The 60,948-nt window shown below is 43.7% G+C and overlaps 1 long non-coding RNA gene across 1 annotated transcript; it reads left to right on the forward strand.

Annotated features, from left to right (window-relative positions):
* Positions 1-29,265: 29,265 nt before the first annotated feature.
* Positions 29,266-53,532, forward strand: LOC140738097 (uncharacterized). The gene is made up of 3 exons (XR_012101308.1): positions 29,266-29,363; positions 52,240-52,341; positions 53,438-53,532. It is a non-coding gene; the product is annotated as an uncharacterized lncRNA (long non-coding RNA).
* Positions 53,533-60,948: the final 7,416 nt, after the last annotated feature.

The following is a 60,948-nucleotide window of genomic DNA, read 5'->3' on the forward strand; positions in this document are numbered from 1 at the left end:
TGAAAATCCAAATATACCACATCCACTGGTTCTCCGCTATCCAGTCTACTAGTTACGTCTTCAAAAATTCTATAAGATTCATCAGACATGATTTTCCTTTCATAAATTCATGCTGACTTTGTCAGATGATTTCACCTCTTTCCAAATGTGCTGTTATCACATTTTTGATAACCGACTCTAGCATTTTCCTCACCACCGATGTCAGGCTAACCGGTCTATAATTCCCTGGTTTCTCTCTCCCTCCTTCTTTAAAAAGTGGGGTTACATTAGCCACCCTCCAATCCTCAGGAACTAATCCAGAATCTAAGGAGTTTTGAAAAATTATCACTAATATATCCACTATTTCTTGGGCTACTTCCTTAAGCACTCTGGGATGCAGGCCATCTGGCCCTGGGGATTTATCTGCCTTTAATCCCTTCAATTTACCTAACACCACTTCCCTACTAACATGTATTTCCCTCAGTTCCTCCATCTCACTAGACCCTCGGTCCCCTATTATTTCTGGAAGATTATTTATGTCCTCCTTAGTGAAGACAGAACCAAAGTGGTTATTCAATTGGTCTGCCATGTCCTTGTTCCCTATGATCAATTCACCTGTTCCTGACTGTAAGGGACCTACATTTGTCTTGACCAATCTTTTTCTTTTCACATATCTATAAAAGCTTTTACAGTCAGTTTTTATGTTCCCGGCCAGCTTTCTCTCATAATCTTTTTTCCCTTTCCTAATTAAGCCCTTTGTCCTCCTCTGCTGGACTCTGAATTTCTCCCAGTCCTCAGGTGTGCCGCCTTTTCTGGCTAATTTGCATGTTTCTTCTTTGGAATTGATACTATCCCCAATTTCCCTTGTCAGCCACGGGTGCACTACCTTCCCTGGTTTATTCTTTTGCCAAACTGGGATGAACACTTGTTGTAGTTCATCCATGCAATCTTTAAATGCTTGCCATTGCATATCCACCGTCAACCCTTTAAGTATCATTTGCAAGTCTACCTTAGCTAATTCACATCTCATACCTTCAAAGTTGCCCTTCTTTAAGTTCAGAAACTTTGTTTCCGAATTAACTATGTCACTCTCCACCTTAATGAAGAATTCCACCATATTATGGTCACTCTTACCCAAGGGGCCTCACATGACAAGATTGCTAACTAACCCTTCCTCTTTGCTCAATACCCAGTCTAGAATAGCCTGCTCTCTAGTTGGTTCCTCGACGTATTGGTTCAGAAAACCATCCCGCATACATTCCAAGAAATCCTCTTCCTCAGCACCCTTACCAATTTGGTTCACCCAATCTATATGTAGATTGAAGTCACCCATTATAACTACTGTTCCAATATTGCACGCATTTCTAATTTCCTGTTTAATGCCATCCCCAACCTCACTACTACAGTTAGGTGACCTGTACACAACTCCCACCAGCGTTTTCTGCCCCTTAGTGTTATGCAGCTCTACCCATATCGATTCCACATCCTCCAGGCTAATGTCCTTCCTTTCTATTGCGTTAATCTCCTCTCTAACCAGCAACGCTACCCCACCTCATTTTCTTTCCTGTCTATCCCTCCTGAATATTGAATATCCCTGGATGTTGAGCTCCCATCCTTGGTCACCCTGGAGCCATGTCTCTGTGATCCCAACTATATCATATTCATTAATAACCATCTGCACATTCAATTCATCCACCTTTTTAGTGTTCTCGCACAGGTATAAAAACTCTGAACTAAACACGAAGTATAAACCGTAGTCAATGAGGCACGATCCCAGTAATATTAACCATTTACTGTTCACTCTTCCACATTAATGTATGGTGAAAACTGTTGATAAAACAATACAAAATATATACAGTATTTGCTTCCTTCTTGGCATCACATTTACATCATATATACTTGCAAAAGTAAAAGTACGACAAACTATATTACATTAAATTACGACATACAGTCAGAATCTACCTACGCCATCAACTGCTTTAAATATTTCAACACAAACTATCCAGTAACACTTACATTAGGACAAGAAAATAACTTTATCAACCATCATTACTTTTAACAGAATCAGCAGTAACATTTTTACTTCCACATATCAATTATCTTATGAACTTACAGCGTTGCTTCTATGAAGTTTCTAGTGCGTATTTACCCACAAGACGCGGCAAAACCGGGTGTGACGTCATCGCATGCCGCGACATATCACAGACAACGAATTTACTTTCAACAGCCTTAACTTTAACTAGAAAATAATTACAAATGAATTACTAAAGCACAAAATGTAATAAAGCTAAACAAATGCCTTAAAGGCAACACACTCCCCACCTGACCTTCGTAAGGTCACTATGAACATAATACAAAGCTTCAGTCTCTAAATCAGTCCTTAGGTAGAAGTAGAACGACATCTGCAACTGGCCTTTGGTAAGTTTTCACATCACCTTGGTTAGATGTTTTCAACTCAACCTTCCTGACATGTCCATCCCTACCAGGGAATGTGGCAGTGATTCTGGCCATTGGCCAGCAGTTGTGGGCGATTTGCTTGTCCCTGAGCAGGACTAAATCTCCAACTTGAACATTCCTGCGAAGTTCTGTCCACTTTTGTCTGTGTTGCAACAAAGGTAGATATTCATGTCTCCAATGGGACCAGAACTGATTTGTGAGAGCCTGAACCTGTCTCCATTGCTTTGTGTACAAATCCTTATTGGAGAAGTCCCCAGGTGGAGGAGGAGCTCCTGCCTTCTACATAAGGAGCATTGATGGTGAGAGTATGAAGGGGCTTTCTGGGTCAGAAGACACAGGTAGGAGTGGTCGTGCATTTGTAATGGCTGTGACCTCTGCCATTAGTTTGCACAGTACCTCATGGGTCAGTCAGGTGGCTCCTGTTTGTATTTGCGGCCGAATTTCTGTGTCTCTTTCGGGTTTGATCAGCTCAAATGTCTCGCTCATTTGAGTTTTTTCTGTTGGTGGCTGATACAGAAAGGGGGTTCCGGTGAACCAGGAAGTCTGCACCAGATGGGATGCAGGCAAGGATCTCGATGCATGGTCTGCAGGGTTATCCTCGGTATGTACATAATGTCATTGTTCAGGCTTTGAAGACAGGCGGATACGTTGAACTCTATTATGAACGTACACATAGAAACATTTTGATTCATTATAAATATAACCAAGCACTACTTTGCTATCTGTGTAGAACTTGGTGTCATCCAATTCTAGGTCTAGCTCGTCCTGGATAAGATCCGCCATTCCCACAGCCAGGACAGCTGCACACAGTTCAAGACTTGGAATTGTCGGCTCGGACTGAGGAGTGAGCTTCACCTTACCAGTTACAAATCCTACTTCAACTTGACCATCCTTCCCGACTACTTTCAAGTAAGCCACAGCACCGATGGCCTTGGTAGACGCATCCAAAAAATGCACAATTCTCTGTGCACTGCCTCGGTGAGTGAGGTCGCAGTGTACCTACGTTGGATATGAAGCTGTTTTAGATCTTGAAGTGAATCTCTCCAAGCCACCCATTTGTTTAGCTTGTCTTCTGGTAGGGGAGTATCCCAGTCGGAGAGCTCAGAGGTAAGTTCTCTGAGAAGGACTCTTCCCTGGATCGTAACTGGTGCCAGTAGACTCAAGGGATCGAAAACACTGTTAACAGTGGAGAGAACTCCACTGCGGGTAAATGGCTTGATCATGGAGAACGTGAATGTGTCAGTCGTAATCTCCCAAAGGAGACCCAAACTCCTTTGTGTGGGTATGGTTTCTCCATCTAAATCTAGGTCTTTGATTGCCGGAGCACAGTCATCGTGTGGAAAGGCCTCCATTACTGCCTGACAGTTTGATGCGAACTTGTGCAAGCAGAGGTTTGACTCAGCGAGTGAGGCTTGTGTACATCGGAGCAGATCGATTGCTTCGTCTTCTTTCTGTAGTGATATCAAGCTGTCATCAACATAGAAGTGCCTTTCTACAAACTTAACGGTGTCATCGCCGTGCTCCTGTGCTCTGATGGCTCCTCGCAGCCCATAGATGGCCACAGCTGGTGATGGACTATTGCCGAAAATGTGGACTTTCATCCGGTACTCGATGACTTCCTTGTTAATGTCATTGTCCTTGTGCCATAAGAAACGGAGGAAATTGCGATGGTCTTCCTGTACTAAGAAGCAATGGAACATCTGCTGGATGTCCGCTAAGATTGCTACCTTCTCTTTCCGGAAGCACAGCAGGACCCCGAGGAGGGTATTGTTAAGGTTGGGGCCTGTGAGGAGCACGTCATTAAGGGAGATACCAGCGCACTGAGCACTGGAGTCAAAGACCACCCTGATCTGATTGGGCTTTTGTGGGTGGCAAACCCCAAACGTTGGGAGGTACCAGCACTGCTCTCCTTCTCTCAGTGGCGGTGCTACTTCAGCATGTCCATTAGCGAAGATCTTCTCCATAAATGCTACATATTGTTGCTGCATCTCAGGTTTCCTTTTCAGGGTTTTTTGCAAGGATGTGAACCGCTTGACCGCCTGCTCTTTGTTGTTTGGCAAGCACTGGCGTGGTTCTCTGAAAGGTAGTGGGGCAACCCAGTTATTTGCTTCGTCTCTGAAGACCTTGGTGTCCATTATTTTTAAGAGGATGGCGTCTTGTGCTGATGGAGCAAGTTTATTATCATGCTCAGTCTGAGCGAAGACTGACTGTCCCAGTGTCTTCTCGGTTACTTTACTACACTTGTTAAAGCCTTGTTGTGCTTCCTTGATACACATGAAACTTGTGCAGGGTTGAAAAATTGAATGGCGGCTACTCTCCAGCGAATTGGTCTTGAGCGTGTTAACTATCACCACCCCAGCTCAGATCCAGGCGTTGGGCAAAGGTGGCGTTGTGTGGTCCATTGACCTGCTGCCTGACCTTGTGCACCTGGAGAACATCTCTTCCTAGTAGCAGGAGTATTTCTGCTTTTGGATCCAGTTCTGGGATGTGTTTGGCGATGTGGTGGACATGCAGCTGGTGTAGCACTGCAAATGGGGTCGGGATCTCAGTGCAGTTATTCAAAATTTCATTGCACTCTAAGAGTGGAGGGAGACAGATGACGACTTTACCATCCAGCGACTCGAGCTGGAAGCTTTCTGCCTTCCTCCCATATGTTTCTACGCTGCCTGAGCAAGTGCTAAGGTAGTATGGGAATTGATTACTCTCTATGTTGAACAAGTCAAAGAACTCTGGTCTGACTAGTGAGCGATTGCTCTGGTCGTCCAGAATTACATAGGCTTTGATGGCCTTGTCTTTGACTCCTTAGGGTACACCTTAGTGAGGCAGATCTCTGAGCAAGAACGACTTGACTGACCTTGACCGCAAACTTCTGTGCAGCTCGAGCTGACAACAGTTGTCTTGGAGTGATCCTCTCCCTCCCCACCGCCCTGTTGTGAGGGTGAAGGAGCTTTGTCGGTTTGCGGTAACGGGCCGGGATGCATGGCCCCATTGTGATTAGTGCTATTACATTCCGAGCACTTCATGGTGATCGTACACTCTCTAGTGAGGTGAGAGGTACAGGAACAGCATTTAAAACATATTTTTTCTCCTTGAGAAGGGCCATTCTCTCGTCAAAGGGTTTTTTTCTAAACGTTCTGCATTTTTGAGGGGGTGGGGTTTGTTGTGCAATAGTCAATTCTTGCTAGGGTCATTGTTAGTTGTGGAGACTTCAGTTTTACGCACCGAGACAGGTTTATTGATGTTAAAGTTATTCAAAGTGGATTTGACTGGCTTGGTGTGAATTGTGCTGCTACCTTGACTCATGAAGCTAGGGTAGTTTCGCCTCCTTGCACACAAACCTACTGAAATACTTAAAGGGAGGAAATCGACCACCGTTATCTTCCTTATACTCTGAGCCAACGGACACCCACCTTTCCTGCAGCCCAAATGGAAGTTTGTCCACGATTGGTCTAATTCCGTATGAAGTATTTAGGTATGACAGGCCAGTTAAATAGCCATCTTCTTTAGCGTCTTCAATCTCCATGAGTAGATCTCCGAGCTCTCTTAACTTAGTGTGGTCCTTGGCTGACACCTTAGGAAAATTTTCCAGACATCGAAATAGTGCCGTTTCAATAATTTCAGGGGCCGCATAGCACTCCTGAAGTCTCTCCCATGCTTTGCGTAAGGCTAGCTTGGGGTTGTTGATGTACACTGAACGTATGCGTCTCACCTGTTCACATGATTCTTTTCCCAGCCATTGTGTCATAAGATCCAACTCTTGGGTTGCTTCGAGTTGGACTCCGCCAATAGCGTTGACAAATGAGGAGTACCATGCATGGTAATTTTCAGGCTTATCGTCAAACTGGTATAGTCCTGAAGTGATGAGATCTCGTTGTGCTAAATACTGTGCCATGGGTTCAACTGCTAGTGTCATGCTGGCTGGGGGAATATGTCGGCGGGTACATGACTGAAGGTGTACATTTGTTATGGGATTTGCTGTTCTGAATTCAACCTTGCCTCTTCTCTCACCAAATCTGGTAAGTTTGGTGTCGTGAAGTATTTGTCATCAGCCCTTTCATTCTTGAATTCGTCTCGAAGTTGGAAGGGTAAATTATCTTCCTCAGATGGATGCGATGCAATTGGGCCTCTCTGAGACTCCTCATGAAATGGGACGTTAGCATATCAGTATGGAGAGGGAGAATGAATCTTCAGGTCAATTTGAGATCAGACGTAGTCGCTAGAGCGTTCCAATCTGGTCCTTTCTGAAGTAGATTTTACGTCATCCAGAACATGCATTTCTTCAGCATTTTCTAATATCTCTGCTTCCACCCTGGCTGCTTCGGCTTCTCAGTGTAGCATCAGCACTTCTAACTCTGACTCTATCCTTACCTTTTCCAACTGGTTTTCGGCTTCTCAGGCAGCTGCTTCCTTTTCTCTGGCAGCCTTTTCCATTTTCAATTTTGCTTCCTGTTCAGCATATGACGCTTGCACCTTAGCGGTTTCTGCTTTAGCTCTTGCGTGGGCAGTCTTATTTGTTGATGCCCTACTGCTCCTGGCGCTGGATGGCAATGACTTGACGCTGGATCGTGATGCCATCGTAGCACTTGAAACACCTGGTAATGCCGCCTTTTCACTGTAGTGTTCTTGCACAGGTGTGAAAACTCTGAACTAAACACGAAGAATAAACTGTGGTCAATGAGGCACAATCCCAGTAAGATTAACCGTTTACTGTTCACTCTTCCACATTAACGTATGGGGAAAACTGTTGATGAAACAATACAAAATACATACAGTATTTGTTTCCTTCTTGGCATCACATTTACATCATAAATACTTGCAAAAGTAAAAGTATGACAAACTATATTACATTAAAAAATGACATACAGTCAGAATCTACCTACACCATCAACGGCTTTAAATACTTCAACACAAATTATCTGGTAACACTTTCCATAGGACAAGAAAATAACTTTATCAACCATCATTACTTTTAACAGAATCAGCGTTAACATTTTTAGTTCAACATATCGGTTATCTTATGAACTTATGGCGTTGCTTCTATGATGTTTCTTAATGCATAGAATGAAACTTTTCTCACGCTGATCATGCACACACAAGTCCCCTCCTTCCCATTTCTCCAAACTGGTATTTTCCCACGAGACGCAGCGAAACCGGGTGTGACATCATCGCATGCCGCGATACATCACAGACAACGAATTTACTTTCAACAGCCTTAACTTTAACTAGAAAATAATTACAAACAAATTACTAAAGTGAAAATGTAATAAAGCTGAACAAATGCCTTAAGGGCAACACAACCTTGTTATGAATGCTCCTCGCATTGACACACAAAGCCTTCAGGCTTCTTTTTACAACACTCTTAGCCCTTATACAATTATGTTGAAAAGTGGCCCTTTTTGATTTTTGCCCTGGATTTGCCTGCCTGCCACTTTTACTTTTCACCTTACTACTTTTTGCTTCTACCCTCATTTTACACCCCTCTGTCTCTCTGCACTTGTTCAGATCCCCCTGCCACATTAGTTTAAATCCTCCTGAACAGCAGTAGCAAACGCTCCCCCTAGGACATTGGTTCCAGTCCAGCCCAGGTGCAGACCGTCCTGTTTATACCAGTCCCACCTCCCCCAGAACTGGTTCTAATGCCCCAGAAATTTGAATCCCTCCCCCTTGCACCATTTTTCAAGCCACGTATTCATCTGAAATATCCTCCTATTTCTACTCTGACTAGCACGGAGCACTGGTAGTAATCCAGAGATTGTTACCTTTGTGGTCCTACTTTTTAGTTTATCTCCTAACTCCTTAAATTCACCTTGTAGGACCTCATCCCGTTTTTTACCTATATCGTTGGTACCTATGTGCACCACAACCACTGGCTTTTCACCCTCCCATTCCAGAATGTCCTACAGCCACTCAGAGACTCCCTTGACCCTTGCACCAGGGAGGCAACATACCATCCTTGAATCTTGTTTGCGGCTGCAGAAACACCCATCTATTCCCCTTACAATCGAATCCCCATCACTATAGCTCTCCCACTCCTTTTCCTTCCCTCCTGTGCCACAGAGCCACCCATGGTGCAATGAACTCGGCTGCTGCTGCCTTCCCCTAATGAGACAGCTCCCCCAACAGTATCCAAAACAGTATATCTATTTCGGAGGGAGATGACCTCGGGGACTCCTGCACTACCTGCCTACTGCTACGCTGTCTAGTGGCCACCCCTTCCCTTTCTGCCTGTGTAGCCTTTACCTGCGGTGTGGCCAACTCACTGAACGTGCTATTCACGACTTTCTCAGCATCACGGATGCTCCAGTATGAAACCAATCGCAGCTCCAGACGCTCAATGTGGTCTGCCAGAAGCTGCAGTTGGACACACTTCCTGCACACATAGTCGTCAGGGACACTGGAGGTATCCCTGATTTCCCACATGCTGCAGGATGAGTAAACCATGGGGCCTATCTCAGCTGCCATGACCTACCCAATACTTGCCTCAACTTTTGAAACGTTCTCCTTTTAAAGGAACTTACCCGGCCTTACCTCACTTGGAGTGAAGCTCATCCTCAGCCTCTGCCCGCCGAATGCTGAATACATCTAATGATCTGGCCTCCACAGCTGCATGTGGCAACAAATTCCAGAAATTCACCATCTTCTGGCTAAAGAAATTTCTCTGCACCCCTGTTTTGAATGGATGCCCCTCTATCCTGAGGCTGTGCCCTCTTGTCCTGGATTCTCCTACCATGGGAAACATCATTTCCACATCTACTCTGTCTAGGCCTTTCAACATTTGAAAGGTATCAATGAGATCCACCTTCCATCCTACATTCCAGTGAGTACAGACCCAGTGCCATCAAATCTATCTCGTATGAGATTTCATTCCTTTCATTCTTTCATTCCTGAAATCATCCTTGTGAACTTCCTCTGGACCCTCTCCAATGCCAGCACATCTTTTCTAAGATGAGGGGCACAAAACTGTTCACAATACTCAAGGTGAGGCCTCACCAGTGCCTTATAAAGCCTCAGCATCACATCCCTGCTCTTGTATTCTAGACCTCTTGAAATGAATGCCCACATCTCATTTGCCTTCCTCACCACTGACTCAACCTGCAAGTTAACCTTTGCATCTCAGATTTTTGGATTTTCTCCCCGTTTAGAAAATAGTCCACACATTTATTTCTACGAGGGGAGATTGATAAGTTCGTGGCCTAACGTAGAAGCAGATGAGTTATACAGCTCTTATTACGTGCACGTGCAGTTCAACTCTTAGAGTGATTATGCAGAAAGTTTGAAGTTAATAACTTTTGTGGTATTTCTCTTTTAGATGATTGAAAATTGCAAGTAAGCACTGTCTGAGATCTTAGGCCACGAACTTATCAATCACCTCTCGTACTACCAAAGTGTATGACCATGCATTTGCCAACATTACATTTGATTTGCCACTTTCTTGCCCATTCTCCTAATCTGTCTGTCCTGTTTCTTCAACACTACCTGCCCCTCCAACAATCTTTGTATCGTCTGTAAACTTGGCAACAAAACCATCTATTCCATCATCTAAATCATTGCTGTACAGCATAAAAAGAAGTGGTCAGGTTTGTTGACAACACCACTGTCGTAGGCTGAGACAAATGTTGAGATAAATCAGCTTCTACATCCTCAGGGGTTGGCAAAGATTCATCGTGACATCTAAAACTCTGACAAACCTCTATAGATGTGTGGTGGAGGGTGTATTGACTGGTTGTTTCACAGCCTGATATGGAAACACCAATGCCTTTGAATGGAAAATCCTCCAAAAAAGTATCGGATATGGTCCAGTCCATCATCAAGGAAAGCCCTCCCAACCACTGAGCACATCTACACAGAGTAACGTAGCAGCAAAGTAGCATTCATCATCAGGGACTCCCACCACCCAGGTTGTGCCCTCTTCTCACTGCTGTCATCAGGAAGAATTACAGGAGCCTCAGGACTCACACCACCAGGTTCAGGAACAGTTATTACTCCTCAACCATCATCAGGCTCTTGAACCAAAGAAGATGACTTCACCCAGCTTCACTTGCCCCATCATTGAAGTGTTCCCACAACCAATGGATTTGCTTTCAAAGACTGTTCATCTCATGTTCTTGATATTTATTGCTTATTTATTACTACTATTATTTTATTTGTATTTGCATAGTTCGTTGTCTTTTGCACATTGGATGGGGGTGGTCATTTGTGTTTTCCTATAGTTACTGTGAATGCCTACAAGAGAATAAATCTTATTGTTGTGTTATGACCCCAGCCCCCTCCTTTGTGAGAATCGCAAGAGCCCTAGTCAAGGGGGGGTCAAATGACCCAAGAGGGGGAGAGACGTGCTGAATAGACACAGGAAAATGGCAGAGAGAGGGAGACGTGCGGAAGACCACGTTCCCCCGGGAAGCAGAATAAAGTGACTCTGACTATTGTCTCATGAAGACCACGTGTAAAGCCCTCGGGCAACGTGGGCTGGTTGAGAGAGAGATTGACACCGGCGATCCCGTGAGGAAGATAAAAGGTGGGCTGCCGAGGCGGGGCCACACACGCACCAGAAGACACGCTAGAAATCCTGCGACAGCGTTTTGATAGCGACAGCCGGTGGTGGGGTTCATTTGCATCTTTTCCTTGCCTGGGATTGGCGACCTCACCACGGAAGAACGGCCTAGCTACAGGGGAGGCCACAGATGAGACTCCATTTCCCAACGAGACTTCCGACGAACTCCTACAGGTTGGAAAACCTGTCGGGTAAATGTTTCATTCAATCTCTCTTTTTCTAACAAAAGTGCACCAACGCGACACCACAACGACGGCAGCTGGTGGAACTGCAGTGACCGCAAAAGACTTTTAGATATCCAGCAAACAATATATATCTACATTACCCCTAGACAACGATAGAGCTTATTTCTGATTGATTATTACTATACCTGTGGTAGATTGAGTTGTGACGACGTATATGATCTGAATGTTTTGTATTAACCATACGTTTGTGCCCCTTTATAAATAAAAACGTTTGAAAATAGTAGCACCAGGCTTCAGCGGACCTATCTATCTTTGCTGATAAGTCACCCGGTTACTGGGGAACGTAACAAGTGGGTTGCTCGTCCCGGATTTGAAACCAAAGGGGAGGGTCAGTGAATCGGGCTGTAAGTCCAAACTTAAATCTGGTTACGCAGGTAGCCAGACAGGATACCAGCAAAGATGGATGTGGGTGAATTTATGAGAAACCCGACTGTAGAGGCGCTAGGGACGGCTACCAAATCAGACTTGGTAAATCTGGCAAAGGGGTTAGGCCTCGCAGAGGTGAGGTCATCAATGAAAAAGCAGGAAGTGCGAGGGGTCATAAATCAGTATTACATTGGGAAGGAGGTGTTTGCAGCTGAGGATTTGGAAAATATCCCCGAAAAGAGATTAGCGAGTGGGACAGATCAGGTAGAGTTGGAGAAAGTAAGGTTGGACCATGATCTTAAAGTAAAGCAGCTAGAAGCAGCTGAAAAGGCTGAGGAATGGGCTGCAAAGGAAAAGGAAAAGGAAAGGGAGCAGGTGTTCAAACTAAAGGAATTAGAGATGAAACGGGGTCATGAGCTCCAGCTAAAGCAGCTAGAAGCAAAAGCAGAAGAGAAAGAGAAACAAAGGAGCCATGAATTGGAGCTGGACAGGCGAAAGCAAGAGCGAAGAGCTCAAGGGCAAGAGAGAGACGAGGGGTTTGATGTTAGTCGGGCGTTGAGGTTGGTTCCCCCCCTTCGAGGAGACGGATGTTGATAGTTATTTCTTGCTTTTTGAAAAGGTGGCAGTGAATCAGAAGTGGCCCAGAGAGCAGTGGGTGGCGTTGTTACAAAGTGTGTTACGAGGGAAAGCACAGCGGGTATATGCCACGCTGTCCCCAGAAGGGTAAGGGAATTATGACCAAGTAAAGGAGGCCATTCTCTGAGGTTACGAGTTAGTACCTGAAGCGTATAGACAAAGGTTCCGAAATTTAAGGAAAGGGTGGAATCAAACGTATACCGAGCTAGCCCATGAGAAGGGTGTGCTCTTGGACCGTTGGTGCACCGCGGAAAAGGTGGCTGAGAATTATGGGCGTCTCAGGGAGTTATTTTTGATTGAGGAATTTAAAGGTTGTGTTCCGGAAGAGATCCGGATGTATTTGAATGAGAGGACGAATCAGTCCATCTCAGAAATTGCTAGGTTCACAGATGAATATGCCCTAACCCACAAGACAAAGTTTTCCTTGCCAAAAAGTTACCAGAGAGACCGTGGGAACGGTAGAGAAAGCCCGCCGGCTGAGGCGGAGATCCCGCTGGGAGCTAGTGGTAAAATTGAGGAGGAGAGGCAAGACGGCAGGAGAGGTCCTGGCTTGACCTGTTTTAATTGTGGAAAGGTGGGTCATATTGCATCTAAATGCTTTGCTCCGAGAAAGGAGCCAGAGAGAGGGAAAGCAGCGATCCCTATCGGGTGTGCAGTGGTAATCAGAAAATCGGGAAGAGGGTCCCAGGGGAGCAGAGAGCGCGAGGGGTCGGAGATTTATCTGTCACACGGAACCGTGTCTGTGAGGAAGGGGGACCCGCCAATTCCCGTACGGATTTGGAGAGACACGGGGGCGGAGCTATCATTAATTAGCCGTAACGTATTACAATTCGGACCTCCGACGGGCGAGGTAGCCCTGAGAGGAATAGGAAAAGGGACAGAAAGGGTGTCTTTGCGTAGGGTCATTTTGGATTGTGAGCTGGTGTATGGATCAGTTGAAATGGGGGTGCCATCAGAATTCCCGAGAACTGACGTGGATGTCCTCCTTGGGAACGATTTAGCAGGAGGAAAAGTTTGGTCGGCCATGACTATGACCCGCCGACCGGTGCGTGTTGAGGCCCCGCCCATAGAGTCCCCGAGCTATCCCGCATGCGCGGACACTCGCAGCCTGTCGAGAGCGGCAACTGAGAACGAGAGCAGTTTAAAATTGGTTCAGACGTTTTTACCGACCCTGTGCCACGAGGGTTTCGAGGGTGGTAAAACAAGGAATAGTAATGTAAAAGGGGGTAAGGGATAGAAGGTAGATCTGCCCTTAGCGAAGAAAAAGGTCCTAGAGGTAGGAAATAAAGATGAGAAACAGATAAAGCTGTTAAAAGGTCCATGGTTGGACATGGATGATCTGTCTAGTTTGGCAGGACTGTTTGAAGAAGTTGAAAATTCTAAAGGTGTTCCCGATAATGAAATGAGGGCAGTCCTAGATGAAAAGGATGCCATTACCTTGAAGAAGTCTGCTGGGTTGGCAGATGGGGTTGTTTCAGCCCGCGGGGTTGAGGTTACTCCGGAAGTGAGTTGCCCAGAGAGTAACTGGGATGATCAGGGGAATTTAGAATTTGAAAAGGGTACGGGTATTGAAAGCCTGGAAGAGGCCAATGCCCCGTTTGAGTGTGTCCAAGATGGGGATGCACGTGGTCCTGAACCTATTCATGGAGCTCCGAAAAAATCTGAGGTATTTGACTCAGCTGGACGAGACGGTCGTCCTTTTGGAGCAGATAGACTTGGTTCGGAAAAAAAGGGGTTAACCTTGGGAAGTGTGAGTTCCCAGATGGTTGTGCTGAAGGGGATGTTCAGAGTTAATGTGGAGTTTACGAATGGGGAGATAACTGTTGTTGTGGAGGAGAACGGTAAATCTGTAGTTCCCAAATCGAATGAAAAAAAGTTAAATTCTAGATTGATGCCTGCGCATCGATTACAGGTTGATTTGGAATGTAAGGGTGCCTCACACGCTATTGTTATTCAAGAAAGCGCTGTGAGGAAGCCGAAATTTAAATGCGGCCAGAGAAAAAGGTTCAAACTGAAAGACATCAGCCTGCATGGTCTTGACAAAAGGGTTAACTACCTGTGTAGCATTAAAGAATTGGGTGGAAAATCCCATGATGGACTAGGTTGGGGACACGGAGTTAAGAGAATAACCCTCGTGGAAAGGAAAGGCGGGAGAGTACCTTGCCAAATTACTCAAGTTCCCCATCGGGGGACTCTCCGGAAAAGAGGCGATGGTTAATAGAAAATGCCATTTTTAAACAGCAACGCCGGTTGTACGGGTTTGCGCCAAAGCCTGTGAATAATAAAGACAACCCCTTTGGAGACCTGCCGGTGAAATAACACGACCGAAACGATTAGTATTTGTATAAACTTTTGTAGATGCACCTAAGCTAAGATCACACCTCCTTAGTTTTGTTGCTGAAGAAAATAAATAAATAGGTGGTTATTGAGCTGAAGTTTGATGCTACCAGACTTTAGTACGGTACGCGATGTTAAGATATTAAAGAAAGGGACACTGTTATTGTTACCTGTTTAGATACTGACTTGAATGTATAACGGTAGTACTCTTGAAGAGAGGAGCTTGTGTATTGTGTTAAAAAAAAGATCCTATAAGACTCTGTACCAACTTGTTTTTAACCGCTGGTAAAAAACTTTTAAGAGGGGAGATGTTATGACCCCAGCCCCCTCCTTTGTGAGAATCGCAAGAGCCCTAGTCAAAGAGGGGGTCAAATGACCCAAGAGGGGGAGAGACGTGCTGAATAGACACAGGAAAATGGCAGAGAGAGGGAGACGTGCGGAAGACCACGTTCCCCCGGGAAACAGAATAAAGTGACTCTGACTATTGTCTCATGAAGACCACGTGTAAAGCCCTCGGGCAACGTGGGCTGGTTGAGAGAGAGATTGACACCGGCGATCCCGTGAGGAAGATAAAAGGTGGGCTGCCGAGGCGGGGCCACAGACGCACCAGAAGACACGCTAGAAATCCTGTGACAGCGTTTTGATAGCGACAGCCGGTGGTGGGGTTCGAGTGCATCTTTTCCTTGCCTGGGATTGGCGACCTCACCATGGAAGAACGGCCTAGCTACAGGGGAGGCCACAGATGAGAGTCCATGTGGTGAACTAGATATACCTGTCTGACTGCTCCTGTGGCTCCTCCCAAGACCCTGCTGACTGCCCCTGTGGCTCCTCCCACAGACCCCTGTATAAAGGCGACTGTGGCCTGCTGCTCTCCCTCATTTTCCCCAGGATGTAGTGTTGTTTATTCTTCCAGTCAATAAAAGCCGATATCTCACTTCCTATGCCTCGGCGTGAGTTATTGATGGTGCATCAGTCCATTTCCCAACGAGACTTCCGACGAACTCCTACAGGTTGGAAAACCTGTCGGGTAAATGTTTCATTCAATCTCTCTTTTTCTAACAAAAGTGCACCAACGCGACACCACAACGACGGCAGCTGGTGGAACTGCACTGACCGCAAAAGACTTTTAGATATCCAGCAAACAATATATATCTACATTACCCCTAGACAACGATAGAGCTTATTTCTGATTGATTATTACTATACCTGTGCTTTAGATTGAGTTGTGACGATGTATATGATCTGAATGTTTTGTATTAACCATACGTTTGTGCCCCTTTATAAATAAAAACGTTTGAAAATAGTAGCATCAGGCTTCAGTGGACCTATCTATTTTTGCTGATAAATCACCCGGTTACTGGGGAACGTAACAGTTGTATATGGTTACATATATGTACTTTGATAATAAATTTACTTTGTATTTTGAACTCTGAATAATTGCCTGGACTGGACTGAGAGGATAAAACTGAAATTGGGACTGTGGGGAGGACGCTCCCTATCGATATCTGGGAAGAACCTGGTCAACAAGTGTGAGATTCTCTCAGGCTGCTGTACTTGGTGCAAGTGTTGCCCATGCCCCGCTCCTCCAGCTTGAGAATCACCCGAGCTGTTTTCAGGTTCATCTGGGGGTCCGAGATAGAGTAGGTGAGGCACAGATCACAACGCACAAATCCCTGTATAACGGGCGCAACAATTTACCCAATGTGTCCCTCACCCTGATGACCAACTTCATGAGTGGCTGCATCAGGCTGTGTGTGGAACCTAAATACATGGGCACCAGGTACCACCACGTGCTGAGGTTCTGCCTGTCCTCTGTGTTGCCAAGGTGTTGAAACTGGGGGATGTTTCTGAAAAGGGGATGAATGAACCCCAGAGAAATCTGAAGGTGAGGCAATTCAACTTTCTGAGAGATGGAGAATAGAGAAATTTGAAGCCAGTGAATTGCCAGTTTTGGAGCCAGTGTAGATCAGAAGCACTGGGATCTGGCTTGAACAGGTACAGTGTGAGAGTGTCGGATCAGCCAAAGTTGATGAGGGGTTTGAGGTGGGAGGCTGGGCCAGAAAGAATTTCCACAACATTCTTGTCTGAAAGACAAGTTCCTGTAACCCCAGTAAAGAGTGGCACAATATCTATTCAGTAGTACGTTCTCATTTGCTGTAGTTTCACAAAGTTCTCTGTTTAAGTGTTTCACAGCCACCACATTTTAAATGAGTACAATTATTTTTATTAACAGATAAAGTTAAAGAAGAGGTTGGTCTCCTTGGCTCTGCAGTTTTACTGGATCCTGAACTCAAAGTTGATCCCAGCAAGAGTGAAATGGTTTGGACCTTCATCAACAGGAGCATTTTGCATCATGTCCCAGGTCACAGCTCAGTGGAACTGAGTGAGCAGTTCGAGTTTCGTCTGCACTTTAATACTTCTAATGGTGCTCTGACTGTGAATGGATCAGAACATGGTGACCAAGGAGATTACACCTTCATTGTGGATGGACAAGAGCTGAGAATAATACAACTACACCTCTTTGGTAGGTAGTTTTATGTCTCATAGAACATAGAACAATACAACACAGTTCAGGCCATTTGGCCCAAAATGTTATGCTGACCTTTTAACCGATTCCAAGATAAATCTAATCCTTCCCTCCCGTGTAGACTTCCAATTTTCTTTCAGCCGTGTGTTTATTCATGATGACTGGGTACAGAATTCGCCATAGTTTTTGTGGTTGTATTTTCCAGTCGAGGCTAAGTTGGGTGACTCACCTGATAGAATAAACACTGAGGTGTCAGATATTCAATGCCGCCGTCATTCAACCCCCATCTCTGTGATGTACCTGTCATCCCAGGGAGGAGCTCATTCGGGATTTGATCCAACATTCATTGCTGCACTGGTGGGATGAGAGAAGAAGAGCTGTTTGTCAATCCTGAGGCTTGGGTTTTCTGTTGGAGAGAACAGAAGGAAATGGTTGTGAAGTGAAAGTGTGGATGGAAAAGGTGGAGAAATGGAAAAAGTATCAAGTGAAGGGATGGGAGGGGAGGGAGGTACAAAATGCATTAGATTAGTGTGGGAAATGGGGAAAGGGGTGTGACATGATGATGAAAGAAACTTCAATAACAATGATAATAATCAGACAAAGAACTTTATTTATCAAGCTCTTTTCACACAGCTGATGTAGTTCAAAGTGCTTTGCAATGGGATAAAAGTACAAATATGTAAAATAAACTTAAAAAATTAAACATGCAAATAAAAGAAAAAATGACATTTGTTGAGAGCAAGGTTAAATAAATAGATTTTAAGCTGGTATTTAAATGTTTCAACTGAGTCTGAATCCCTTATAGTTTCAGGTATTAAGTTCACAGTTGAGAAGCGTAGTTCAAAAAAGCTGACCTGCCTATTTTCTTCTGAGAGAGAGTTTCTATTTCATTTTAAAGGACTGGTGGCAGAAAACCTGACAGCTTCAGCCAGATTATGAAAGGAAAGTGCTTCTGTGATGCCTTCTGTTCACTAAGCATTAAGAGTTTTAAAACCAGGGAAGACAAGATTAATATTAATTTTCAAAGATACAGAAAGCTCCTGCAGCTGCCAAATTCCACCCCACCAAGTTCTTACTGGCATGCTTAGGTGTGATAAAACCATTCTGTGCACTGTGAAGTCAGCAGGGTATTCTAATAAACTTTTCCAATGTGCTTGGTAATTCCATGTACTGAGACAAGGACTAGAATTTTGGGAAACTGATCAGTGAGGAAGATGGATGATATAAAAAGAATTAAGATTGGTGTCTCTGTTTATGTTTTTGAAATCCATACAATGTCCACAATGATCACATTAATCTTGTTGTTTAAACCCTGCTTCTGACATAAACATTCAGCCCCTGGTGATCTGTGAGAAATATTTCGAGCCTGGCTGACAAAAAGGCAACAAACCTGAGGATGTTCTCTGAAATAACAAGACCAGAATCTTATTGAAAAGACTGAGATGTCAGGGTATCGATGTTCCCTGTGTAGATGGGTCACTGGTGGGTCAAAATGCACTAATGGAGTGTGAGGGAGGGGTAATTCCACAGCCTATTAAATGTACACCTTCCTCTTCCTCCTGAGGTGTCGTGTCTGATGGTTTCCACGGCAGTGCCTGTTTCATTGATTTCAATGTCTGTTCCTCATGACAAAAGTCAGGAAAGCATTTCCATGTGTGAGGCTGCTCTGTCCCACTGGGAAAACAGCAAGAGTTCTTGGAGCTGGTGGTAATTCGGGGATGAAAGGTGGTGATGAAGCAACTTATAGGAGGGAGACTGAATATCTGTCTGAGTGGATCCACAGCAATAACCTCTTCCTCAATGTCAGCAAGATCAAGGACCTGATTACTGACTTCAGGAGGAAACCAGAGGTCCATGAGCCATTCCCATCAGAGGATCAGAGTCGGAGAGGGTCGGCAACTTTAAATTCCTTGGTGTATCATTACAGAGGACTTGTGCTGGGCGCAGCAGTTAAGTGCAAAATGAGGAAAGCGCAGCAGTGCCTCCACTTCCTTCGAAATTTGTGGAGATTCAGCTTGACACCTGAAAATCTGACAGACTTCTGTAGATGTGTGGTGGAGAGTATATTGACTGGCTGCATCATTGGAACCACCAATGCCCTTCAACAGAAAATCCTACAAGGAGTAGTGGATACGGCCCAGTCCATCATGGGTAAAGCCCTCCCCACCATTGAGCACATCTACATGGAGAGTTGTTGCAGCCTCCATCATCAGGGACCCCCACCACTCATTCAGAAACAAGTTTTGACCCTCAACCATCAGACACTTGAATCAAAACGGAGTGAGTGGGAAGATGGATGTTTGGGAATCTTTTAACATCCAACAAAAGGCCACTGAAAAGCTATAAGAAGGGAAAAGATAAAATATGAGGGTAGACTAGCCAATAATATAAAGCAGGATACCAAAAGCTTTTTCAGTTATATCAGGAGTAAAAGGGATGTGAGAGTTGATATTGGTCCACTGGAAAGTGATGCCGGTGAAGTAGTAATGGAGATAAAGAAATGGCAGATGAACTTAATCAGTACTTTGCATCTGTCTTTACTGTGGAAGACACTAGCAGTGTGCCAGAGGTCTGTGAGTGTCACTGCAATTACAAAGGAAAAAAGTGCTAGGTGAAGTATAAGGTTTTAAGGTGGATAAGGTACCTGGGCCAGATAGACTACATGCCAGAGCCCTGAATGAGGTTGCTGAAGAGGTAACCGATGCATTAGTCATGACCTTTCAAGAATCACTTGATTCTGCCATGGTCCCGGAGGACTAGAAGATTGAAAATGTCACTCCACTCTCTAAGAACAAAAGATATAGACGTAGAAGTAGGCCATTTGGCCCATCAACTCTGCTCCACCATTCAATCATGGGCTGATACAGTTCTTCCAGTCATCCCACTCCCGTGACTTCTCCCCATACCCTTTGATGCACTGGCTAATAAAGAACATGTCTTTCTCTGCCTTAGATACACCCAAAAACTTGGCCTCCACAGCTGCCTGTGATTTACCACCCCCTGACTAATTTCTCCGCATCTATGTTCGAAATGGACATTCAATCCTGAACCTGTGCCCTTTGTCCTAGACCATGGGAAATAACATTGCCATATATAATCTGTCAGGCCTTTTGACATTTGGAATGTTTCTATGAGATCCCCCCTTCATTCTTCTGAACTACAGGGAACACAGTCCAAGAGCTGCCAGATGCTCCTCATACAGTAACACTTTCATTCCTGGAATCATTCTGGTGAATCTTCTCTGAAGCCTCTCTAATGTCAGTATATCCTTTCTAAAATAAAGAGCCTAAAACTGCACACAATACTTCAAGTGTCATCTAACGAGTGCCTTATAGAGCCTCAACATCACATCCCTGCTCTTATATTCTATAGAAATGAATGCCAACATTGCATTCACTTTCTTCACCACTGATTAAACCTAGAGGTTAACATTTAGACAATAGACAATAGGTGCAGGAGTAGGCCATTCGGCCCTTTGAGCCAGCACCACCATTCAATGTTATCTTGGCTGATCATCCACAATCAGTACCCCGTTCCTGCCCTCTCCCCATATCCCTTGACTCTGCTATTTTTAAGAGCTCTATCTAACTATTTCTTGAAAGCATCCAGAGAAATGGCCTCCACTGCCTTCTGAGGCAGAGCATTCCATAGATCCACAACTCTCTGGGTGAAAACGTTTTTCCTTAACTCTGTTCTAAATGGCCTACCCCTTATTCTTAAACTGTGGCCTCTGCTTCTGGACTCCCCCAACATCGGGAACATGTTTCCTGCCTTTAGCGTGTCCAATCCCTTAATAATCTTATATGTTTCAATCAGATCCCCTCTCATCCTTCTAAATTCCAGTGTATACAAGCCCAGTCACTCCAATCTTTCAACATATGACATTCCCCCATCCCGAGAATTAATCTCGTGAACCTATGCTGCACACCCTCAATAGCAAGAATGTCCTTCCTCAGATTTGGAGACCAAAACTGAACACAATACTCCAGGTGTGGTCTCACCAGGGCCCTGTACAACTGCAGAAGGACCTCTTTGCTCTTATACTCAACTCCTCTTGTTGTGAAGGCCAACATGCCATTAGCTTTCTTCACTGCCTGCTGTACCTGCATGCTTACTTTCAGTGACTGATGAACAAGGACACCTGGATCTCATTGTACTTCTCCTTTTCCTAACTTGACACCATTCAGATAGTAATCTGCCTTCCTGTTCTTGCCACCAAAGTGGATGACATCACATTTATCCACATTAAACTGCATCTGCCATGCATCTGCCCACTCACCCAACCGTCCAAGTCACCCTGCATTCTCCTAACATCCTCCTCATATTTCACACTACTACCCAGCTTTGTGTCATCTGCAAATTTGCTAATGTTACTTTTAATCCCTTCATCTAAATCATTAATGTATATTGTAAATAGCTGCGGTCCCAGCACCGAGCCTTGTGGTACCCCACTAGTCACTGCCTGTCATTCTGAAAGGGACCCGTTAATCCCTACTCTTTGTTTCCTGTCTACCAACCAATTTTCTATCCATGTTAGTACCCTACCCCCAATACCATGTGCTCTAATTTTGCCCACTAATCTCCTATGTGGGACCTTATCAAAGGCTTTCTGAAAGTCCAGGTACACTACATCCACTGGCTCTCCCTTGTGATTTTCATAGTTACATCCTCAAAAAATTCCAGAAGATTAGTCAAGTATGATTTCCCCTTTGTAAATCCATGCTGATTTTGACCGATCATGTTACCACTATCCAAATGTGCCGTTATTTCATCTTTTATAATTGACTTCAGCATATTCCCCACCACTGATGTCAGGCTAACTGGTCTATAATTCCCTGTTTTCTCTCTCCCTCCTTTCTTAAAAAAATGGGATAACATTAGCTATCCTGCACAAGGAGTCCCAAGTCCTTTTGCATCTCTGTATTTTGAATTCTCTCTCCATCTAAATAATAGTCTGCTCATTTATTTCTTCCACCAAAGTGTATGACCATACACTTTCCAACATTGTCTTTCATTTGACACTTCTTTGCCCATTCCACTAAGTTACCTAAGTCTCTCTGCAGACTCTTGTTTCCTCAACACTACTCGCTCCTCCACCTATCTTTGTGTAATGCGCTGTAAGATTTCACTGCTAATGTAATGACTTCTCTGTAATGTTCACTGCTGAGTTAACGGTTTCTCTGTAGCAGCAATGTTTGGGTTCTAGCTGGAGATAACAGGACTGTGGTATGCATGTTAGCCAATCAGAGATTGCTGTTTTTTGAGGTCTTTGTGAAGGAGGATTTTTGAGGTCTTTGTGAAGGAGAGATGAAGAGGTATGACATGTGTGGAGAGAGCAGGTAGACCACTGGATGAAGTGGACTGGGATCTGAGGGTCCGAAGGTCGGCGATGCACGGAGGAGATCAATAATGGAAGAATGGAGACTGAGTGAACTCCAACGTGCACTTTTGACTTTTCCTTGAATTAAGCCTTTTTTTATTTTCATTATTAACCCTATATTCAGATTAAGATTCATAAAGTGCAATCATTTAATTGCATATGGTGTACTGTCTGTTATTTTGCAGTGTGGGTTTGTAACTGAGCGGAACATTACACAGTATCCACACAAACATGATTTCTCAGTTTGGCTGTTTTCCCCAAGATGAACATGAGCTGGCCGAGCCTGAGGGTTACATTTGTATCACTGGCAAATTTAGCCAGAAATCCATTAATCCCATAGTCCATTAATGAACATTGTAAAAAGCAGCGGTCCCAACACCTACCCCTGTGGAACTCCACTGGTAACCCCCAGCCAGCCAGACTGGGATCCCTTCATTCCCACTCTCTGTTTTCTGCTGACCAGCGAATGCTCCACCCATGCTAGTAACTTCCCTGTAATTCCATGGGCTCTTATCTTGCTAAGCAGCCTCATGTGCGGCACCTTGTCAAAGGCCTTCTGAAAATCCAAGTACACCACATCGACTTCATCTGCTTTGTCTACCCTGCTTGGAATTTCCTCAGAAAATTGTAGTAGGTTTGTCAGGCAGGATTTTCCTTTAGGAAACCATGCTGGCTTTGGCCTATGTTGTCATGTGCCTCCAGGGTCTCAGTAATCTCATCCCTAAGAATCGATTCCAACAAATTCCCAACCACTGATGTCAGACTAACATGTCTTTAGTTTCCATTCTTCTACCTGCCACACTTCTTAAATAGCAGAGTAACATTTACAATTTTCCAGTCATCCAGTACAATGCTAGAATCTATTGATTCCAGAAAGATTATTGTTATTGCCTCCACAACCTCTCTAGCAACTTCCTTCAGAACCCCAGGATGTATTCCATCAGGTCGAGGAGATTTATCCACACTCAGACCATTAAGTTTCCTGAGCACCTTCACAAACATAATTTTCACTGCACATACTTCACTCCCCATACTTCATCTTCCCACTAACTTTGGCTTCCTTGTATGCCCTCTCTTTTGTTTTTACTTTGGCTCTGACTTCACTTGTCAGCTACGGTAGTGTCCTTCATCCATTCTGATTTGGAATGTATCTGCCTTGCACTTACCTCATTTTTCACAGAAACTCCAGCCATTGCTGCTCTGCTGTCCTTCGTGCTAGTGTCCCTTTCCAGTCAACTTTGGCCAGTTCCCCTTAAGAAGGGAGGAAGAAGGCAAAAGAAAGGATATTGTAGTCCAGTTTGCCTAACCTCAGTGGTCGGGAACGTGTTGGAGTCTATTATTAAGGATGAGGTTTCAAGGTTTTTGGAGACTAATGGTAAAATAATTCAAAGTCAGCATGGTTTCTGTGAAGGGAAATCTTCCCTGACAATTTTGTTAGAATTCTTCGAGGAAGTAACAAGCAATGTGGGCAAAGGAGAGGCAGTGGATGTAATTTGCTTGGATTTTCAGTGGGCATTTGATAAGGTACCAAAAATGAGGCTGTTTAACATGATAAAATCCTATGGTGCTACAGGAAAGATTCAGCAATGGATAGCAGAACGGCTGGCAGGCAGGAGGCAGTGAGTGGGGGGAAAAGGGGCCTTTTCTGGTTGGTTGCCAGTGATGAGTGGTGTTCCTGGGGGGCAGGGAGGTGTCCGTATTGGGACCATTAATTTTCACATTGTCAGTGATTTCGATAATGGAAATTATAGCTTTGTGAAAAAGTTTGCAGATGATACGAAGAGAGCTGGAAGGGTAGGTAGTGCTGAAGAAGCAATGTGATTGTAGCAGGACTTTAACAAATTGGATGAATGGGCAAAAAAGTGGCAGATGGAATACAGTGTTGTGAAATGTTGATAATGTATTTTCGTAAAAGGAACAATAATGCGGACTACTATCTATACAGGGAGAAGGTTCAAACTTCACTTCCTGAGCCACTCATTCATCTGTACCGTCATCCTATTCCTGCTCTGACTGGCACATCCGTGAACTTGCAAATGAACGTCTAAAGCAGAGATGAAACTGTTTTGAGTTTTTGCTTCCACAGCTCTGAAGAAGATCGTTTGGAATCTTTGAATATTTTTGAGACAGAGGTAGATAGATCCTGGATAAGCAGAGAGGTGAACTGTTATTGTGGGAGATGGGAATATCTACCATCAGGTTAGCTCTGATCTTGTGCAATGGCAGAGCAAGATTGAGGATGTAATGAGGCGGTGCGGCACGGCAGCAGCGGCCTTTCAGACCTGGTGTTACTTTAATTTAATTTTCTATTTTAAGTTTGATACACAATTTTCAATTAGGGCACATGGATAACAGAGCGACTATCTACATTCGCCAGATACTACTACATTACAGAGATCGCCCAAAAATGAACCTTCACAAAGTTCTGCTGGATGAATTACGCGATGTTGGCTTGCTAAGGGGAACGGGCCTACATTCCTCGGACTTGCCTGATGCTGGGAGCCGGAGATGGAGACGTCGAAAGCGATGTGCGAGGAAGCAGAAGCGAGGCAAATGGTCAGGGGTCCGTGCCAGGCTAAAAGCAAACCCTAGTCGGCCGGCTCTCCCGTCCATTCTGCTCTCCAATGTCCGCTCCCTGGACAATAATATGGACTACATCTGACTCCAACGTAATACTCGGCGGGAGTACAGAGTTTGCTCCGCGTTTGTCTTCACAGAGACGTGGCTCACTGATGGGATTTCGGACGCTGCCATCCAGCTAGACGGGCGCGCTTTGTTTCGTTCAGACAGAGATGCAGCTGTCTCCGGTAAGACTCACGGTGGCGGTGTCTGTGTTTATATCGACACGGAATGGTGTAAGAACTCTGTGCTGGTTTCCAGACACTGCTCATCGTTCGTGGAGTTTGTGGCAGTTCGATGTAGACCATTTTATTTGCCACGGGAATTCACCTCTGTCCTTATATTTGGTGTCTACATTCCCCCCTGCGCTAATGCTAAGGAGGCGCTCTGTGAACTGTACGGGGCTATTAGCGAACTGCAGAACGCACATCCTGATGGTCTGTTTATTGTTGCCGGTGATTTTAACCACGCAAACCTTAAGTCAGTGCTCCCCAAATTCCATCAGTATGTGGACTTTGCAACGAGGGGGAAGAGCGCATTGGACCTGGTTTACACAAACATTCCCGACGCGAACCGGGCAGAGCCCCGCCCCCACCTCGGATAGTCAGACCTGTTATGCTAATCCCAGCATACAGACCGCTCGTCAGGCGCTTCAGACCAGTTCAGAAGCAGGTGAAAACCTGGCCAGCAGGAGCCATCTCTGCTCTTCAAGACTGCTTTGAGCACACTGACTGGCACATGTTCAGGGAGGCTGCAACCGATGGCGACTCTACCAACTTAGAGGAGTACACGGCATCAGTGACCAACTACATCAGCAAGTGCATTGATGATGTTACTCTGTCCAAGACCATCACTATACGTGCCAACCAGAAGCCATGGATGACCGCAGAGGTGTGTGCGCTGCTGAGGTCCCGCGACTCCGCCTTCAGAGCAGGCGACAAGGCAGCTCTAACAACAGCAAGGGCCAAACTGTCCCGGGCCATCAGAGGGGCAAAGCGTGCACATGCCCAGCTAATCCACAGCCACTTCCAGGACAGCGGTGACACGCTGCGCATGTGGAAGGGCATCCAGGACATCACCAATTACAAGACAACATCACCTGACTGTGTAGGTGATGCCTCCCTCCCAGATGCGCTGAATAAATTCTACGCCCGGTTTGAGGTGGAAAATGACGTGGCGGCAAGGAAGTCCACCCCTCCTGTGAATGACCAGGTGCTGTGTCTCTCCATGGCCGATGTGAGAAGAACCCTGTGCAGGGTCAACCCATGGAAGGCTGCTGGACCAGACAACATCCCTGGTAGAGTGCTCAGAGGATGTGCAGACCAGCTAGCAGATGTTCTCACTGACATCTTCAACATCTCCCTGAGCAACGCCACCATTCCAACGTGCTTCAAGGGCCACCATCGTCCCCGTGCCGAGTGTTCAGTGTCCTGCCTAAATGACTACCGTCCCGTTGCACTCACATCCATCATCATGAAGTGTTTCGAGAGGCTCGTCATGAGGCATATCAAGACCCTGCTGCCCCCCTCACTGGACCCCTGTAGTTCACGTAGCATTCCAACCGTTCAACAATGGTGCCATTGCTATCACCCTCCACCTGGCCCTAACCCACCTGGACAAAAAATACACATACGTTCGGATGCTGTTCATAGACTTCAGTTCAGCATTCAACACAATCATCCCTCAGAAACTGATTGGAAAGCTGAGCCTATTGGGCCTGAACACCTCCCTCTGCAACTGGATCCTAGACTTCCTGACTGGGAGACCTCAGTCAGTCCAGATCGGGAGCAGCATCTCCAACACCATCACACTGAGCACAGGGGCCCCCCAGGGCTGTGTGCTCAGTCCACTGCTGTTCACTCTGCTGACCCACGACTGTGCTGCAACACACAGCTCGAACCACATCATCAAGTTTGCCGATGACACGACCGTGGTGGGTCTCATCAGCAAGAATGACGAGTCAGCATACAGAGAGGAGGTGCAGCAGGTAACGGACTGGTGCAGAGCTAACAACCTGTCTCTTAATGTGAACAAAACAAAAGAGATGGTTATTGAGTTCAGGAGGGCACGGAGCGACCACTCCCCGTCCCTTAACACCAGCTCCATAGCAAAGAAAGCCCAGCAGCTTCTCTACTTTCTGCGAAGGCTGAGGAAAGTCCATCTCCCACCCCCCATCCTCATCACATTCTACAGGGGTTGTATTGAGAGCATCCTGAGCAGCTGCATCGCTGCCTGGTTCGGAAATTGCACCATCTCGGATCGCAAGACCCTGCAGCGGATAGTGAGGTCAGCTGAGAAGATCATCGGGGTCTCTCTTCCCGCCATCACGGACATTTACACTACACGCTGCATCCACAATGGAAACAGCATTATGAAGGACCCCACACACCCCTCATACAATCTCTTCTTCCTCTTGCCATCTGGGAAAAGGCTCCAAAGCATTCGGGCTCTCACGACCAGACTATGTAACAGTTTCTTCCCCCAAACTATCAGACTCCTCAATACTCGAAGCCTGGACTGACACCTTGCCCTACTGTCCTGTTTACTATTTATTGTAATGTCTGCACTGTTTTTGTGCACTTCATGCAGTCCAGTGTAGGTCTGTAGTCTAGTATAGCTTTCTCTGTTTTTTTTTATTACGTAGTTCAATCTAGTTTTTTGTACTGTGTCATGTAAACCATGGTCCTGAAAAACATTGTCTCATTTTTACTATGTACTGTACCAGCAGTTATGGTTGAAATGACAATAAAAGTGACTTGACTTGACTTGACTTGAAATGGCTTTTATTTCTATTGTTGTGAATATACTTGTTGTGTAGAACCGACTGTGCTTTCGTTCCTTTGTACATATCTGGTGCAATGTCACACGGTAAGATTACATTCTACATCAAGATAGGAATATCATGGTTTCATATTCTCTCCTTTAGATGAGCTGTCAGAAGGTTCCATATTTACCAACATCGAATCACTGGGTGTCACGGTCGAGCTCACCTGTGAAGTCTTTGGAGATTCGAATGTGTATCAGTGGCAAAAGAATGGAGGGGAAATCTCCCAGCGTCACCAACTAACAGATGAAAACAGAACACTGGTTATCCCAAGCGCTTCATCTGAAGACCGTGGAGTGTACACCTGCATCACAACCAATCCTGTCAGCTCCATCCAGACTAACTACACCTTAATGTTGCGAGGTGAGCTTCATTTATCAATGACATTTTGCAGTTAACATTTAGACCATATTGGTGGGCTATTGAATGCAGTCGATGCAAATCAGTGTTGCAGCAGAGAGAGGCAAAAGCTGAATTAATTGGTCAATGGAATCCCAGAACAGTTATCGCAGAGAAGGAAGCCCTGACCTCTCCTCACAGCTCTGTAAATTATTTCTTTCAGATAATTATCTGGTCCTGATATGAAATTACAGTTGAATATCCCTTCCTTATTCTTGACGATGAATTCTAGACCCTGTCCACTACTGTGCATAAAAAAAATCCCCAAGATATTTTTTGTTCTTCACCCAATCACCTTCATTGCCAGACACGATTGGTTTTAGAAAGTTTCACTATGATCTTCTTCCACTTTATGCTTCTATTCATGAAGGCAAAGATCCCATCTTTGTTAAAATACTTTTGTAACTCTTTCTATAAATCTCTTGTTGGTGAAACCCTTTTAGAATTGGCTCCATGTGTTTGTATGCTCTTCTCATTCTTCCTACTCTTGAGGTGGATCAATCGGCAGATAATGCACTTCACCGATCAATGAGAACAAACTGCCCACATGTGCATTTGTGTAGCAGCCCCTGACATCAGGTGGAAAGTAGCACCAGAGTGTGTGGTGACACTTGCAGGCTGCCCTGCCCTCAGCACATCCTCAGCTTGTGTTGGTTGTCAATGCAAACAATACATTTCATTGTATGTTGTGATGTACATCTGATAAATAAATGAATCTGAATAATCCATTTTTGACTGGTATAATGATGCATTGTGATTAATGATTGTGAGAGAAGAGTCAGTTTGTGTCAGCCTGGGTCACAGATTGGTGAGATTAAGCTGCGGTTGGAACATTCCCTTCTCATCAAGAAATTATGGAACATTATGGTTGTTGTCATCCACAGCCCATGAGATGTTTAATGATTTGAATTTAATTTTAATTTCAGAGTTTTCTCTCAAGGACATTATACTGATTGCTGTATTGACTGCAGGACAGGTGATTTCTGCACCATCTCTTCATTCAGCCGTGTTGCCGAACCAGTGGAGGTGGAAAACCCTCAGAGGTATCTGTCATTGATTAATTTGCCTTTGTGTGACCTTCAGACACCACCCAGTAAACCTGAATGAACTTTAACATAAAGAAGGGAAAATGTGGGATATCAATTCACCACCAACCCCTCTCCCACTTCCCCTCTGTCCCTGTTTCCTTTGGGGTGCAATTGCCCATTTTTTCCCAGTTTTCAGGTGGTTTGCAGTGACACAGAATACCTGAAACAGTCCTGGATTCACCTCTGACCAAACTGCAGAAGATATTTGGGAGAAGTGGCCATGAGAGGAGCCGTCTTCATTCACTCGTGTTTGCTGCATTGTGTTGTCTCATCTCTCTGTGTCACCAAGTCTGTTTAGAGGTGGGACTGCGGGAAAGATGCCCTTTCATCCTGATGGTGGCTGTGCCTTTGGAAACAGGGACCTCATTCACATAGAGGGCAGAGTTGTGAAGGGAGTTCTACTCCCAATCTAGTGTCAGGGGGTTTGAGCAGTTGTCTCTCAGACCTGCTGGTGAGCTACAGTACATGTGGCTCTTTCTTTCAGACTCGGTGGCAATTTCTCTTGTGTGTTTGTAAAAGTTTATTTGAAAGAACCTCTCTTTCCAATGCAGTTTTCCACATGGGACACCTCTGTCTCCCAGAACCAAAGAAGATGCAACACCTGCTTTATTACCTCTTCCCTTTCCCCATTCCTGGCACACATATAACCCCTCCAGGGAAAGCAGTGAGTGACTTGTACTTCCAATTCTGTGTCCTCACAGCAGTTTCCTGCACATTGGAGAAACCATTACAGGTTGTGTGACCACTTTGCAGAACACCGAGGGTAACAGTGAGCTTCCAGTTGCCGATCACTTTAGTTTTCTCTCTGATTTCCCGTCTTTAACCTCTTCCCCAGTTCCAGCAAACCCCTTTGAGGAGCAGCATCCCTTATTCCACATTGAGTCCCAGGAGCTGCAATAATGAATTCATCAATTTCAGATAACCAGCCATTCCAGTTTATGTTAGAACTGATGAGATCTCCTGGTGGTGGCTGATGAAGTAGCAGCAATCTCTTGTTGCTCCAACTCTAATTATCTGAGGAGGGCTAAGGCACCAGTTATCCCTGTTTCCATCCAAGGGGTCAGTGTGGACATGGTGGAGGATTACAATTACCTGGGGATAAGAATTGACAATAAACTGGACTGGTCAAAGAACACTGAGGCTGTCTACAAGAAGGGTCAGAGCAGTCTCTATTTCCTGAGAAGACTGAAGTCCTTTAACATCTGCCGGACGATGCTGAGGATGTTCTACGAGGCTGTGGCGGCCAGTGCTATCATGTTTGCTGTTGTGTGCTGAGGCAGCAGGCTGAGGGTAGCAAACACCAACAGAATCAACAAACTCATTCATAAGGCCAGTGATGTTGTTGGGGTGGAACTGGACTCTCTGACGGTGGTGTCTGAAAAGAGGATGCTGTCCAAGTTGCATGCCATCTTGGACAATGTCTCCCATCCACTCCATAATGTACTGGTCAGGCACAGGAGTACTTTCAGCCAGAGACTCATTCCACCGAGATGCAACACTGAGCGTCATAGGAAGTCATTCCTGCCTGTGGCCATCAAACCTTACAACTCCTCCCTCAGAGTGTCAGACACCCTGAGTCAATAGGCTGGTCCTGGACTAATTTCCACTTGGCATAATTTACCTATAACTATTTAATTATTTATGGTTTTATATTGCTATATTTCTACACTGTTCTTGGTTGGTGCAACTGTAACAAAACCCAATTATCCTTGGGATCAATAAAGTATGTCTGTCTCACTGTTACTATTTCCAACCTGTCTTGAAACCTTTTTAAGTGTGATATTTTTTCATTATGGCTACATCAAGGGGTGGCAGAGGTACTAAAAAGGATAATCCCCCTGCTTCTTTGGATTCTACTATGGATTTGCTGCAAAGTCATACACGAGAAGCCTCTGAGAAGTCTCAACAATGCAGCTCTAAATTTAAACAAACAGATGGATTCTATTCAGCAAACTCTTAATGAACACAATAAAAGTGTAAAAAATAATGAAGCAATGTTGTCGTCTTTGGAAATGTAAGTGGATGAACTGCAAAAGCTTTGTGAAAAGCAATCAAAGTCCAATGAAAAGTTAAGACAGAAGATTATCAACATGGAAAGTACAAACGTTGTAGAAGTAGATGGAACAACCTACGGGTTCTGGGTCTCGAAGAATTAATCAAAGGTAATCATCCTATGGAATTCTTTGCAAACTTTCTGCAAGAATTATTTCTGGAAATTTTGGCATCTTTGCCTATGATTGATCGAGTTCACAGGTCCCCCGTGTTTCAATCTCCTAAAAGGGATAAACCAAGATCCGTAATAATTTGATTTCATGAATTTAAAACAAAGGATTTGTTAATACGCGAATCTCATCGAAGAGGCATGATTGACTATCATGGCAGCAAGATTAGAATTGTGGAAGACTACCCACTGGAGTTTATGCAGGAACGTGCCAAGTTCAAAGAAGTTATGTCTGAGTTTTTTAACAAGGGTTTTAAACCCTCCCTTCATTATCCAGCTCATCTCAGAATCACACTTAAAAACCATTCTTTTGAATACTTTTGGTCGATTGTTGAAACCATATAACCATATAACAATTATAGCACAGAAAAAGGCCATCTCTGCCCTTCAAACCCGTGCCGAATGCTTACACTCACCTAGTCCCAGGGAGCTGCTTTCAGCCCATAACTCTCCATTCCTCTCCTGTCCATATACCTATCCGTTATTTTTTAAATGACAATATCAAAGCTGCCTCTACCACTTCTACTGGAAGCTTGTTCCACAGAGCTATCATTCTCTGAGTAAAGAAGTTCCCCTTTGTGTTACCCTAAACTTTTGCTCCCTAACTCTGAACTTATGTCCTCTTGTTTGAATCTCCCCTACTCTCAATGGAAAAAGCCTATCCACTGCAACTCTATCTACCCCCTCATAATTTTAAATACTTCTATCGTCCCCCCTCAACCTTCTACACTCCAAAGAATAAAGACCTAACTTGTTCAAACAACACTCACAAAATGCTCGTGTGTTCCACCAGCATTTTGTGTGTATTGTTTGAATTTCCAGCATCTGCAGATTTCCTTGTGTTTGACCTAACTTGTTCAACCTTTCTCTGTAACTTAGGTGCTGAAACCCAGGCAACATTATAGTAAATCTCCTCTGTACTCTTTCTATTTTGTTGATATCTTTCCTATTATTCATTGACCAGAACTGTTTTTTAAAAAGGGTTTTAAAATCCAGAGGCTAGCTGCTTACTCTGTCTTTACATGAAAATAAGAAAATTTAATTCACAAATCCGTTGAAAGGGCATGATTCATTATAATGTGGAATATTAAGATTTTTAAAGACTATTTGCTTGAGGTTATGCAGCACGATGCTATGTTTAAACAAGCTTTGTTGGAATTGTTTCATTCGGGGTTAATTTGGCTACCTAGTTTGACTGAGAATCTCATTAAAGATGGACCCTTTGAACAGTTTCGTTGGAATGCTGAAGCATAAAGATTTTTGTAATTCAAAAACTGACTGCTTATCCTGCTTTTTCATGAAGATATAAGATTAAATGTTTAATGTCATTTTGTATGAATAATTGTAACTTTTACTTTTAGTAAATCTTTGTAACCAATTTCCTTTTGTATTTTTAATACTGTATTTTTGATATATGAGATTTGAATTTCTTGTCTGGATATTGTTTAGTCTAAGTTGGAATATAAACAACCTGAAACTAATAGGAACGATCCCCAGGTTTTTTGGGGGGTTGTCCGTAGTGGTAGATGTCAACTTTCTTTCTTTGGGAGGTGGGCGGGGAGATTTTTTCTCCCCAGAAGCTGTTTTTGAACTGTTTTTAGCCAACTTGTTGCTTGGTTACCATTTCTCAAGGTTTATGGTTTAGTTTTAACATACATTTTAACCCTTTCTTTAAATTATTTTAAAAATGGACCAAACTATTAATCTACTCAGTTTTAACATGAAAGGGGTATATCACCCTGTCAAACATAATAAGATTTTTGCTTATATTAGGAAATTTAAGGTATCTATTGTTATTTTTACAAGAAACTCACATATGCAAATGTGATGATCTACGTTTTTTTAGCTGTTGGAATGGACTTTGTTTTCAGTTGAATTTTCAGGCCAAATCTAGAGGAGTTTTGATTCTCATAGATAATACACTTTCCTTTGTTCAACATAAAGTAGTGTCTGATACCAATGGATGTTTTGTTATAGTTTCAGAAAAATTAGACAATAAATGAATAGTATTTGTCAATGTATATGCCCCCAATGAAGATGATCCAGGATTCTTTGAGCGTTTTTTTTTTCATTTCTACCAGAGCTGAGTCTTTATTCTTTGGTAATGGGAGGAGATTTAAACTCCTGGTTAGACACAAGCTTAGACCGACCAACTTCTGAACCAGCATCTCTTAACAAATCAGCTTTGTCTATTTAATCTTTTTTTATTGAAATGTGGTATTGTTGATGTTTGGCATTTCTTACATCCTTTAGATAGGGAATATTCATTTTTTTCTCATGTTCATCATACATATTCCAGGATTTTTTTTAATGATAGTCAAATGATTTCAACAGTTCATTCCTGTGAATATAAAGAAATTGCTGTTTCAGATCATGCTCCTGTATTTCTATCTTTAAATCTCCCTGGTTTTCCTCAAACAAACAGAATTTTGTGTTTTAATACAACTTTGTTATCTGATAAAGAATTTTAAAAGTTTCTAGAGAGGCATATTCTTTTATATTTTGAAGAGAATAAAAAGGAAGAGACTTCTAATCTTATTGAATGGGACACTTTCAAGGCCTATATTCGAGGACAAATTATTTCTTATACTGTGAGTGTTAAGAATAAAGCTAATAAAGAAAGAATTAAATTAGCCAATCAATTGAAACAATTAGATCAAAAATAGCTATAGCTCCAGATCCTGTTTTATATAAAAGACATGTTGAAATTAAAACTAAATATGATCTTCTGTTAACATATCCAATTGAAACTCAACTTCTTAAAGATAAAACTCAATATTACATTCACAGAGATAAATCAGGCCAAGTTTTGCTCAACCAATTAAAAACTTCTGTAGTTAAATGGCAAATTAAAGAAATTTGCAAAACTAACGGTGATAGGACAAATGATCACTCTGAAATAAATGATACCTTTAGAGAATTTTATTCTAAACTTTATAGTTCTGATTCCCCTAAATACTGTAATGAATAATTGTCTAGGTCAATTAAATCTCCCTGCACTTTCTGCAGATAATTGTGAACAGATGGATCAATCTATTTCTTATGAGGAAATTGCTGAGGCTATATGTTCATTACACTTGCGGGCGGCTCTGGGTCTAGATGGATTTTCTGGAGAATTTTATAAGGCTTTTTCTTCATTAAGTGTAACTGTGGTATAATTAGTCTTTTTGGATTCTTTCAAATTGGCTTGCTTGCCTCAATCTTTTTATGAAGCCTCTATTTCACTTATCCAAAAGAACTAGGACCCAACTGAATACGTTTCATATAGGCCAATTTCATTACTCAATGTTGATACTAAAATCCTTTCTCAAGTTCTGGCTTGTAGGATTGAAGATTTTCTACCTTCTATTATTTCTGATGATCAGACTGGTTCTATTAAAAACTGACATTCTCATTTTAAAATGCACCGTGTATTAAATGTAATTTACTCTCCATCCCAGGAGATAGTGGAATGTGTGATATCATTAGATGCTGAGAAGGCCTTTGATGGGTTGAATAGAATTATTTATTTAAAATCTTAGAAAAATTTAATTTTGAACTGGATTTTATTCAATGGATTAAATTACTTTATCTATCTCCTTCTGCCCGGGTTGTTACAAATTTTCAAAACTTCCAAATCATTTAAACTTCATCGTGGAACTAGACAATGCTGTCCATTGAGCCCTTTGCTCTTTGATCTAGCTTTAGAACCCCTTGCCAGTGCTCCTCGAGAATCTAATCATATCTGTAGTATTTTAAGAAGAGGTATTACTCACAAAATTTCACTTTACGCAGATGATATATTGCTGTTTATCTCTAATGTTAAGACCTCGTTACCTTATGCATTTTTTTTACTCTCCCGTTTTAGCCAGATTTCAGGATATAAATTAAACCTACATTAGAGTGAATTATTTCCTTTAAATAATTTGGTATCAATTAATACTAATCTCCCTTTTAAAGTTGTAAGGAATCAATTTACTTATTTGGGTGTGTTACATACCCCGTAACTGGGTTGTCAAACGAGCAGAAATGGAACGCTCGTTGGAGTCTGAAATTACTAGAAACTAATAAAGTTTATTAGCAAATTAAGTAATACAGTACACTAAATGCAAGGATATAAATGTAACAGGTTAGCAATGATAATATACACATATACACAGAAATATGGGAATAGGAATCATCCAAGCTCTATCGAAGTCTAGGGGTAAATGATCAGTCTTTCAGTGAAGCAGAGTTCAGTTCAGTTGAGTGTAGTTCGAAATAGTTGTTGTGGTTCCATTGGAGGGAGGGAGAGAGAGAGGGGGAGAGAGGGAGGGGGAGAGAGAGGGGGAGAGAGAGGGGAAGAGAGGGGGGGAGAGAGGGGGAGAGAAGGAGAGACCGCTGAAATTTTGGGCAAACCTTCTGTCGTCTTCTCATCCTGTTGTGGTCACTGACTGTGACCCCTCCGTTCCAGATGCGACCGTTCTTCCGTGGTGAACCCGTCATGAAACCAAGGGTGGACACACAACAGGTCCCCACCGGTCGTACCTTTACACCCTGTGAGCCTCTGGCCGATTCCCACGTATTGGTCCTCCAAACTCCCACCAACTTGTGGGGGCACAATGCTCTCTTCAGGGTCTCGTGGCATGTCTGTCTGTGTCTTTGCAAACCCACTATTTTAACCCCCCCCCCCCATGGGGTATCACCAGTCCATCAAACTTCACCACTTCCTTTCATCTCAACAGGAGTGTTACCAAGCATTTCATGTTCAAAACAAAATGTCCGTGGTAGTATCACTGCAGACGCCAAACATGTGTCTCTCTCTCATTATCTCTTTCTCATTAGCACTTTGGATGGCTCTCTTTTATCTCTCACTTGGACAGACCGGATGGACAATGGGGTGCAGAGTTAACCATTCCCAACCCCCCTCCTGAGAACTATGAACTATTGCTGTTGTTATGCTACTATTGAGAGAGAGAGAGAGAGATAAAGCCCAGACAAGAACATTTGCTACAGATAAGAGGGGGAGAGAGACTGTTGATGTACTGTATTATGACTCTTCCTGGATTACTTACTTTCTACTACAAAGACTGTACCTTGCTCTTTAACATTCCTCAGGAGATAGCAGGAGTGGCCTGATTTGATGGACACGGTCATTCAGAGTTGATGGATAGCTGAGACTCTGTGAGTGGGGATAAAAAGACAGGTCTGGAGAGACACCCTTCAGACACACCAGTGGACACTGCCTGAATGTTGGGAACCCACAGAAAGGTGGAGGCTTCGGAAACCGAACCAGGAGATCGGTCAGTAAAGCTCACAATGTTACAGCAGGGCTGGTGGGGACTTGTGTGTGTGTCCTCTCATGCCAGAGTGACGAGTCCACCACAGAAGAACGGTCTAGCTGAAGAACAGAGGCGTCATAACTGAATGGCCACAAAGATACGACGGATTAAGAAAGCAACGGAAGGTTTGGCTGTTGTAGCTGTTACATCTCTCTTGCTCTCTCTCTCTCTCTCTCTCTCTCTCTCTCTCCAATGATTTCAATACAACCATAACTACTTCAGCATTTATGAACTGAACTCTACACGTTCCTATGACAATTCATTTACCCCTAGACATCAATAGAGCTTGTTTATTATTGATTATTATTATTCCTACACTTTTAGGTTTATTACTGCTAACTTGTTTTATATGTATATTTGCATTTTTGATATTGTATTGTGTAGTTTACTAATAAACACCTTTAGTTTGGTACCACCAGACTCCAACGGATTCTTCTTTCTCTGCTGATCAGACACCCAGTTACGGGGTACATAACAAATTGGGACCTCGTCTCCAGGATTTGATTACCAAATTGGAGGCCAGTGAATCGGGATAAAAGTCCCTTATCTGATCTGGTTGTGTGGATAACCAGACAGGAAACCAGCAGAGATGGAGATTGACAAATTTTTAAAAGACCTGACTTTGGGGGCATTAGAGGATGCCAAGAATGCGGAATTGGTGAGCGTTGCAAAACGATTAAATCTCTCGGTGGTGAAATCATCGATGAGCAAGGTGGATATACAGAGAGCAATAGCTGTGCATTACGTATCCGAGGGTGTGTTCACGTCGGATGTATTGGACCTGTTCCCTGAGAAAAAACCAGTCGAGGGTGAGCTTCAGATACAGACAGAAAGATTAAGGTTGGTTGTGGAGAAGGAGGAAAGAGAACATCAGCTCCAGATACTCTGGATAAAGGAGACAGAATCTGATAGGCAGAGGGAGGACAGAGAAAAAGAGCGGCAGTTTGCGATGGAAATGGAGAAGTTGAAGGCATCGCAGGGAAGAGACCGGGCAGCAAACCCAAATGAGGGGTTCAAGATTGGTCAGAAGATCCAGTTGGTACCTCCATTCGAGGAGATGGATCTCGATAAGTTCTTCCTTCATTTTGAGAAAGTGGCTGTGAATCAGAACTGGCCTAAGGGGAAATGGGCTGTTCTGTTACAGAGCGTACTTAGGGGGAAGGCTCAACAAGCGTATTCGGCATTGTCTATAGATTACAAGGAAGTAAAAAGGGTTGTATTGAGGAGTTACGAGTTGGTGCCAGAGGCATACCGGCAGAAGTTCCAGAACTTGAGAAAGCCGTGGAACCACATGTATTTAGAGTTTGCCCGTGAGATGTAAATGTATTGTGAGCGTTGTTGCGCCTCAAAAGGGGTTGTTGGAAATTATGATGAACTATTACAGTTAATACTGATGGAGCAGTTCAAAGGTTGTATCCGTGAGAGTATGAAGATGTACTTGGATGAGAAAGAGACAGTGACTCTGTCTGCGACTGCCAAATTAGCAGACGAATATGCCTTAACCCACAAAACAAAGTTTTCCTCAAATAAGAGTTACCAGAGAGGGAGTAGGGATGGTAGAGAAAGCCCACCGGCTAAGTCAGAGAATAAGCCGGGAACTAGTGGAAAAGGCAAGGAGGAGGAAAAGCAGGCTGGCAGGAATTTTCCCAGCTTTACATGTTATAATTGTGGGAAAGCTGGTCATATAGCATCTAAGTGCTTTGCTCCGAAGAAAGAGACAGGAAAAGGGAAAACAACGATCCCTACAGGTTGCATTGAGTCGGTCAGCAGATCGATGGGGAAGGCAAAGGTAGATAGGGCACAAGAGGGGCATCAGAAGTTTATGTCGGAAGGGACGGTGTCTGTGAAAGAGGGTGAAACCCCAGTGCCAGTGCGAATCTGGAGAGAGATACTGGGGCTGATCAGTCATTGATTCTAAGGAAGATGTTAGACTGAGACTGGGAAGGTTGTGTTAAGAGGTATCGGGAAAGGGACCGAGGCTGTACCTTTGCACAGGATGTTTCTGAAATGTGACCTGGTATCTAGACCAGTCGAAATAGGGGTGCGGTCGAAACTACCGATGGACGGCGTGGACGTCCTACTTGGTAACGATCTGGGCGGTGGTGACGTGTGTTCAGCAGTGAAATTAACAAGTAAGCCTGTAAGTGCTGAGGACCCGCCCATAGATTCCAAGATTTATCCCGCATGCGCAATAACTCGCAGCTTGTCCAGAAAGGCGGCTGAGAAAGGAGACAGTTTAAACGAGTCCAGGGTTGATTTAAGCAGAGGCATTTTTGCCGACCTTGCATGAAAAGGGGTTACCGGAGGAGAAGGAAAATGATAGTGGGGTTAAGGAGAGTAAAGGAGATGAGGTAGATCTACCATTAGCAAGGAGGGACTTTATAAAGGAACAGAGTCGTGATGAGGAGCTTGTGGTGTTGAAAGAATCAGCTCTTTCTGAGGTAGAGATTGATAAGGAACCAGGGGGATACTATCTGAAGGAGGGAGTGTTAATGAGGAAGTGGAGGCCGACCACGGTGCCAGTCAATGAAGACTCGGTGATAGTACACCAGGTGGTGGTTCCGAAGGTTTATCGGGATGAAATTTTGAACTTGGCTCACAAGGGACCTCTAGGTGGACACTTGGGAGTAGGGAAGACAGTAGATAGGGTTATGAAAGATTTTTATTGGCCAAATAGGAGGAAGGATATTTTTGACTATTGTAAAAGGTGCCATACTTGTCAGGTGGTAGGAAAGCAAAATCAGGTTATTCCTAAGGCACCCCTCAGACCCATACCTGCCTTTGGGGAGCCTTTTTCCCGAATCATCATGGATTTTGTGGGTCCCCTGCCTAGAACTGCGAGCAGGCAGCAGTACGTCATAACCATGATGTGTGCTGCTACTCGATTCCCAGAGGCTGTGCCCCTGGGGAACATTAGGTCTGCTGCGGTAGTAAAGGCACTCATTAAATTTTTCACCATGGTAGGGTTACCTAGAGAGACACAGTCAGATCAGGGGAGTACCTTCACATCCTGTGCATTTCAACAAATGTTGACACTGATGGGAGCTAAACAAATTCTAGCCTCTGCATACCACCCGGAATCTCAAGGAGCGTTGGAAAGATTCCACGCAACTTTAAAGACTATGATTAAAACTTACTGTCAGGAAATCACTTGTGACTGGGATGATGCATTACCATTTCTGTTATTTGCAGTGAGGGACACGGTTCAGGAATCTCCAGGGTTCAGTCCATTTGAGCTCGTTTTTGGTCATAGGCCCAGAGGACCTTTAACCTTACTCAAAGAAAAATGGTCTAGTCCAAATGTGCAACTCAATGTGATTGACTATGTTTTGAAGTTCCGTGAAAGGCTCCATAAAGTTCACGAGTTTGCGAAGCAAAATCTTAAAGACTCCCAGACTAAAATAAAAAAAACAATGGTATTATAAACGAGCCCGAAAGCAAGAATTTCAAGTGGGCGATAAGGTTTTGGTCCTGTTCCCTGTAGTTACCAATCCCCTACAGGCGAGGTTTCAAGGGCCGTACAAAGTGATTAACAAAATAGACTCACTGAATTATGTGATCGAAACACCTGATAGGCGAAAGCCGAGCCAGTTGGTTGATGTTAACATGCTCAAAGGTTATCGTGACGCGACCCCCACGGTGGTCGGTGTTGTCATGAAGACCGATGAGGCAGAAAGGATTGATAAGGAGGGGTCTGAGCATTTTGAAAAGATAAGCATAGTACCCACCTGACTAGAGAACTGTTATTTTAGCCAACCTTGCTGATAAAGTCGGTCACTTGGAGCCTGAACAAAGAGAGCAACTGACACAGCTAATTAACCGGCATGCAGATTTATGCCCAGATGTTCGCAGAAGGTGCAAAGTAACAGAGCATGATGTTATTGTTACCTCAGCCCAGCCGATTAAACAATCCCCTTATCGGATGAATTTGGAAAAGAGCAAGCTAGTGGAAAAAGAAATTGAGCATATGCTAGCTGCTGATATAATTCGTGAATCTTCCTCTGCATGGGCATCTCCATGCGTGATTGTACTGAAGCCTGACGGTAGTATAAGATTCTGTACAGATTACAGAAAGGTGAATGCCATCACACAAGCAGATGCTTATTCTATCCCCAGGGTGGATGATTGTATTGATAAAGTGGGTAAAGCGAGATACATCACTAAGATTGACCTGCTAAAGGGATACTGGGCTCGAGAAATTTCAGCCTTTGTCACACCATCAGGGTTTTATGAATACAATGTGTTGCCATTTGGAATGAAAAATGCTCCAGGGACATTTCAGAGAATGATTGACGCTGTGATTAAAGGGTTAACAAACACAAAGGCTTACATTGACGATGTAGTAGTTTGGAACGACACTTGGGATGAGCACATTGAAGCTGAGGAGAAACTGTTTAAACAAATGTCTGCAACCCACCTCCCAGTGAACCTCGCAAAGAGTGAGTTTGGCCACGCCACGATCACGTACCTGGGGTATGTGGTAGGACAGGGACAACTGGCTCCTGCGCAGGCTAAAGTACAGGCTATTTCCGAGGTTTCTGTCCCAACGAATAAGAGGGAGTTGAGAAGGTTTTTGGGCATGGTGGGGTACTATTGAAAATTTTGTAAGAACATTGTGGACATTGCCCTCCCGCTTTCAAAGCTCCTACAGAAGGAAGAAAAATTTGAGTGGAGCAGTCCTTGTCAGGAAGCTTTTGAGAAATATAAAACCATATTGTGCCACCACCCTGTGTTAAAAGCACCTGATCTCTTGAAACCTTTCTCCCTGTCGACTGATGCAAGTGATGAGGCTGCAGGGGCAGTCCTATTGCAGAAAGCAGGGGATGGAGTGGAACACCCCATGGCGTATTTCTCTCAAAAGTTCAATGTGCATCAGAGAAATTACTCCACTGTGGAGAAAGAATTGTTGGCACTTATCTTGGCAATTCAGCATTTTGAGGCTACATCTGTGCAGCACAGAGACCATTAATTGTTTATACTGATCAAAACCCTTTGGTATTTTTGGCTAACATGAAAAATAAAAAGAGGAGGCTATTAAGTTGGAGTCTGTTGTTACAGGAATTCGATATTAAAATACAACATGTAAAGGGGAGTGACAATGTAATTGCTGATTGTTTATCCAGATATTAATTTGAAAGTGTATCTGTATTATTCTTGTAGTTAAGACCACTTCTGTATTTTGTTAAACTCTGTAATTCAGTAATATGCTTTATTAGTTAATTTTCACTCTGGTGAAAATTTCCAGAAGGATGGGGGGTGTTATGAGTGATGAACAGGCTTGATGGACAATGGGGTGCAGAGTTAACCATTCCCAACCCCCTCCTGAGAACTACGAACTATTGCTGTTGTTATGCTACTATTGAGAGAGAGTGATAAAGCCCAGACAAGAACATTTGTTACAGATAAGAGGGGGAGAGAGACTGTTGATTTACTGTAACCCTCTAAATAAATAGAGGGTTACCTCAAGTGGAGTGGCCTGTGGAAAGCAGCTAGTGAGTGAGTGGGCCAGTGAAGGAGTGGAGATTTGAGGCTTTGACTTGAGAGGCTTTGACAAGAAGAGACGGAGGATGAGCTTGTTCCCAGTTAGTCTTTACAATGCCTCCTGAGACGGTGATGTGCCTCTCCTGTGAGATGTGGCAGTCTTGGGGGAGCTCCCCTCTCCCACAGAGTCACATCTGCCAGAAGTGCTTGCGGCTGAGTGATCTGAAAGACCGTATGAGGAATCTGGAGCAGCAGCTGGATGACCTTCGACTCATAAGGGAGAATGAAGCAGTCATAGATGAGAGCTACAGGGAGGTAGTCACACCTAGGCTGCTGGAAGCAGGTCGTTGGGTGACAGTCCGAGGGGAGGAAGCGAAGGAGAGTAAACAGGTAGTGCAGAGCACCCCTGTAGCCATTTCCCTGAATAATAAGTTTACTGTCCTGGATGCTGTTAGTGAGGACGACGACCAGATGTGAGCCATGGAGGCAGGGCCTCTAGCACTGAGTCTGACCCCTGGTGCAGAAGGATGGGACACAGAAGAGGAGAGCTGTCATCATTGGAGACTCTATAGTCAGGGGAGCAGACAGGAGATTTTGTGGATGTGAGAAGGAAACCCGTATGGTTTGTTGCCTCCTGGGTGCCAGAGTCCGGGATGTCTCTGACCGGGTGCATGACATCCTGGTACGAGAGGGAAAGCAACCAGAAGTCTTGATACATGTTGGTACCAATGACATAGGCAGGAAGAGGGATGAGGTGCTGAAGTGTGAGTTTCGGGAACTAGGCAGAAGGCTGAAAACTAGGACCTCAAGCGTGGTGTTCTCAGGATTGCTGCCAGTACTACGTGATAGTGATGGTAAGAATTGGAGGAGATGGCAGTTGAATGCGTGGCTGAGGAGTTGGTGCAGGGGGCAGGGTTTTAGATTTTTGGACCATTGGGATCTCTTCTGGGGAAGGTGGGACCTGTACAGATTGGATGGGTTGCACCTGAACTCGAGGGGGAGCAATATCCCTGCAGGTAGGTTTACTAGCATGGTTCGGGAGGGTTTAAACTAATTTGCAAGGGGAATGGGACCCGGAGTGATAGAGCAGTGAAAGAAGTGCATGGAGTAAAGCCAGATCTAACATATAGAGAGGCTTTCAGGAAAGAGAAGCAGAATAAAGGGTGTAAAGGTAGTAAGGTAGAAGGGCTAAAGTGCGTGTGCTTCATGCAAGAAGCATCAGGAACAAAGGTGATGAACTGAGAGCTTGGATACATACATGGAATTATGATGTAGTTGCCATTACGGAGACTTGGCTGGCACCAGGGCAGGAATGGATTCTCAATATTCCTGGATTTCAGTGCTTTAAAAGGGATAGAGAGGGGGGGAAAGGGGAGGAGGGGTGGCAATACTGGTCAGGGATACTATTACAGCTGCAGAAAGGGTGGGTAATGTAACAGGATCCTCTTTTGAGTCAGTATGGGTGAAAGTCAGGAACAGGAACGGAGCAGTTACTCTATTGGGGGTATTCTATAGGCCCCCTGGTAGCAGCAGAGATACCAAGGAGCAGATTGGGAGGCAGATTTTGGAAAGGTGCAAAAATAACAGGGTTGTTATCATGGGTGACTTTAACTTCCCTAATATTGATTGGCACTTGATTAGTTCCAAGGGTTTAGATGGAGCAGAGTTTGTTAAGTGTGTCCAGGATGGATTCCTGTCACAGTATGTTGACAGGCCGACTAGGGGGAATGCCATACTAGGTCTAGTATTAGGTAATGAACCGGGTCAGGTCACAGATCTGTCAGTGGGTGAGCATCTGGAGGAAAGTGATCACTGCTCCCTGACCTTTAGCATTATCATGGAAAAGGATAGAATCAGACAGGATAGGAGAATTTTTAATTGGGGAAGGGCAAATTATGAGGCCATAAGGCTAGAACTTGCGGGTGTGAATTGGGATGATGTTTTTGCAGGGAAATGTTCCATGGACATGTGATCGATATTTAGGGATATCTTGCAGGATTTTAGGGATATCTTGCAGGATGTTAGGGATAAATTTGTCCCGGTGAGGAAGATAAAGAATGGTAGGATGAAGGAACCATGGGTGACAAGTGAAGTGGAAAATCTAGTCAGGTGGAAGAAGGCAGCATACACGAGGTTTAGGAAGCAAGGATCAGATGGGTCTATTGAGGAATATAGGGTAGCAAGAAAGGAGCTTAAGAAGGGGCTGAGAAGAACAAGAAGGGGGCATGAGAAGGCCTTGGTGAGTAGGGTAAAGGAAAACCCCAAGGCATTCTTCAATTATGTGAAGAACAAAAGGATGACAGGAGTGAAGGTAGGACCAATTAGAGATAAAAAAGTGAAGATGTGCCTGGAGGCTGTGGAAGTGAGCGAGGTCCTCAATGAATACTTCTCTTCGGTATTCACCACTGAGAGGGAACTTGATGACAGTGAGGACAATATGAGTGAGGTTTATGTTCTGGAGCATGTTGATATTAAGGGAGAGGAGGTGTTGGAGTTGTTAAAATACATTAGGATGGATAAGTCCCCGGGGCCTGACGGAATATTCCCCAGGCTGCTCCACGAGGCAAGGGAGGAGATTGCTGAACCTCTGGCTAGGATCTTTATGTCCTCGTTGTCCACAGGAATGGTACCGGAGGATTGGACAGAGGTGAATGTTGTCCCCTTGTTCAAAAAAGGTAGTAGGGATAGTCCAGGTAATTACGTCTGTGGTGGGAAAGCTGTTGGAAAATATTCTTAGAGATAGGATCTATGGGCATTTAGAGAATCATGGTCTGATCAGGGACAGTCAGCATGGCTTTGTGAAGGGCAGATCATGGCTAACAAGCCTGATAGAGTTCTTTGAGGAGGTGACCAGGCATATAGATGAGGGTAGTGCAGTGGATGTGATCTACATGGATTTTAGTAAGGCATTTGACAAGGTTCCACATGGTAGGCTTATTCAGAAAGTCAGAAGGCATGGGATCCAGGGATGTTTGGCCAGGTGGATTCAGAATTGGCTTCTCTGCAGAAGGCAGAGGGTTGTGGTGAAGGGAGTACAATCAGATTGGAGGGTTGTGACTAGTGGTGTCCCACAAGGATCTGTTCTGGGACCTCTACTTTTTGTGATTTATATTAACAACCTGGATGTGGGGATAGAAGGGTGGGTTGGCAAGTTTGCAGACAACACAAAGGTTGGTGGTGCTGTAGATAGTGTAGAGGATTGTCGAAGATTGCAGAGAGACATTGATAGGATGCAGAAGTGGGTTGAGAAGTGGCATATGGAGTTCAACCTGGAGAGGTGTGAGGTGGTACACTTTGGAAGGACAAACTCCAAGGCAGAGACAAAGTAAATGGCAGGATACTTGGTTGTGTGGAGGAGCAGAGGGATCTGGGGGTACATGTCCACAGATCCCTGAAAGTTGCCTCACAGGTAGATCGGGTAGTTAAGAAAGCTTATGGAGTGTTAGCTTTCATAAGTCGAGGGATAGAGTTTCAGAGTCACAATGTAATGATGCAGCTGCATAAAACTCTAGTTAGGCCACACTTGGAGTATTGTGTCCAGTTCTGGTCGTCTCAGTATAGGAAGGATGTGGCAGCATTGGAAAGAGTACAGAGGAGATTTACCAGGATGCTGTCTGGTTTAGAGAGTATGGATTATGATCAGAGATTAAGGGAGCTAGGGCTTTACTCTTTGGAGAGAAGGAGGATGAGAGGAGACATGATAGAGATGTACAAGATATTAAGAGGAATAGACAGAGTGGACAGCCAGCGCCTCTTCCCCAGGGCACCACTGCTCAGTACAAGAGGACGTGGCTTTAAGGTAAGGGGAGGGAAGTTCAAGGCAGATATTAGAGGAAGGTTTTTCACTCAGAGTGGTTGGTGCGTGGAATGCACTGCCTGAGTCAGTGGTGGAGGCAGATACACTAGTGACATTTAAGAGACGACTAGACAGGTATATGGAGGAATTTAAGGTGGGGGGTTATATGGGAGGCAGGGTTTGAGGGTCGGCACAACATTGTGGGCCAAAGGGCCTGTAATGTGCTGTACTATTCTATGTTCTATGTTCTTTGTTGAGATTTTCCCTTTCAGGCCCCATTTATTCTAATTTGTTTTAAACCCTCCACAACCAATTTAGTTTTTAAGGAATGGGACTGGTTGGGTATTAAATGTTCTTGGGATCTGTTTGTTGGAGGAAACCTTTGTTCATCTGAGCAATTGTCAGCTAAATATAGCTTACCCAAAACTCACTTTTTTAGATATTTTCAAATTATAGACTTTTTAAGATCTCAATTATGTACATTCCAGATAAGCTCAGATAAGAACTCACTAGACGTAATTTTAAGTCTGACACCTTTTCATAATGGTTCATTATCTAATATCTATGGTATGTTACTGGGGATGAGGAATGTTCCTTTGGACAAAATCAAGAATCTCTGGGAACAAGATTTACAGACATCAATATCTGAGGAAACTTGGAATGAAATTTTTAAACGGGTTAATACTTCATCGCTATGTGCTCGTCATTCCCTCATACAATTTAAGATGGTACATAAGCTCACATGATTAAGGATAAGATATCTTGTTCTTATTCAGATATATCTCCCTACTGTGACAGATGTAATAATGGAGAAGCTTCATTAATTCTTAAGTTTTGGACTTGCTTAAATCTTGAAAAATATTGGAAGGAATTTTTTCAAACTTTTTCCTTACTTTTTAAAGTCTATTTTAAGCCTGACCCTCTGATGGCCCTATTTGGTTTTGTTGCAGGACAAGATATTAAGTTGAAGGCAACTGATTAACATATTTTGGCCTTTAGCTCTCTTATAGCGAGGAGGACACTTTTGTTTAGATGGAAAGATGTTCTTCCTCCTACTCATGCTCAATGGTTATGTGACGTTATGTCATGTTTAGATTTAGAGAAGATTCTTTGTTCAATTTCTGAATCTCGTCAAGACTTTCAAACATTGTGGGGCCCTTTTCTGAATTATTTTCAAAACCTTCAATTCGTTATTTAAACTCAGTTGTTGGCTATTATTAATTTTTATTATATAAGAAGGTATTTACCTTCTTTTCTCCTTAATGAACAGCTTCGGTCTTGGTAAGGGTTAGATTCATTTTTTTTGTAATAAATTAGAATATTTCAATATAGCTATTGATTAACTTATATAAGTGTGGGGTAATGTAATTGTTATTATGAAGAGATATATTGTAACAGGTAGTTTTTTTATCTTTTCTGACCTTTTATATACACTTTCTTGTACTCTGTATTCTTCTATGTAGAAACTAATAAAAGTATTGGAAAAGAAAGAACTGTCCACTTCTGATACAAGATCAGAGTGTCTAACCTTAACTCTGTTTTCCACTCTCCACAGATGCAGATGCAGAAATGGAAATCTGGAATTCTTTTTTATTCCAAATTTCCAGCAACTGCAGTGTATCATGCACCGTTGTTTTTCTTTCTCTTGTATTTCTCAGGATTTCTCTCACTCTTCTCTGTGACTAGAAACATCAAATCTCTGCACAAATGCTGCTTCTACTGCAGTGTACCTCCAGCATTTTCTCTGATACACTCAGTGACCACTTTATCAGCTCCCTCCTGTACCTAATAAAGTGGCCACTGAGTGTGTGTTCATGGTCTTCTGCTGCTGTAGCCCATCCACTTCAAGGTTCGATATGTTGTCTGTCAAAGATGTTCTGCTGCACACCACTGTTGTAACACCTGGTTATTTGAATTACTGTCACCTTCCTGTCAGATTGATACAGTCTGGCCATTCTCTGACAAAACATTTTCAGCTACAGAACTGTCACTCACTGGATGTTTTATTTTGCTTTTTGGGCCATTCTCTGTGAACTCTAGAGACTGTTGTGCATGACAATCTCAGTAGATCAGCAGTTTCTGAGATACTCAAACCACCACATCTGGCACCAACAATCATTCCGCAGTCAAAATCACTGAGATCACATTTCTGCCCCATTCTAGTGTTTGGTCTGAACAACAATTCTTCTTCTTTTTCTTCTATTTCCAGCAGTTTAGATGCATCTAGGCGTATTACTGCCCTCCACAGGATGTAGAATTATTTATAGAATTTCAAGAAACTCAAATTCTCGAATATAATCTAGTCGCATGTAGAAACTGAATAATAAACTCTTCAATCAGATGGTGCTTCTCCTGGTGGCCAAACAAAGCTTTAATAGAAAAACAAAATACATTCAAGTCAGACAGCCTCTTGAACAATATGCTTCTTTCAATTTTATATTGCTTACAACTGAGCAGAACATGCTGAACTGTCTCTGGACTACCACAGTCACATAATCCAGTAGGATATTTTCCTATTATCTTTAAGTAATAGTTTAGCCCACAATGCCACAACCTAAATCTTGTTAATTTCACCATATCTCTATGATTTAAAGAGTAACAGTCAGACCTTTTTAACTAGTGGGTGGCTAGAAAACAAACACCTTCCCTTTAATTCAATTTTCCAATCCTCCTGCCACTTCTTCTCTATCCCTTTTTTTAAAATCTTACTTCTCATTTCTGCTCTGACTAGGGGTATTCTAATTCCTACTTACCTGCTCTGTAAGGAAGACTTTGCAATGCCATCCATAATTTCACTTCCCTCCACCCCAGCATGCCCAGGTATCCATGTAAATCTGACTTCACAACCCATCTTCCCTACTCAATAATTATGTCAGGACGAGCTTTTGATTATTAAATTTTATAGCCTCTGAGGCAGCTGCAGAATCCAAACAGATGATAACCCAGCATGGCCGACAGTCTTCTATCCACCTTAAGGCCCAGAGGATTGCTAATAATTCTGTTGCAAAGACAGAAATACCATCTGAAACCTGGTGACCAATCCCAACTCCAAGTTGAGACACGTACATCCCAAATCCTGCCTTACTGCTCTCCGGGTCCACTGAGACATCAGTAAAAATCTTCAGATAAGATCCTCATTTATTATTTAAATATTCATTTATGATCGACACCGTTGAATGTACTCTGCTTGCTTGAAGCTGAAAAATGAGGAATAGGTCTTCTTCTGGTTCTGGCAAAAGCCAAAAAGGAACGGGTGGCAAGCAACTTTGGTCAGCTATGTCATCCTCAATCAGTTTCAATTTCACAGCCCAGTTATTAACCAAATCTAAAAATGGATCTATTTTAATTTTACTCTGGCGCTCTGATGTCTCCTGCAAATCATTTTGATGGACAGCTGTGAGTGAAGCCATTTAGTTTTGCCCAATACTGCAGGCCCAACTTAACTCATATTAAATGTAGAGGTGCTTCTCCCATCTCCACACATAGTGCGGGGACTAATGTTGCTCTAAAACCTCCACAACAGAATATAAGTGCTTTGGACTGATACTAAGCAGATGATACTAAGAGAGGTGGCGTTGTGGATAATGAAGTGGGTTTTCAAAGCTTGCAGAGAGATTTAGGCAGGTTAGAAGAGTGGGCTGAAAGATGGTAGATGCAGTTTTATGCGGATAAGTGTGAGGTGCTACATTTTGGTAGGAATAATCAAAATAGGACACACATGGTAAATGGTAGGGCATTGAGAAATGCAGTAGAACAGAGTGATCTGGGAATAATGGTAAATAGTTCCCTGAAGGTGGAATCTCATGTGGATAGGGTGGTGAAGAAAGCTATTGGTATGCTGGCCTTTATAAATCAGAGCATTGAGTATAGGAGTTAGGATGTAATGTTAAAATTGTACAAGGCATTGGTAAGGCCAAATTTGCAGTATTGTGTACAGTTCTGTTCACCGAATTATAGGAAAGATGTCAACAAATTAGAGAGAGTACAGAGAAGATTTACTAGAATGTTACCTGGGTTTCAGCACCTAAGTTACAGAGAAAGGTTGAACAAGTTAGGTCTTTATTCTTTGGAGCGTAGAAAGTTGAGGGGGGACTTGACAGAGGTATTTAAAATTATAAGGGGAATAGATAGAGTTGACGTGGATAGGCTTTTTCCATTGAGAGTAGGGAAGATTCAATCAAAAGGACATGTGTTGAGAGTTAATGGGCAAAAGTTTAGGGGTAACACAAGAGGGAACTTCTTTACTCAGAGAGTGGCAGCTGTGTGGAATGAGCTTCCAGTGGAAGTGGTAGAGGCAGGTTCAAATTTGTCATTTAAAAAAAATTGGGATCAGTATGTGGACAGGAAAGGAATGGAGGGTTATGGGCTGAGTGCAGTTAGGTAGGACTAGGTGAGAGTAAGCGTTCAGCATGGACTGGGAGGGCTGAGATGGCCTTTTTCCATGCTGTAATTGTTATATGGTTATATGACTGCAGTGTCTAATTTTCCAAGCACTGCCGTAGAAGTGGAACCATAAGCAATACAACCATAGCCAATATCTGATCTAATCATAGCTAGATATATTAAGTACATATTTTCCCGCCCTGGTCCCCAGTCACATCCAGCTATACTTCTCAAGACTTTTAAAACTTTCTCACACTTTCCAATTGTTTTGTCTATATGAACCCTCCAAGTAAGTCTTTCATCAAACCAGACACCAAACTTGAATGCCTTCACTTGTTCTAATGGAGAGTCATATAGACACAATTCACAATCAGGAATCTTCCTTCTAAAGCCAAAAATCATATGAACAATAATTGAACTTCATGACAATGTTTGAATGTTATTATGCATTGAGCTGCTGCCAGAAGATTGGCTGATTAGATATTCACATTAACAAGGTATACAGATGTACCTAATAAAGTGGCCACTGAGTGTATTTCAGATTCTCAACACGTGGGGTTTTCCAGTCACTATATTGTTTTGGACACATTGTGTTCAGCTCCAGTCACCAGGCAACCGGATGGATTTGAATGACCAGACAGTGATGTTGCCATGGCTGAGCTGCAGGATTTTGCTTTTATTTAAATGCAAGGAGGTGACGATGGGAGATTTCAAAGTAGGAGGATCAATATCTGAGGAGAAGGAACCATTAACAATGTCAGTTAACATCTGCCCTGGAAGAGAGGTTGGCAGTGAAGAGGATCAATTGAACAAGAAGGGGCAGGATTAGAACGGGGATGGTACATCAAAGTTCAAAGTACATTTAACTTATAGTACATATAGTATCATGTTTGTACTATATACAACATTGAGATCCGTCTCCTTACAGGCAGCCACAAAACAAAGACACACAATAGAACCCATTAAAAAGAAGATCGTCAAACACCCGATGTGTAGAAAAAAATGCAAACAATAAAATTAAACAGATAACATTCAGAACTGAAGTTGATGAAAGTGAGTCCACAGACACGAAGCCTGATACAGACACACGGTGGCTTTGTAGAGAAACTGAAATTAGAACTGAGATGGGATAGAATCCAGTGAGAGAGAGATGCAATTTCAACACCAGGGCAACAGGAACATTTGGGAACATTGATCCAGTGGGCAAAGGGATGGGAGGGAACCACAGAGACAGGTGGTCAGTCTCAGTCACTCCCATCGATGGGTATCTAACATGTTGTTGGAGCAAAATTACAGAGACAAGAGCAAATCAGGGATTATTCTTGCACTTCAGGTTAATCTTTGAACAAATAATTTATTGATGGGGAGGAAGACCGATGATGCTGAATCAGGTGCAGCTGGATCTGATGGTTTAAAACAGTTCACACCAAGGACATTTACTGTTATGTCTTTTACATTTGGGGAGATGGGATGGAGCGTTTGCCATTGGTAACAACTGGGGTGAGAGAGTAACAGTTAAAGTGGGGTCAACGGTGGGATTGTGATTGCTCCCTGGGGTGCTAGCATTGATTGATGTCCAGAATGGCCTCCAGTGTCATAATCAGTCTGCTTTGGTTGTTAACAGCTTGTGTATTTTTTATTTCTCCACAGGATGTCTGGGATACAGATTTTATTTTCTAAGCCTATGGATCTGTAATACTTTGTCACTAACCACCATGCACATTGTGTTAATTTATTGGTCTGTGTTTGAAGGTACGTGACTAATACTCTTAAGATTCATAATTATTTCAAAATTGTTTAATGTAGTTTCCTTGCACTCAAATGTTAAGGAGAACAAAATAATTATTATTCGGGAATGATGCAGCTAAATCATAATATTTACATAATAATAATATTCACTTCAGAACCCATGGTACTGAGGTGGAAACAGATCAACCCTAATCCTGAGGGGCTGCTGATGTGTCGGATTTGATTGAGGTTTAATTGTGTTCATACGATGATATCACAGTGTCAGCACACAGAGACCAGTAGTTTATTGTCTCTGGGCTAGTTTCCTGGAGTCTCTACCCAGTTCCCATCATGAGAGACTCCAGTGGGATGCTCAATATCAGCCTCTCAGGACAAGCTGAGGGGAGTAACTACAGGACCCACATCCCCCAAACCAGTACGAGGGAAGTGTTGCATTTTCAGAAGTCTGGTCTTGGCCATTTAAACAAGTGATGGGGACTTCAGACGGTGTTACTGAGGCTACATTTACTCACTGAGAGGAGACCATGGCAGGTAGTCAGGAGCATCTCCAAGTTCCAGTCTAATGACACTGCAGTTTCCCGACAGGAGGATGTTGCACAGGAAATGACATCACCAGTGTTCCAGATGTGGAAACCCCATTAGGGTGTGAGGATGACCACTGTACACAGCACACTATTGAATTTCTGTGAAATTTATGGGTTTCTTCATAATCACCTATTGTGGAAGTTGGGAGAAAGAAACTATGGACATTAACAAACTCCTTAAGGTCTGGCCATTGGAACCAGAAGGAGCAGCCAGTGCAGAAATTGGCAGCAGGTGACATGTAAAGACTGGGCTGGAGACCCACGTGGAAAATAGAGTGGGCACCATGAATTATTAATTCTTGCCTGACATTGCAGTTCAGTGTCTTGTTAATCTACTACAGGGTCTGCTGGTGCAGGTCTGGGTCACAGGTTGGCACACTGGGTGGGAGTTGGCATTTTCCCTTCATTGGGACATCAGTGTGAGAGTTTGGTTGTCGCAACCACTGGAAGTTTTCATTGACATTTCTCTGGAGCTTTGTTACATGTTTGCTTATTTGATTTATTTTTAATTGCAGACCTTTCAGCGCTGGACTTTGCAGTGATTGGTGTGATGATCGTAGGATTGCAGCTTTCTTCATTTTATATCAATGCACTTCTGGATGTGACCAAGATCAAGGAATTACTGAAAGGTATCTGTCATTTAATACACACTTGCATATAAATTTGCAAGCAAGTGAAATGTGACATATCTTCAAAAAGAAAAAGATAGCAAATTAAATCTCGCCTGAATTACTCTTCCAGTCCTCTACATTTGGGTGAAGTTGTCCTGTTCATTCTAGTTACAAGCTGTTGTTTTGCAGCGACACAGAATGCCTGGAAATATTTGGGAATTGTCTCTGAACTGACTCCAGAGGGGTCTTTAACAGAAGGGGCCCTGAGAGGAGCTGACTCAATTCATTTGTGTTTCACATTGTGTTGAACTTCAATGAAGCACAAAATCAGTTTGGAGTTGAGGACCGAGGGAAAGGCTCCCCCATGATCCTGACAGTGGTAAGGTTGGGAACGAGTAGGACTGTCTCCCTTGTGTCTGTCTTGGATACTTACAACAACATTTTCATTCAACAGCAGCTTTCAGCTCTGTTGCTTTTACCCCCAAGTTCCTTTCCAGCTTATAAAACAAACTTCAAAATATTGTTATTCCTTCCTCATGTCCTCATTCAGGAACTTCCTGGCCATGTTCACGTCACAAATAAACTTTCAACATAGATTATAGTTCAAGAATAGTAGCAAAATCACCAGTTCCTGGCATTAATATAAGGAAAAGTTCTGTGACGCTTCAGAGGCAAATTGCAAAATAATATGTCAGCGAGCCATAGGGAACAATAATAATGCAGGTGACTCTGGACTGAACATAAAGTTTGGTTTGAAAGGTGGAGTACAAGTGCAGACAGGGAAATTCAGAGTTTGGTCTTTGTGTAAATCAAAGCACATGGACCAGTGGTGGAGAGATGAAGATCAGGAGTTTACAGGAGAAGAGAGTTAGAGAAGTGAAGACATTTCAAATGCATCTGTATTAAACTGTTGTAAACCGGGTCAGGGAATGTGAGGTATGAAGATTTAGCAGGTTCTGAGAGCGCAGATGAGATTTTAATCATTAGGCATAATAACAGGACTGCTAAAACAAACATCCCTGCATCAACAAACATCAACATGGTTTAGTGAGAGGGCTATCATGTTTGATCTATTTATTGGTTTCTTTTTACAGTGATAACGTGCTGTGGGTAAAGGTGGATCTGCTCTGTGTAGATTTCCAGTGAACATTTACTATGGTGTCATATCAAAGGTTATTGTGGAGAATGTGAAACAGGAAGAAAACAGTCGGCATAAATGGGTCTTTTCTGGTTGTCAGGATGTAAAAGTGGATGCCGCTGTGTTTGGTTCTGGGAACAGAGATTTTCATAATTTTCTGTAATGGTCTTGCTAAGGGAGATTAAGCTACCAATGATATGGTGGTTAAATTTGACACCAGCATAAGGAGGAAAGTAAATTGTGATGAGGACATATGGAGGGTCCAAAGTGATGAGAATGGGCAAATCATCTGACAAATGGAGTGTAAGGTGGCAGAATGTGGAATTGTTCATTTTGTCAGGGAAAACGAAGGAGAGTATTATTGAAATGGGGAGAGGCTGCAGATGCAGAGGGAGCTGGATTCACTGGGCATCATTAGCAACTGGGACAATTTCAGCTTCAGCAAGTAATCAGATAAGGTAACAGAATGTCACATTTATTGTAGAGTGAACTGGCTATACAAGAGTTAAAATTATCTTCAGTTAAATAGGACACGTTCAAGTTTCTTGTCATCTGACTGTACATAATACAACCAAGTGAAACAAATATTCCTCCAGACCACTGTGCACCCACGAAACACAGATCACTCACAGCACAGAAAGCAAAATATTACCACAAATACATTAATAAGACATAATTCAGAGTGCATGTAGTGTGCAGCACAGGTAAACAGTAAACAGCTTGCTGAGGGGGAGCAGTATCTAGTTGCTGGGTGTCAACATCTCTGAGGATCTATCCTGGCCCAACATCTTGATAGAATTACAAAGAAGGCACGACAGTGGCTATATTTCCTGAGGAATTTGAGGACAACTGGTTAGTCACCACAGACACTCACAACTTTCTGCCGATGCACTGTGAAGAGCTTTCTAACTGGTTGCATCACCGTCTGGTATGAGGGTCACTGTACAGGATCGGAATAAGCTGCAGAAAGTTGTAAACTCAGTCAGCTCCATCATGGGCACCAGCCTCCCCAGCATCTAGGACATCTTTTAAAGGCAATGCCTCAGAAAGACGGCATTGACCCTTCAGGCCCCCCATCACCCAGGATATGCCCTCTTCTCGTTGCTAAGATCAAGGAGGAGGTTGAAGACCTGAAGACACTGACGTGAAGTTCCAAACCAAACCTGAATCAACGATGGGATCCTCGACAGCTGTGGCAGGGTTTGAATGCTATCACCTCTTATAAAGTTAAATCAAGTGACATGGGAGACAGCAGAGCTTCACTTCCAGATGAGCTCAGTATTTTCTCTGCTCACGTTGACTATCAGAACATGGAGGAACCATCGCAAACTCCCACATCCCCCGATGATCTGATTATCTGAAGTGTGGGTTGTCTTCAGGAGGGTGAATCCCAGGAAAGCATCTGGACTGGACTGGGTAACTGGCCACGTACTAAAATGCTGATCAACTGTCTGGTGTGATATAGACAATAGACAGTAGGTGCAGGAGTAGGCCATTCGGCCTTTCTAGCTAGAACCGCCATTCACTGTGATCATGGTTGATCATACACAATCAGTACCCCGTTCCTGCTCTCTCCTCATATCCCTTGACCCCGCTTTCTATAAGAGCTCTATCTAACTCTTGCTTGAATGCATCCAGAGACTTGGCCTCTACTGCCTTCTGGGGCAGAGCATTCCACATATCCACCACTCTCTGGGTGAAAAAGTTTTTCCACATCTCAGTTCTAAATGGCCTACCCCTTATTCTTAAACTGTGGCCTTTAGTTCTGGACTCACCCATCAGCAGGAACATGCTTCCTGCCTCCAGCGTGTCCAATCCCATAATAATCTTATATGTCTCAATCAGATCCCCTCTCATCCTTCTAAATTCCAGTGTATACAAGCCCAGTCGCTCCAATCTTTCAACATATGACAGTCCCGCCATTCCAGCAATTAACCTTGTGAACCTACGCTGCACTCCCTCAATAGCAAGAATGTCCTTCCTCAAATTTGGAGACCAAAACTGCACACAATACTCCAGGTGGAGTCTCACCAGGGCCCTGTACAGCTGCAGAAGGACCTCTTTACTCCTATACTCGATTCCTCGTTATAAAGGCCAGCATGCCATTAGCTTTCTTCACTGCCTGCTGTACCTGCATGCTTGCTTTCATTGACTGATGTACAAAAACACCTAGATCTCATTGTACTTCCCCTTTTCCTAACTTGACTCCATTTAGATAGTAATCTGCCTTCCTGTTCTTGCCACCAAAGTAGATAACCTCACATTTATCCACATTAAACTGCATCTGCCATACATTTGCCCACTCACCCAACCTGTCCAAGTCACCCTGCATTCTCATAACATCCTCCTGACATTTCACACTGCCACCCAGCTTTGTGTCATCGGCAAATTTGCTAATGCTACTCTTAATCCCTTCATCTAAATCATTAATGTATATTGTAAACAGCTGCGGTCCCAGCACCGAACCTTGCGGTACCCCACTGTTCACAGACTGCTATTCCGAAAGGGACCCGTTAATCACTACTCTTTGTTTCCTGTCAGCCAGCCAATTTTCAATCCATGTCAGTACTCTGCCCCCAATACCATGTGCCCTAATTTTGCCCACTAATCTCCTATGTGGGATTTTATCAAAAGCTTTCTGGAAGTCCAGGTACACTACATCCACTGGCTCTCCCTTGCCCATTTTCATAGTTACATCCTCAAAAAGCTCCAGAAGATTAGTCAAGCATGATTTTCCCTTCATAAATCCATGCTGACTCGGACTGATCCTTCTACTGCTATCCAAATGTGTAATAATTTCATCTTTTATAATTGACTCCAGCATCTTTCCCACTACTGACGTCAGGCTAACCAGTCTATAATTCCCAGCCAATTTTCACTGAGACCTTTAACCTCTTGCTTCGGCAGAGTGTGGTACCACCTGCATCAAGCAGGCTTCATTCATATTGGTGTTCAGGAAGAGCGTGGTGACCTGCTTCAGTGACTATCGCCCAGTTACACTGAGGTACATCGACAGTGATGACGTGTTTTGACAGGTTGGTGATGAAACATATCAGCTCCTGCCTGAGAGGCGACTTGGATCCTCTCCAATTTGCATCCGGAGCAACAGGTCTACAGCAGATGCCATCTCATTGGCTTCACACTTAATCCTGGAATATTAGGGCAGCAAAGATGCAGACATCAGGATGTTCGTTATTATCTACAGCTCAGCATTCAATACCATCATCCTACCCTCAAATCTAATCAATAAGCTACAAGACCTTGGCCTCAATATCTCCCTGTGTGATTGGATCCTGAATTTCCTCACTTGTAAACCCCAGTCAGTTCGGATTGGCAACAACGTCTCAGCTTACAGAGAGGAGGTGCAGCGGCTGATGGACTGGTGCAGAGCCAGCAACCTGTCTCTGAGTGTGAACAAAACAAAAGAGATGGTTGTTGACTTCAGGAGGGCACGGAGCGACCACTCCCGACTGAACATCGATGGCTCCTCGGTAGAGATCGTTAAAAGCACCAAATTTCTTGGTGTTCACCTGGTGGAGAATCTCACCTGGTCCCTCAACCCCAGTTCCATAGCAAAGAAAGCCCAGCAGTGTCTACTTTCTGCAAAGGCTGAGGAAAGTCCATCTCCCACCCCCCATCCTCATCACATTCTACAGGGGTTGTATTGAGAGCATCCTGAGCAGCTGCATCACTGCCTGGTTCGGAAATTGCACCATCTCGGATCACAAGACCCTGCAGCGGATAGTGAAGTCAGCTGAGAAGATCATCGGAGTCTCTCTTCCCACCATCACGGACATCTACACTACACGCTGCATCTGCAAAGCAAACAGCATTATGAAGGACCCCATGCACCCCTCATACAAACTCTTCTCCCTCCTGCCATCTGGGAAAAGGTTCCGAAGCACTCGGGCTCTCATGACCAGACTATGTAACAGTTTCTTCCCCCAAGCTATCAGAATCTTCAATACCCAGAACCTGGACTGACACCTTACTGCCCTATTGTCTTGTTTATTATTTATTGTAATTCCTGCACTGTTTTGTGCACTTTATGCAGTCCTGGGTAGGTCTGTAGTCCAGTGTAGTTGTTGTGTGTTTTTTTTCTCTGTGGTGTTTTTTTATTACGTAGTTCAGTCTAGTTTTTGTACTGTGTCATGTAACACCATAGTCCTGAAAAACATTGTCTCATTTTTATTATGTACTCTACCAGCAGTTATGGTCAAAATGACAATAAAAGTGACTTGACTTGATCATCTCCTCCACGATCTCCATCAGCACAGGTGCACCACTGGGCTGTGAGCTTAGACCCTGCTCTACTTGCTTTACACTTATGACTGTGTGGCTGAGCACAGTTCCAATGCCACATTCAGGTTTGCTGAAAACACCACTGTCACAGGCCAAATCAAAGTGTTGATGAATCAGCATACAGGAGAGAGATTGAAAATCTGTCTGAGTGGTGTCACAACAACAACCTCTCACTCAATGTCAGAAAGACCAAGGAGTTGATTACAGACTTCAGGAGAAGGAAACCAGAGGTCCATGAGCCAGTCCTCATCAGAGGATCAGAGGTGGAGAGGGTCAGCAGTTTTAAATTCCTGGGTGCTACTATTTCAGAGGACCTGACCCGGGTCCAGCACGGAAATGCAATTCTGAAGAAAGTATGGCAGTGCCTGCACCATTTCCTTAGCAGTTGGCAGAGATTCGGCATGACATCTAAAACTTTGATAAACTTCTATTTCTAACTTCTGCACTTCTATCGATGTGTAGTGGAGACTATATTGACTGGCTGCATCATAGCCTGGTATGGAAATACTAATGACTTTGTATGGAAAACCTGACACAAAGTAACAGATTCATCCCAGTACATCATGGGTAAAGCCCTCTGAACCATTGAGCGCATCTACATGAAACACTGTCGTAGGAAAGCAGCACCCATCATCAGGTATTCCCACCAACCAGGTCATGCTCTCTTCTCACTGTGGCCATCAGGCAGAAGGTACAAGAGCCTCAGGACTCGCACCACCAGGTTGAAGAACAGTTTCTACCCCTCAACCATCAGGCATTTTTACAAAAGAGGATAACTACACTCAACTTCACTTGTCCCATCCTTGAAATGTTCCCACAACCAAGGATCTCACTTTCATGGACTCTGTCTCATTATCTCATGTACTTGTTATTTATTTGCATTTGTGCAGTTGTTGTCTTCTGCACTCTGGTTGATCTTTCATTGATCCTGTTTTAGTTACTATTCTAGAGATTTGCAGGGCAGCACACAAGAAAGTGAATCTCAGGGTTGTATATGGTGATATTTGTGTACTTTGATAATAAAATTGACTTTGAACTTTGAACTTTGAACAATTGACACTCTGTCAAGACCCTCAGGATTTTCATGTAGAACAGTACAACACAGGAACCAGCCCTGAGGCAGAGTGTCTGTGCTGAACACGATACCAAATCAAACTCATCCCTTCTGCCAGAACACGATCCATATCCCTCCATCCCCTGCAGATTCTTCTGCCTGAACACCATCCAAATCCCTCCATCCCCTGCAGATTCTTCTGCCTGAACACGATCCATATCCCTCCATCCCCTGCAGATTCTTCTGACTGAACACCATCCATATCCCTCCATCCCCTGCAGATTCTTCTGTCTGAACACCATCCATATCCCTCCATCCCCTGCAGATTCTTCTGACTGAACACGATCCATATCCCTCCATCCCCTGCAGATTCTTCTGTCTGAACACGATCCATATCCCTCCATCCCCTGCAGATTCTTCTGTCTGAACACGATCCATATCCCTCCACCCCCTGCAGATTCTTCTGTCTGAACACGATCCATATCCCTCCATCCCCTGCAGATTCTTCTGTCTGAACACCATCCATATCCCTCCATCCCCTGCAGATTCTTCTGTCTGAACACGATCCATATCCCTCCACCCCCTGCAGATTCTTCTGTCTGAACACGATCCATATCCCTCCATCCCCTGCAGATTCTTCTGTCTGAACACCATCCATATCCCTCCATCCCCTGCAGATTCTTCTGACTGAACACGATCCATATCCCTCCATCCCCTGCAGATTCTTCTGTCTGAACACGATCCATATCCCTCCATCCCCTGCAGATTCTTCTGTCTGAACACGATCCATATCCCTCCATCCCCTGCAGATTCTTCTGTCTGAACACGATCCATATCCCTCCATCCCCTGCAGATTCTTCTGTCTGAACACGATCCATATCCCTCCATCCTCTGCAGATTCTTCTGCCTGAACACGATCCA

Source organism: Hemitrygon akajei, chromosome 2, assembly GCF_048418815.1.
Source record: "Hemitrygon akajei chromosome 2, sHemAka1.3, whole genome shotgun sequence".
NCBI lineage: Eukaryota > Metazoa > Chordata > Chondrichthyes > Myliobatiformes > Dasyatidae > Hemitrygon > Hemitrygon akajei.